General features: G+C 43.6%; 1 long non-coding RNA gene across 1 annotated transcript; it reads right to left on the bottom strand.

Annotated features, from left to right (window-relative positions):
* Positions 1-43,799: 43,799 nt before the first annotated feature.
* LOC149865914 (uncharacterized) lies at positions 43,800-64,288 on the bottom strand. The gene is made up of 4 exons (XR_016442047.1): positions 64,265-64,288; positions 60,298-60,403; positions 54,041-54,177; positions 43,800-43,842 (listed from the first exon to the last, which is right to left on the bottom strand). It is a non-coding gene; the product is annotated as an uncharacterized LOC149865914 (long non-coding RNA).
* Positions 64,289-72,089: the final 7,801 nt, after the last annotated feature.

The raw sequence follows: 72,089 nt of genomic DNA, 5'->3' as shown, positions 1-72,089 counted from the left end.
TCATTTTCATATTGATTTTTGTTTCATATGGATATTGTATAGTTTAGGCCTGTGTTTGTATGTGAACCAAAGTCATGTCAAGTTTCCATTTTATATGTCAAGCCTCCATCTTGTGTCCTCTGCCTGGGCATCCTGTGTTGCAACAATATGATCATTGTAACCCTCCCATGTAAACTGGTTCCCTGATGAATGTGTGTGATTGAAAATGACTGAAATACAATAGTAGCAGGCGTCTACTGAATGGCCTGTAATGACTGGGTCATCACCTCTCATTGATTCATCCAGGAACCATGGACCTCACCCAGGAACAGAGACAAGACCAGCATTTGAAAAACAAAAGACCCTGCAGAACCAGCAACTCTCACCATTACAGACACCCAAAACTGCACATCCCTGCATGGAGCACACATGCTCAGTATGCCAGGGGCTGACCCTTGCCTGCGCATGCCTCCTGTCACTAGGGTCGCACAAGGTCTGCCCCTATAAAAAGGGGCAGCACAACAAACCCAGCGGGATGCCCTCTCCATCTGGACCAGCACCATGCCATACCACCTATCCACCCAGAGGCCCTGTTGGCAACCCCCCTCCGGACAACATCTACTGGACAAGGACCCCTTTCCAGCCTGGATAGGAAGATATCACCTCCACACCTCCATCTACAGTTTGGACTCTCTCTCTCTCTCTCTCCTCCTGGACTTCAGTGGACTTCAGCCCCTGCACCAAGCCTCTCTAACCCCTGCTGCCATTGTGTGTGTCTGGGTATAAGGGAACCAATTTGGCATTGTGTCACCAATGTTCATTAAAACCACTGTCATTTGAAACCCTGAGTTGGGTCATGTTTTACTGAATCCCAGTCCCTTCCCTATCTAAAATTAGAGCTTCATTCTCTCTCTCAGCTCCAGTTCCCACCCTCTCTGCTAGTTTCCCGATCTCCTCCTAATTCCATCTCCCCTTTTCTGCCACCTCTCAGCCTCTCCTTGCTTTCCTGCTGTCCCTACTGCCTTCTGCTTTTCCTGTGATTTTTCTGCTGCCCGTCTCTCTGTTTTCAGGCTCCCCCCCACTTGCAGCTTCCCAGCTCCTATTAGCTATCCTGCAGTTCTCTCCAGCTTCCAGCACCTACTGCCGCTCTCTGCAACTTCTCTAGCTGTCCAGGAGCCATCCTCTGGCTCCCCACACCCAGAGCGTCTCTTTAACACCTGCATTTTCCCTTAGTCCCATTTTTCCCTCTCCCTACCTACCTTTTCAGCTCCCCTGTAGCTGTGCTAGCATTGCTTCCCTGTTCTGCAGGCTTTGGGTATTGTCTTTTAATCAGTTAAGATCAATTAACCTGAAGTTACTCCCAAGCCTCAGTTCTTCAGCCCAGGCCCCTGTAGTCTAATGCTTCTAATTCCGGTCTTGGTAACTTTAACTCCCTACACTTCTACTTTCTTACCTTAACCTTTCCCCAGGTATCCCAAGTACACCAAACACATACCAACATACGTACATACATGCATACATATCACAATACCCAACTTAGGAACTCACTTGTGTGTATGTATAGGTGGGTGTATGTGTGTAAATTAGTGAATACACACACGTGTGCACACACACACACACACGGCATGGTGTGCATGATATTAGTGATCTGTGTCTAACTTTTGTGGGTGTATTGTATATGTGCCTGAGCTGGTAGTGTGAGTGTGTATGTCTAATAGGGGTGTATGCACCTAGTGAGTTTGTGCTTAATTGATTTTTATGTGTGCATGTGCAGCTGCAACACCACTTCTCAGGGAAATTACCTAACTACCAGTCTACCTCCTACCCCGCTTCTCCTTAGACTACTGGGAACCCAAGAATGCAATATTAATGGAGCAGAAGCAAGAGAGAACATAACTCTGGACCAGTTGTTGTAGTTTCTGGGCACGCTTCTCCTAGTGCCACTGAAGTGGGCTAGCCAGTAAGTAAAACCAAATAGCTTTTATTCATTAGTAGTTGTCTGGTCAATTTAGCTACCAGGGCATACAAATCCAAAGCTCTCCTGAAAGCATGCACATTAATGCACACATTATTCCTTGATCTATCCAATAACACAAAAATATATGTAAGCACAGCTAGCTACAATTCCTTTTTCTTGAATATTAGCATTTAAGCTATATTAATTGAAACTAAATCACTTCTCCTTTGCACCCCTTCTCCCTTGCATCACAATCCCTATGGTCAGCCAAGAACAACCTCCTGCAAGTATCATTAGTATGTCAAGTCCATTTGGTGAAAACACATAAGAGGTCATTCTCAAAGGTTTCTCCCCAGCTCTGGAACTCCCTCCCTCAAGGCTTCTTATGGTTTGAGCCTGAACCTTTTTCAGAAGCACAGTAAGGCATTTCTATATGGGAATGCATTTAGTAAACAAAACTGAGATACTGCTCTAAGAGGCTCTGCTTTATGTTGATATTCTAGTTTCCTTTTTAAGTTGTTTTGTTCCCTCACTTTTATCACTCACTTTTATCTTGTTGCTATCCTGTTTTGTAAATTATTATGTTCTCTTATTACAAACTGCCTGGAGCCTTTCCTGGGAAGACCAAAATCTAAATCACATGAATGAAAAGAAATGCAAAATGGGGGTGAAATAAACAAAGTGATGGGATAAGAAAATAATTTTAGCAAACTTGATATTGAGCTTTTTATGCTGTCCTCCTCAGGGATGGATCTCAGTTTCTGAAAAAGGGAGTGTACATAGAGTGATTCATAATCACATACAAAAAACATACATGTTTTTCTTCAGTTAAAAAGAAACTTTATTAATTTTCTAGAAGCCTACAGCTATATTATTCAGTTTAGGATCCAGCAAGCACAAATACACACTTCCCCAAATGTAGTATGACTTAATTTTAAAATGACCCCAATACTTAAATTTAATAAATGGAAAATTTATAATTTTGTTATAATTTCCCATGCATAGAATCTAACTATTGGAGGATCACCTTAAAAATTATTCCCACACCCCACCACCATTGCTACAATGGGGAAACAAGTAGCACAGGACCAGGTAGTGGGGGAAGAAATAGGAGGATAAGTGTGGGGGAGGCAGTGGGAAGCAAGCTGTGAAGGAGGCAGTGAAGGAGAGGTAGGGGGAGGGATGTAAATATCATTTTAAAAAGTATCCATCTAACCTCTCCTAATTATGTCAGTTAAGTGGTTAACCAATAACACATACCAGAGTGCTGGCTGAGGGGTGCACAGTCCAAGGCTGATACCTGCCCTTCCTCACCACAGGACCCCATAAGCAACAGCAGTAGGCAGGGAGCTTTCATAGCCCACTGCAGCTGCTGGTGTTCTAAGAGAAAGGGAGCAGACTAACACGGGAGTGTAAAGCTTTGGTTGACAATTCAATTTGGAGAAGATTCAGCCCAATTTGGAGGCCAAATCACCGAATCTGAATTGAATCGGAAAACCAAAAACCCCTCTGAATTGATTCAGAGCCTCCAAATTGATTCGGAAAAGTTTAGGAAAAAAGATTCAGAGATTCAGAAGGCAGTCTTTCAGAGAAACAGAAACTGAGAAGAGTGTGTGTGTGGGCGGGGGGGACCTGACATCTGTAGCTGGCCAGTGACTGTGATCTTTCCCTGAGTCCTCTTCCAATCACAGTGCTTTGGGGGAAGAATATAGAAACAGCATATAAGCCTCTGTCTGCAGCCCTTTTGTGAGCTGTTTCTGCCTGAGCAGTGGGAAGGCCCCCTGTCACAAGATACCATCCCTGCTGTTTTCATCCTACTGCACCTTAACACACACACAATCACAGGTCACAAGTTTTGCTTGTCAGCACCTTGAGGTGCAGTGTCCTAGAAACGCCTATACCTATCCTCTTGAAACTTGGCAGGCCTCATTCCCTCAGAGGGGGCTATTATCCCAGCTGCTTTCATTCAAATCTGTCTTAACACACACACGGCATGAGTTTTGCTTTCAGCAGTTTGAGGTGCAGTTTCACAGAAATCCCTGCATCTACCTCCTTGAAACTTGGCAGACATTCCCTCAGAAGGAGCTACCATCCCTGCTATTTTCATCCAAATCTGCAAAACAATGACAAAGTTGTAGGTATTTTAGTGATTCCCCATTATAGTCTATGGCCAAATCTCCGAATCTCTCCGAATCAGTGCTGAATCTTCTGAATTTTTGAATCACTGTCCTCCAGATTAGCCAAATCGAAATCAAATATTTCCTATGAGCACAGGCCTACAGACTAGCTATGGGTACTAGTCCCCCTTTGCCTCTCTCCCTCCCTCTCCCCTCCTCCTCAGTCCCCCCTCCCCCTTCACTCCCTGCCCTGCCACCTTCATGTTCCTGAGGCACTTCACTGCTTCCCTTCTCTACTGGAATGCACTGTGCACTAAATGTTAACCAGTAATGCATTACTGGTGTAAATATACTTATCATTTAAACATTTAAATGTTTAACTTTTCACATCCCGAGTGGGAGTCAAGTAGCTTGACCTTTGCCCCTTGTCTCCCCACATCTTGTCCCCTCCCGACTGTCCCCCCGCCCAGCACTTGCTCCCCTATTGCCTGCCCCTCTTATGCCCTCTCAGCCTTAGGGTCTAGCTGGAACTGCTGCCACCACCACTGCTACTGAGCGAGGCTGGGGCCAGAGCAAGCATATGCTCCATGCCCCAGACTGGAGTGGGGATGGAACCTGCCAGTCCTGGAGCAAGGGTAAGGAGTTGGGGTGGGGGTAATAGGGGACAAAGGCAGCAGGGGAAGATCAGGGAAGAAGCAGTAGGGGACCTCAAGGCTGCTGGGAGGAGGCAGGAGGAGAGACAGAGGTGGAGTGGGGGCAGACAGCAGCTGTAACTCCAGTCTTGACCATGGTTTGGGGTTGGAGATAGAGCCCTTTACCCACTTTGTATTGATTTCAAGACAAGGGCTTTCTTCCCCCTGTTAAATGGCGGGAACTTGTTTTGGAATTGAGTAAGGACAGTGACTTCATTGGAATTTGCATAAATGTGCTATATTATAAACTACATATATAAACAAAACTCGGCAAATAATGATCAAAATATGCAGTTTCATTAGTCATGTATTCATTAGAATTAAATCTATGTTTCCTTTTCAGATCCATAAAATAAAACCTAGTCTTCTTGAGCATCTTGACAGGGTATCCAGCTTTTTACTAGTTAATGTTCTCCATGGAAGTTAATGTTCCTCTGAGCTGATATTTCCACACCTGAATGGAAGGCTAAGGCTAAAAACAATCTGCAGGGCTATGAGAAAAAAGTCATTTTCAGGAATAATAGACAGGAAAACTGTACGATAAGGATAGCTTGATTAGTGGAAAAATCAAGAAAAAAGGGGGAGGTGGTGATTAACATCTGTGGAGTGCAGAGAGATTACCAGGGATCAGTTAAGTGATAATGAGCCATGAAGTCAGTTGACTCCCTCAGCACCCTCAGAACAGAAATGCTGCTGCTGCTGTCAGACAATTGATTTTAAATTTTGGTGGGGAGCAGAAATCAAAGGAGGGGTTAACTGTACCACTTTACCCCCATGGATCTTCCTCTGCTCCTCCCTAAAAGAAGATATGAACAAGATAAGACTGTATTTATGAAGGTGAAAGAAAAGAATACTGTAATAATTTAGGTAGGAAATAAGGGATTGAAAAGTTTTAGGTGTGTGAATATTTAATGTCTGCAGCCTGTGCAAAATGACTTGGTAGTTAGGGTTAGTTTCTCAGGCTATATCTGAATATTGCCAACATCTCATCCTGCACTAATCAAACCTTTTATGGTTTACCAGAGTGGTCTGCTACAAACTGGATGTGCACAGGTACTATTATCTAATCCCTGCGGAAAGTTTTTCCAGGATAGGGCTGAGGAAGTTGGACAAGTGCAACGTGTTATGCGTGCTAGTTTGGAACAGTGATTTTCACCTGAAATACCACAGCAACCCAGAGTGAGACAAAAAACTTCCAAGAGTGCTACAGCACCCCACCTCTGTGCCAGGAGGAAAGCTTCCTCTTCCTGGTGCAGGTTGTTACAGTGTGTTGCAGCCCAGTGGCACCCAGAGCTGCTCCCCAACCCTCAGCAGACCCCATCCCAGCCACTCCACCTCTGCACTCCGCTGTGTGTGCACAAAAGGGCAGATGCAGGGCCACATTTTGCAGGTAGGTTCATCTCCCCACTGCCCCCGGGGCTTTCAGGTGGGGCTGCAGGTGCATGTGCTTCTAGTCACCAGCATGTGAGCTGCCAGGGTAGCGGCTGTAGTGCTGTGGGGGCTGTGTTTGCCTCTTCAGTTACCAACCAGGGGCAAGGAGGGAGCAGTCCATGGAGAAAGGAGGGCATGATGGGGTCCACCTCCCTCATCTGGCACCCATTAGATTTTAGCTAAGTGTTACTCAAATTCCCAAAAGTTATAGATGGGTGCCCTAAGGCAAAAAAGGTTGAGAACCACTGACTTAGAAAGTGTATGGAACCTTTCACTATCATTAAGGGAAAAAACGTTAGAAGTCAATTTTTGAAGTGTGTTTTAGGTGGTTATAAAACCTTTCAGATTTCTTAATATCTTAGCATTTGGCCTCTTACCTTTAATATCATCCAAGCGTGCTCTTCAAATGGTCTATTCTGTCATTAGCTTATGAACATAACTTAGTAATTTTCTTGGGACAGACTGAAAGAAAACCTCTTCACGCTTATATATGGCTGCATTCAAAGACACAATATTTTTAATAAGCTAAAGTATATATCAGCTGTCTATTTCAATAATTAAAACACTTGACCTTAATTTTACAATCAAAATGATGTTTTATATGATGTACTTAAAGCAACTTGAATATAATAAATTAGAAATACAATGCAATGTAGATTCTAAAAGCCTCAATCTGCAACCCAGGTTTCATTCATTAGTATTCTTGGCTGAATAGCTGGATGGTATGACATGCAGTTAGATTTTATAATCCTTTATAGCACTTTACAATAAAAGGGATTATTTCATACCATACACGTCTCATTCTCCTTATTGATAGTAATTTAAAAAATCTTTTAAAAAGCTACTGTTTATTGTCACACTATTTGTTTATACATGGATTTGTAAAATCGATCAGTATTTTAAGCCTATATAAATTGAGGTGTCTTAATAAATTCAAATCAATCCAATTATGGCATACGCACATGTTTTTCTTTGTAAACTGTGAATGATCCCAGATACAAGCAGATACTTTTCCCCTTTGTATAAGCATCACATTTCCCACCACAAATTGACTCTGTAGCGGACTCTGGAAGTCATCAACATAACTATGACACACACTCATGACTTTTGTACTCCCACTGACTTCAACTGCATTCAGAAATGTAGGACTGGACCCTGAAGTAATACCAAGCATTTGATGAAGTCAATGGGCAATCCTTTTTTACAATAATAAAATGCTTTGTGATTTTTATAGCAATTCCTCCATTTCAGTTCCAGAATGATCAATTTAATGAATTGTTTAAGCAACTAATTACAATATTTTGCTTGCTGTGCAAAATGTTTTAGATCTTTAGGTATACAAGATTTGGTATGAAAATTCTAAACTGACCTCAAAAAGGGAAATTGAGACTGGATGAAATCACAGATCAGGTATTTGACTCTTTTCTGTGGGAAGAATTTTAATCTGTGGCTTTTGAGTAAGAGAGACAGAGGGGAGTAGGACAGTTGTACTTTTAAAATAAAGGAGTACATTTCTTATTTCTTTTGAAAGTTAAGTTATTGATAATGATGAAACATAATTTTTAAAAATCTGTAATTCTTTTCTTTATCAATGCATTTTCGTACAGAAAGCAATTCTATTTGGAGGAAAAACAAGGAACATGTCTCAACCCGCTTAGTTTTGAATGGTTTCAAAACATGCACGGAACCATTTTTCTTAATTATTTCCAATATGAGCAGCTCTTTTTTGCCTACATTTCCCTCATAGTCATCTTAGTTTTCTATGCTCAGCTGTGTCCCAACATGAGAAAAGTAGACAACATAGCTAGAAAGGAGGTACCTTGGTAGGGCAGTTTAGGGAACCTACATTGGGTAATGCTATTCATTTTTGAAATTTTTGTTATATTAATACAAATAAACAGCAGAAAAAAGTAAAACAAAATAGTGGAAAACCATTGTGAGGGAAAATATGGAAGTAAAGTGAGGCAGATTATGTGTTTAATAGACATACTCTGCAATATCTCCCTTTTTAAGACTTAAATTGCACATTTATTATTTGAATTCCACAATTTTTTCAAACTTTTACTTTAAAGTACATAACAGACTTATAAACATTATATGAATGGAGGCCTTTTTTTTCCTCAGTAACATCTGATATTTGTACTTTAATGTTTCTCATCATCTGACGAAAATGAAATATGATCTGACGTGTACTGTGTGCTAGCTGTGGAGAAGTAAAATGCCTAATTACATTTTTCAACATCTGTATGAGCATCATGTCTGTGGCGAATTGATAATGCATGCAGTTGACCTTTTAGGCTAAGAAATAACTTGTTTTAACCAATCACTGCATCTGAGGTTCTCTTTTGTTCCCAAAATAGGCTTAAATCATAACACTGCACTTTAGAAACCCATGTTATGGATTGGCATGATTATTTTTTTCCCCAGGGCAAGTTAGACTGAATAAAGTTACAATAGATCAGTGTGGAGACCAAGGTGTAGAGGCAAATCTGTGGAAATAAACTTTCATTGTTCCTGCTTATGCTATATATTAGTCAAATTAGTTGTTCAATTAATTACTAATCACTAATGACATAGACTTAAAAAAAAAAGGGACCATGGATTTTTAAATGCTAACATAGTGTATAGTATGTTTCTTATTTGAGGAATCGTATAAAAATGAAAATAAAGTCCAAATCCCTGTCTTAGGAAACAGCATATCATACTTGTTTTTTATAATGGACTACTACAGGTCCATCCATTTTGTACAGAATTGTATGTTTGGAACCAGAGAGGGATATAGCTACTATCTTTTATTCAGAATTAAAAACATATGCCCAGCAAGCACTGACCTCGTATTTCAAAATCTTTTATCGCCAATGGATAATATCATATTGTTCAATTTAGCTAAGTTCATTTTGTTTAGAGGATTATAAAAGTTAAGTTCTTGCAAAACATCTGATAAACAGTCACTGATTTAAAAGAGTGTTGGTATTATATTCTTTAAAACCTTTGTTTATTTAATAATCTCCACTATAACAACTGCCTTTGGCTATGGAACTAAAGTATAAAAATTATTTCATAATGTTTTCACTAGATTATTATTGATATAAAAAAGTACTTCCTGTTAAAATTTTTCTTCTATCCCTTATTTCATCTTGTGACATTCTACTTTATTCCTGTGTGATCTTGTTGTACATTTTTTGCCTTCTTTCATGCTGTAACCATATGGTTTATTAATCTCACTTCCCATATCACATCAAAAAATTGTGGATGCGTTATTCTGGCAGGGAGCATTTAATGTATTTCTTTTGCTTTTACAGTGCCCAGAATATTCCTGGACTCTGTAAATAAAATAGAAGAAGATATTAGGTCCAAAAGAACAGAAAGCCATGATCTGAGATTTTTTTAAACATAATAAATACATGTATACACTGCCAATTGTCACTTCTTCCAATGTAAGCTTCTCCCAGGGTTCTGCCAAAAAGATTTATCCATCTTACAAGACCCATCATTTTATTGGCTTAATTTGGAAAGAAAATTATTTCAGTTGAAATTCTCAGTTCAGAATGATTGCTTTCTGCCTTAATGCAAGAAGGCAGGCAGACTATGGAAAAAAGCAATATGCAGTCTTATACTGCATATGTATAAGCAGGTATTGAATTAAAATTCTTATCTTGACTTTGCCACCTTAATGTTGTTTTAAAGTTCAATTATTAATCCAACTGAAATCATTGTTCTCAATGAAATACTTTTTCCTTTAATTGTACATGGAAACTTCAATTTCAGTAGCAAGCCCCAAACTACAGGAAAGGTCAGTTAAGATTTCTAAGTCACAGAGGTGTGCATTTAAGTTAAAGTATTCTGAAGAAATGCTGTCTAGAAGCAGCACTTCATAATGGCAGTGGCCTTACTTTAAAGACCTTTTCCTGCTGAGCACAGACAGACAATATGGTCAAGCTCTTCTCTTTTTTTTGTTCCTGCTACAACACTTTTCCTTACTGACATCCCTAATACCTACATTGGCCTGTTGACTCAAAATACAGTTGCTATCGTCTTTGGACTAAGTTACACCTCTTCTAAAAGTTTCAACTGATACTTCTTTTATCACTGCGAAAATTCAAGATTTTCATTCTTATCATCAAGGGCCTTTACAGTTCTGGTGCTTTATATCAGACTGCTCCTCTCAAGTCACTCTTCCCCTTCAGCCCTTGCTATGCTTTGCCAGTAATGCCAGCTTTGACCAGTAGGGCTGTGTGAGGCTTGGGGCGGTGATTCAATTCAAAGGAGATTCAGACTGATTTGCTGGCCAAATCCCTGAATCTGAATAGGATCAGGGGACCAATTTAAAGGTCCAAATCGGTTCAAAGCTCTCCAAATCTTTGGCAAAGATTCAGAGAGCTTTGATGATTTGGGCAGTCCCTGGGGGCTGCAGCAGGGAGTTGCAGCCACTCCCAGCTGTAAGTACTAGGGGCAGGGGAGAGGGGGCTGGGGGAAGGGACCATGGGAGGACCCCTGTTAGCCCCCCTGACACCCTCTGCTCCCCCAGCTCCTGACCTCTGCCCATTCCCCCAGCCCCCCCACAGCTATCTCACCTGCCAGGGCTCTGGGGTTTTAAGGAAAAAAAAAGCCAAAAAAATCCCCAGGACTCACCACTCCTGGTGCAGCCTTAGGGCTTTGGGGGCTCATGGAGAGCCCTCTCCTGGTGCAGGACAATGGGGATTGCCCCCGCCGGCAGGAGGGATGAGTCCCGGGGTTTCTTTAGGTTTTTTTTTTTTCATAAAGGGCCGGAGCTGGCTCACGCAGGGCACCCATGAGGGGGCTGGCAGAGTGGGAGGGAGGGCTCAGGGGCTCATGTAGAGCCCCCCATGCAGTGTGGGGCAGTGGGGGGCAGCAGGGATCACACCCTGCCCAGCAGCACCTGCTGAGCTGGGGCTTTTTTTCTCCCAAGTGCTGGGAGCTGGGCAGCTAGGGCAGCCATTGCTGGGCTTGGAGAGGGGCAGGGGATGGGCCTGGCCTGGCTGATTTGGAGATTCAGAGATTCAGTTGCTGCTAAATCTCTGAATCAGATTCGTTTGAATCAAATCAGGACAGTGATTCAGATCACCAAATTGAATCTCTGTCCTTCGAATCAGCCGAATCTGAATACGAAGTGAATACTAGCTACTTTGCACAGGCTTATTGACTACCTGTGTCTTTGCACCTTTTTCTATGTTTCCCCCTTCTGAATTAACACATTATCTTTTCCTCCTTTAAATTCCTCCTCAAGACAGACTAATTATGAAACCCGCATAAATCTGGCCAACTACCACTGCTTAACAGCAGCCAAATAGGTATGTTTACAATATATTCATTTATAGATGCTTTATACATCTTTAATAATTAGTATTTCCCATAGCCTTTCTTGTGTACATGCAAGCATTATACTTAAATTGATATAACTAGGTTTAAGTCCATCTAAGTGCCAGTGTGTACAGGGAGGTTAAATCTGGCAAAAAATGGATGGCCTGCATCTAATTTACATCACCTAAAGAGACTAACTAAGTTAGATTGGGATTGGGTTGGCCCAAAATAATGAATGTCTGTACATGTTCAGAGTGGAGCTCTGGGACTGGGGAACCCCAGCTGCTTACCCTAGTCTGTGCTTTTCCCAACCCAGACCAAGCTATTTTTAGCCTCCTGACCCTCCACCCCAAAGAGAAAACCTCCCCCCACAGAACCATCACCCCACCCCTGTAGACCCACCAGCCCCACCACAGAGCCGGTTCCCCCCTCACCTACCACAGCAGATACAGCAATGTTGCCAGTGTTTCCCACCTTCCCTTTCCCTACATCTCGGCTCTGGTCACATTCCCAGCATAGCTCTTGGCAATGGTGAACATCTGCACAAGTGGGACCCAGTCTACAATCACATGTGATCATAGATTGGGTCCTAGGAATAGCTGTACGTAACCTGTGTAGGTATGTGGGTGTATGTAAACTTCAGCACACCGTGAGTTTTACTTACTGGATTACAAGTAAAAAACTAACTATTTGAAGTATGAGTAAAACAACATATTAACATAGATAGTGTGCTAATACATGGCACTTGAAAGGCTAGATATAGGTGAAGAATAAAGAAGAAAAACAGAATCCAATACCCTAAACAGGATTGAACGGTATCTACCAGTTCCCATTGAAGTCAGTTAGACTATTAATGGAATCAAGTTTTACTCATCTTGATTAAGGGGATCAGAGTCGGGTCCCAAATGAGACTCAATGTGGAAAAAGGCTCAGTACTATTATACATCTGGGAGAGATAATCTAAAGATAAGAAAACCTGCTAAGAGGTAAAAAACTGGGAAGTAGCAATGTTGAGAAATGTCTTTACCAAGAAATTAAGCACGAAAGATTTGGCAGCACAATGTTTAGCACAGTTTTAGGTTTCACACAGAAGGAAGTAGTCAAACTGCAGTGAGACAGTAGTCTTTTTATGGCTCTGGTGAAACCATATCTGGGATACACTATTCAGTTCTTGGCATCCAAGACAGAACACAAATTGGAGGTAGTACAGAGAACAGACATATTTTGGCAGCTGGAGGGACAGATTTATGTGAATTTTTTTTGTTTGTTTGTTTCTGTAAGAGACAGCAAAAGGAAGAAATTATAACCTTCTACAAGAATTTGAAATGTGTTTTAAATAAATCTCAGCTTGTGTAAATGTAATTCCGCTGAAACCCTCATAGACTTGCTGATATATCTGAATAGAGAATCCAGCCCAAAGGAAATAAAGATGCTGTTTAGATAGGTACAAGGGACATTATTAGAAGTAAAAAAGTGAAATGAAAAAAGAAAAATTTTGGCTTAATATTACCTGAGGGAAAAGAGCAATAAAAACAGTTATAGCATAGAAATTTCTCCCAAGAGACCTGGTTAGAGCCCCCTTCCTTGTTGCTGGCTGTAAAAGCTTGGACAGTGTCTCTTGCACAAAAATGCAAGACAATGGCTAGGGCAAGATTGGGTTGTAGTGACAAGACCGCTACAAGAAAAAAAATCAAACTCCACTAATGGCTGCAACCCATTAAGGCATAAAGAGAGTGAAGCTTGAGGCACCTAATACCAGATCCATGCCATAAAATAATAGGCCTTTAAAAGTAAAATTATTGGTAGAGACTGGACACACTCATTACATGTATATCCAAGCTAAAAGAGCAAGAAAAAGAAAGGATGAGCCAGTGGAACTAGAAAAGGAAAGGAAACCACATATATATTTCAATTGGACTAGCAACTAAAGACAAAAGACTGAACATACATTTCAAGCAAAGTCTGTAAAAGGTGCATTGAATACAAGAAAAATGTCCTGTAGATGACATCCTTACATTTCTCAAAACAGACATCCAATGTCTAAGGTGTTACAAGTGTTTTTGGTTGCAGCTGTGTTGGTCTAAGGACATAAGCAGGCAAGGTTCTTTGAGTAAATGTGATATCTTTTGTTAGACCGAGTAGTTGCCACACTTTTAGCTTCTCTCATTTCCTGGAATCTCAGAACAGCTATGCCTGAAGAAGGGTGACTGCATCCAAAAGCTTGCCAAGAACTTTTTTCCAGCTACGCAGTTGGTCTAATAAAAGTTATCATATCTACTCAAAGAACCTTGCCTGCCTACGGTGTTACAAGTGTCTTAATATTTCAGTGTCCATCTGGAGTTTTGTAAAAAGACCGGTGCAAACTATTGCAAATTTTCACCATTGATAAACAAATACCCAAGACAGGTCCAGTAACCAATGCCTCTAAGCATCCTGTTTGGCCACTCAAGGCCCAATGCATTTAATTGCCAAGCTAGTTAGTGGCTATGAGAAACATACGTCTTCACATCTAGACAAATCTGAAAACAGGAGCCAGACAATTTAACAGTTGTTGGTCACCCTTTTCCTCCCTGTTTTATTCGGACTTTAATTGGCTCACGGAACTGGGAGAGCCACCCGGGCCATGGCCCAACCAACTTTTAGCATGTTAATTTAGCGAGCTATGCAGTTAAAAAATAGCTATACAGTTTTAACCAGCATGACAATTGTGCATTTGTGGGTTATATGAATTCACATGCTAAAAGTTGGTCAGGCCATGGCCTGGGTGGCCCACTCCGTTCCACAGCCTATGAATTGGCCAACCATCAAAGAAAAATGTTTTGAAGCTATACAGTTAAACAGTAGAAAGCAAGGCAGAACTGTCAGCAAGGTGTGCAGTCCAGGAAAAAATCAAGAAGCCATACTGCACCCAGCCCATGAGTCAAAGCTGCAAGACTGGACCAGCTTCCCTGCCTGCATTGGTGAGAAAACACTGCTGCAGGTAAAGACGTACTGGGACTTTCTGTAATAGCTCATTTTATATTAGGAAAGTCTTTTTCTGTCATTTAGTCTTATAGCATGTTGCTAGTTATTAAAACTAGCCTTTCTGCTATTAATCAACTGAGTGTTGTGACAATTCTTAGAGCACTAGGTCTAAAAACCTGTTTTTAAGTGCAACACTTGTGACAATGGGAATGTTGAAGGCCAAATAACTGTAAAATATACTATATTGACAAAGACTATTTCACCTAAAAGTTCTTCTATATCAAATTTCTAGTATTCAATGAGGAGATTCAGTTAGAAGAGTATTTTACAGATGTGAAATGAAAATATTGCACAAGTGTTTCTTGCTTTATGCCCATTTTATATTGCAATACATAAATACCACAGGCAATTGTATTCTTTGGCATTTATTATTCTGGCATTTATACAAACAGGAACAGATGGTCATTCTGTCTAAATGAAGTTTTAAAATTTTTCATTATTGTTTTGGAAAGCATTGTGCTGTTTGTAAGAAATACTATGCAGTGGTATGTAACTTTAACCAACATAGCAAGGCCAGTGCTTGTATTCTGACATACAATAAAAGGAGAGTACTTTGAGGCTAGGTGGAACTGCAAACATGTGGCTTTTATTGTTGATGTTGAGGACCCTATGTTCCTTTTCCCATGCTGGAAAATGCAAAGCAAAAATCCAGTGGTTGTGCTGAAATGGGGTCAAACTTCTCGAAGAGGAACAGGGGAGGTACCAAGCATTCTCATCTCACTTGAGTTGTTGGTGTTCTTGTAGACTCTCCATATGAGCACCAGATGGCAGAAGACAATCCAGGGGGCTGCTAAGGTATGGTCATACCCCCTCTTTGGCTATGCCCCACATATGCCCTGAGCTTTCTGAGTTCCTGCCAGGAGCTTTTCATGTGACATGAGCTCTATAAGTTCACCAACTGGTTGGCACAAGCTCTGAATGGAGCCCCTGCTTTTATGCAGCTTCAGAGCCCAGGTGGTGAGCCTTGCTACTGTTCACTCTTCCCTTCACTTCCTCCCCTTGTCCCACAACCCCTGCTCTCCCTTCTGAATTCATTTTAGTAGTGAGGGAAATGTTTGTAGAACTGCAGCTAGATAATCAATAGCACCAGAGGACAGCTTTCAGAGAGATAAATCTATATCTATATATCTATATCAATGTGCATATATACATATCTATATCAATCTATATCAGAGAGTTTTCACAGATGTCCTGAAATCCCCTGGGGTGGGGATTGTCTACAAGTTCTTGAGTTTTGTGGGTGAAATTCACCCATTTATAAAAGGCCAGCACAAAGCTAATACTCCATTTAAAATGTTTAAAACAAAGACATGAGTGGAAGTGTTGCCTGTATCTTATAAGCACCTATAGGAGCAGCTGGGTGGAACATAAGAATTTCCTTCTCTTTATGGAACCACCCCAAGGAATCTGTCAAACTGTGAGGGAGCAGTGGGGGAGGAGGAGGGACTCAGATTAGAAAGGAGGGACTCCCAGACTCATTGGGCCAATAGGCTGTAACTCAGAGCAATGAGGGAAATGAGAGGGAAGGGGTCAATTGACTGGAAGGGAAACTGAGTCTGGACAAAGAACCTAGAAGGATTGAGATTTCAACTTGCTAAACAAACAGGTTGGGACATGAAACCAGTGTTAGGAAGAGGAGGATAGCAGGAGACATATCTGACAAGGAGCTAGGGTGCAAAGTGGGATTTGGAACAAGCTGAACAAGAACACTTGGGCAATGAGATGAGGAAGTGGGAGGTTCATAATAGAAGACACTATGGGGAACATGAAGAACTAGGAAAACTGGATGGCTATACAAAGAGGCTGGGACTGAGATGAGAAGAAGATTAGAACTGGATTGGCAAGAGTACTAGGACCAAAAAAGAAACCGTATAAGACAGGAATAGTTCTGGATTGGGATAGAAGGCCAGTCTTGAGAGGAATGGGACAATGAATAGAAGAAAATGTGATTACTAGAGAACACTCCCCTGCAGGGAATGGAGTGGAACCCAGAGTCCTGTCTACACTGGTTAGGGCTGAGCTCAAGAATGCAACATATCACGCTTGCTCCACACTCCTTGCTTTCCCATACTATTGTGTCATTAGCACCTTAGTACAGCATTGGACACACAACAATAAACTTACTCTGAGTGAGCATGTTGATGTACACCCAGCACCACACCACGGTGGCTATATTCCTTCACTTTTCAGAAAGCAGGCATAGACGGCTTCACTTCGGAGCATCCTGCCATGGCCCTACCATGGTCCCCAAGATTCCCAAATGTCTGTTTTTCTGCTGCCACAAATAGTTTTGAAACACACTAAAGTCTCTTGTCCCTCTTCATGCTGGTCCACATAAATGTTTTCTGAGGTTAAGTTGTTTCATTGCCTCATTTTCAACCTTGATATTTTTAGCAGAGACTGTGTGCATAGCTTTTACACATACAAAATAAATCTGTTTGTTCCGCATAAGTGGATTTTATGATAGCCACTTACCAACATCCGCAAATTTCTTGTCTGTATCATTAAGCACACCTATGAGTATTCTGTTTATTATGTTATATGTAAACCAACAAACTAGATTTTGGTTTGTTGTCAATATTTTTCAGTAAGGCCTTCAGTAGGTTTAAAAATAAGTCACGGCATAAAATGGTTAATATTTGGTTCACCCAAGTAGAATAATAATTCCTTGTCCAAGAGGTTCCCCATACTTTTGCTTTAAGGTGCATACCTCTCTAAACAAAGTGAGGAATAGCATTAAAAAGGTGAAATTATAAACAGTTTTAATTTTACAGGTAGGAGAGTGCCACGTAATTGTAAATACTCTTCTAGTTTTCAAACACTGAAGTCATTTCCAGAGAGAGAAAGCTGAGGATGTATGTTTCTCCTTAATAGGTGTAACTTCCTTCTCTCCTGATTATCATGAGGTATACACACTATATTTATCACTCTTCTATTTCTATTTCCTCCACTTGTAAGGAAGGAACTGAGGTAATTCCTTACACTGATGGCATTAGTGATCTTTCAGAGACTCTTATTCCTTAAAAGAAAATTAAGAGGGAGAATAGCTGCAGTAATCCACCTCGAAATGCTCATGGTACGAGGAAAAAAAAATCACTATCTACTACTGATAGCAAAGATTTAAATCTAAAAATAGTTTGAGGTTTTTAGTGCATTATTTCATTATGTTGAGTTAATGGTGTTTTGTAACTGCCAGTCGAAAAACTGAACCTGAAATCTTGAAATCAAAGCTATATACTGTGATTCACACATTGGGGAATTGAGCCAAAGACCATATTAAGTCAATCAAAACATGTCCATTGACTTTAATAGTTTTTTGGCACACACCCTCAAAAACACCAGTTTTAAAAACAATAAAATCATTGTAGGACTAAAAGGGATCTTATGAGATCATATAGTCCAACACCCTGCTCATGGCAGGAGTGTCTCTGACAAACCCACCCCAGACAAGTTTTTGTCTAACTTGGTCTTAAAAATATTCAGGGTTAAAAATGAAATTCCATGCAGTAAGTCAAGGATACTTGATGATGATTCTTCTTCCTCTACACTCACCTATTATCCTACATTTATTTCTGTCTCTGTTTTAAATATTCCAAAATTCCTACCCAATTTTTCCTTGGTCATGACTCTGATAAGACTTACCCTGAGTAGTAGTTTTATTTGAGTAAGGGACCAAGTCAAAATGTCAGTTTTAGTCTGTTTTCCTTATACATTTAGAATTCACCTAAAAAACTGCTTGGTAATCAAGATAGTCAGAGTTACTTTCATATATTCTAGATTTGGGGTTCCGTTTCAAATCTTTGAATCCTGACTTTGTTATTTAGCTCTTACATAGTTCAATAGCAGTACTGAAAAGACGTTGGGGATGACACTGAATTATCCCCAAAATGCATTCAGCATAGGTTCAGTTTCTTCAAGCAGGTATAGTTCTTTGTGTGGAAGTCCATTTCAAAATGAAGGAGGGAAAACTGAATTCTCACCCTAGAGAGGCAAAAATAAGACCTAGTATTTATTTTTTAGGCAGTGACCACCAGCTGGGAGAACTACAGCCCTTGTAAAACCATTTCTGTTACATAGGTCCTAGGCTGCTTTGCTGATAGCAAGTAACAGTAGCATGCTCTTACCCTGTGTGGCCCAGCTACTAGAAACTGGTATATGAAACACTTAAACGGTTAAATATTAGGGGGAAAATAACTAATACCTAATCAAAAATGAATTACCATATTATTCCAATGATAAGTCAACTGTACATTTTCCACTTCATTTTAGGAAAATTGGGCCCCCTCCTCTTCTCCAAAATAAGGCAATAACTGCTCTTGCCTCTACAAAATGACACAGGAGAATCAGAAAACCAACAGAAGTACCCAAAGACCTAAACAAAGATTGCCACCTCACAAATCTCAAAAAGGCTTTCACTCAATAAGGACACTCCTCCAGAGAGATACGTTGCATTTTTTAAAGAGATACCCAGATACCACATGAGGAATTGCTGCAATACAAAAGAAACCCTCCCACGAATCGCACATCACTGTTTATGACATATCACCCCTCCCTGGAACCTATACAGAAAATCTTCAAACAACTGCAACCCGTACTAGAAAAGACCCTTACTTCTTGATTACAGAAAAATTATAGAGGAATTTTTCTCTTGCAAAGAACTCAGAAAGACAACAGCAGGTCAGAATGCAGCGGGGAGAGTAAGGACACAGGCACACGTGTGTCTTGCACACACATGTGCCCCCTTACCTGACCCAGAGCGGAGGCGAGAGCAGTAGAGGCGAGTGGAGAAGCAGCGAGGGCAGCAGCAGCTGATCCCCCTAAGGTAAGTGGGGCAGAGGGGCTGACGCAGCTGAGCCGGATCCGGAGGGGAAGCCCCCCAGATCCCTCTTAGCTGAGCTGGTAGGGAGCCGCGCTCCTGGGCCGCGCTCCCGAGCGCGCAAACAGACGTGGTCTATAAGAGCGCTCCGGCGTTCGCACCAGAGGGGGAGCAGGAGGGGCCGAGAGACCGACTCTTGTTAGCGCGGGCCAGAGGATCCGAACTCAGCTAGGAACTCCTACGATGGTGTCGACACGGAGTGCTGCCAGGGGGCCGCGGTCTTCCCGGGGCTTGTCTGAGGCCTCCACCTAGACAGAGTCCATGGGGGGGCTGGCGTCCCCCAACCCCCTGGCCTGCGGGAGATGCCCAGCAAGGCCTGGGGGGGCAGGGACTGGGGACCCCCACACCTGTCCTGCAGGCACCCGCCTTAGGGCCCTGGAGGTGCAGGTGAGGGAGCTCCAGGAGGAGGTTAGCAGGCTGAGGCGAATCAGGGAGGCAAAGGAAGAAATTGACAGCTATTTTCTTTCCCTGCAGGGTTGTACGACCAAGGAGGATGCACCTCAAGATGAGCCCTCCACTGCTAAGTGGCAGGGCTGCTCGAGACACGACAGCACCAGTTCCTACAGCCTGGCTGGAGAACAGGTATGAAGCTCTGGCAGCCCTGGAGGAGAAAGACAGAGAGGACGAAACCAGGGAGGAGGCAACTCCATGCACACCTTGTCCCGTGCAAGCTGAAGGAGGCAAGAAAGCCAGGAGGAAGAAGCGTTGCGTGATCATCATTGGTGACTCCATCCTGAGAGGTACGGAGGATCCTATCTGTTGCCGGGACCCCTCGGCAAGCGAGGTATACTGCCTACCTGGAGTGAGGATTCAGGACATGAAAGGGATGCTCCAGACCATAATCCAGCCCACTGATTATTACCCTATGGTCCTAGTCCATGTGGGCACTAACGATGCGGCCAGGAGGAGCCCTGATCACCTGATGGAGGATGACCACGCTCTGGGGTGCATGCTGAAGGAGATGGGGGCACAGGTGGTTTTCTCTTCTATCCTGCCAGTGAGTGGACAAGGCAGACGGCATGAAACATGCATCACGGAGACCAACTGGCGGCTACAGGAATGATGCTTCGAGGAGGGCTTTGGCTTCCTCAGCCATGACCGGCACATCACGACGAGAGATGTGCTGGGATGGGACAGGCTCCACCTTTCCCCTAAAGGTAAGCGTGTGTTCTCTTCTAGGTTGGTGGACCTCCTCCAGTGGGCTTTAAACTAGGCTCACTGGGGGAAGGGGAAGATGAGGGCGGAGGAAACATCAGACTGCCAGACCAAACAGCCCCCACAACTACAGCCCAGCCCAGCCCGACGAGCGAAGCAATCAAACAGGTAAGACAGAGGGGCCAGGGTAACGCTGGGACTAGGGGGTCAGTACATACACCCACAGGAGGCCACAAACGCTCATAGTATGGGCAACAAGCAGGAGGAACTCACCCTCCTGCTGGCTGACACCAGCCCTGACATAGTGCGGATTACAGAAACATGGTGGGACGAAACGCATGATTGGGCGGTCAATGTCAAGGGCTATAGGCTGTACAGGAGGGACAGGATAGGAAAGAGAGGTGGGGGTGTGGTGCTGTATATTAAGGAGGAATACACATCCTCGTTAATTATCAAAGAGTCAGGGGAGGGGCACTCTGAAGTGCTTTGGGTTAGAGTACAAGGCAGTTGAGGGGAAAGGGACTTAACGGTGGGAGTCTACTACAGACCTCCCAACCAGGGAGAAGAGCTTGACCTGGAATTCTTGGGTCAGCTCACAGAGGTAGTGAAGGCTAAGGATGTGGTAGTCATGGGGGACCTAAACTTCCCGGACATCTGCTGGGAAGAGCAGTCAGCCAGGTCTGACTGCTCACGTAGGTTCTTGGCCAGAGTGCAGGACCTCCATCTAACCCAGGAGGTGCACAGCCCCACCAGGGGGAACACTTTGTTGGACCTAGTGCTGGCCATGGGTGATGACCTGGTGAGGGGGCTGTGGGTGCTCAACCACCTGGGCAACAGCGATCATCGCCTGCTGGAATTCATCATCCAGCAGAAGGGGGCAAAGGCATGCAGTAAGGCAGCGGCCCTAGATTTTAGGAGGGCAGACTTCAACGAGCTAAGGAGGATAGTTGGAGAAGCGCTGAGGTCCCGGAGGGGAGGGGAGCCAGGTGTCCAAGGAGAGTGGTCTCTCCTTAAGGAGACGATCCTCCAAGCCCAAAGGAAGGTAATCCCAATGACGATCAAAGGGAGCAGGAGAGCACACAAGCCTCCGTGGCTCACCAAAAGCATCCGGGAATGTCTCCTTGCTAAAAAGGAGGCTTACACCCAATGGAAAGAAGGGGTCATCACCAGGGATGACTATTCTGTAGTTGCTCAGGGATGTAGGGGGGTAGTTAGGAAGGCCAAGGCAGAGATGGAACTGGGACTAGCTTCCCAGATTAACGACAATAAGAAGCCCTTTTTTAAATACGTAGGGGGTAAAAAGAAGGTCCCGGATAATGTGGGGCCCTTGCAGGACGCCATGGGAAACTTTGTCGTCACACCAGACGGCAAAGCTAATATGTTTAACGATTTCTTTGCCTCCGTCTTCCTAAGTAGGGACCAGAACAGCCACCTCCCTGCTGGGCCCCCCTCGGGCCCCGGGGGAAGGAACACCTGGGCCATGGGTTAGCAAGAATTTAGTTAGGGAGCTTCTGGAGGGGTTGGACGTATTCAAGTCAGCCGGCCTGGATGATCTCCACCCTAAAGTTCTAAAGGAACTAGCCGAGGTCATTGCAAGTCCCCTGGCACAACTTTATGAGCACTCGTGGTGCTCTGGCGAGGTACCGGAGGACTGGAAGAGGGCCAACGTGGTCACCATTTTCAAAAAAGGCAGGAAGGAGGACCCAGGAAACTATAGGCCGGTTAGTCTCACCTCGATCCTAGGCAAGCTGTTCAAGAAAATTATGCTGGCACACATCCAGGCGCGGCCAGCAGGGGACTGCATGCTTAGGAGCAACCAACATGGGTTCATCAGTGGCAGGTCCTGTCAGACCAACCTGGTGGCCTTTTATGATCAGATCACCAGATCGTTAGACGCAGGGGTAGCAGTGGATATAATCTTCCTGGACATCCGGATGGCTTTTGATACTATCTCTCACCCTGTTCTCATTAAAATACTGGGGGCTGTGGTGTAGACACCCACACAGTCAAATGGGTCACCAACTGGCTGGTGGGCCGCACCCAGAGGGTGGTAGTGGATGGGTCCTTCTCAACCTGGAAGGACGTGGGCAGTGGGGTTCCGCAGGGTTCAGTCCTCGTGCACTGTTCAACATCATCAGCGATTTGGATGAGGGGGTAAAAAGCACCATGTTCAAATCTGCTGATGACACTAATATGTGGGGGGACGTGGGCACATTGGAAGGATGCAACAGGCTACAATCAGACCTAGACAGGTTACAAGGGTGGGCGGACAAAAATAGGATGGGCTTCAACACAGACAAGTGCAAGGTGATGCACCTCGGGAGGAACAACCGGCACCAAACCTACAGGTTGGGGAACTCCCCTCTTGTCAGCACGGAGGCGGAAAGGGATCTTGGGGTCATCATTGACTCCAAGATGAACATGGGCCGGCAGTGTGGAGAGGCAGTAAGGAAGGCCAACCTTACCTTGGCATGCATCCACAGACGTATCTCGAGCAGGTCCAAGGAGGTGATTCTCCCCCTCTATGCGGCACTGGTCAGGCCGCAGCTGGAGTATTGCGTCCAGTTCTGGGCGCCACACTTCAAGAGGGATGTCGACAGCATGGAGAGGGTCCAGAGGAGGGCCATTCGTATGATCAGGGGACAGCAGGGCAGGTCCTATGAGGAGAGGCTGTGGGACCTGAACCTGTTCAGCCTCCAAAAGAGAAGGCTGAGTGGGGATCTTGTGGCCTGTTATAAACTAGTCAGGGGTGATCAGCAGGCATTGGGGAAGTCACTGTTTCCCCGAGCACCGCCAGGAGTGACCAGGAATAACGGTCACAAGCTGGCAGAGGGTAGATTTAGGTTAGATATCAGGAGGCGCTACTTCACAGTCAGGGCAGCTAGGGTCTGGAACCAGCTTCCAAGAGAAGTGGTGCAGGCTCCTACCCTGGGGGTGTTTAAGAGGAGGTTAGATGAACATCTTGCTGGGGTCATTTGACCCCAGTATTCTCTCCTGCCATGGCAGGGGGTCAGACTAGATGATCTGCTCAGGTCCCTTCCAACCCTAGAAACTATGAAACTATGAAGACCTTCCAGACCTTGGGGGCTCAGACAGCAAAGAAATTCTTCCTTATGTCAAGCCTGAAATGGTCTTGTAGTAGTTTATGACCGTTCGACACTCTGGTGAACAAATGTTCCCCCAGATACTGGTGGTCACCCCTGATAAACTTATAGGTGGCCATCAGATCACCTCTGAGCTTGCGCCTTTCCAGGCTAAAGAGCCCCATGGCTCTCAGCCTGTCGTCGTAAGGTTTGTTTTCCTGACCTCTGATCATGCGCGTGGCTCTCCTCTGGACTCTCTCAAGCTTCTCCACATCCTTTTTGAATTGTGGAGCCCAAAACTTGACACAATACTCCAGCTGCGGCCTCACCAAGGCCGAGTACAAGGGGAGAATGACATCCCGGGATTTGCTCGAGAAGCATCTATGGATGCAAGCCAGCGTTTTGGTCACTTTACTAGCAGCAGCATTGCATTGCAGGCTCATATTCATCTTGTGCTGAATGATGACCCCCAAGTCTCTTTCTTCCATACTGCTAGCCAGGGTAGCACTGCCGAGCCTATAAGGACGCTGTAGGTTTTTCCTCCCAAGGTGGAGAACCTTGCATTTTTCGGTGTTAAACACCATCAGGTTCTCGTCCACCCATTTGCTGAGCCTGTGCAGGTCAGCCAGAATCACCCGCCTGTCTTCTGGTGTGGATGCTTTGCCCCAAAGTTTGGTGTCATCGGCAAACTTGGCCAGTCCACTCCTGACTCCAATGTCCACGTGATTAATGAAGATGTTGAACAATATGGGTCCAAGGACAGAGCCTTGGGGGGGCCTACTGGTCACAGGGGACCATGATGAGTGACTTCTATCAATTAGTACCCTCTGGGTCCAACCACAGAGCCAATTTTCCAGCCAGTGGCTCATGGTGGATCCAAGGCCACAATTGGCCAGTTTCACCAAGAGGTGATCATGGGATACCAGATCAAAGGCTTTTTTGAAGTCAAGATATATGACATCAATCTCTTCTCCCTTGTCGAGGTGATGGGTCACCTGGTTATAGAAGGAAATGAGATTGGTCAAGCAAGGCCTACCCACAACAAACCCGTGCTGGCTATCCCTTAGGATGTTGGCATTGGCCAGTCCATTAGGGATGGCCTCTTTAATAAACTTTTCTAAGATCTTCCCTGGAGAGAAGTCAGGCTGATGGGCCTATAGTTAGCTGGATGCACTTTCCTCCCTTTCTTGAAGATAGGCACCACATTCTTCCAGTCTTCAGGCACTACACCAGGGTGCCAGGAGTTTTCAAAAATCTGTGCCAGAGGCTGGGCTATGATAATCGCCAGCTCCTTGAGTACCCTGGGGTGTAGATTGTCAGGGCCGGCTGACTTGAAGGTATCCAGCTTCCCAACGTGTTCCTTCACAAGGTCAGCATTAATGGAGGGCAGGGGATCTCCCTCACCCAGACCTCCCTGTCCCATAGTAGGCATGGGCATCCCATGGGACTGATGAAAGACTGACACAAAGTACCCATTTAATAGGCTGGCTTTTTCCTGGGTGTCAGTTGTCAGTTGCCCTATCTGGTTCAGCAAGTGTCCAATGCTGCCCTTGCTTTTCCTCCAGCTCCCCACATATCTGAAAAAGGACTTTTTATTGTCCTTCATGCTGGAAGCTAGTTGGAGTTCAGTAGCAGCCTTGGGTTTCCTGGTTTGCTCCCTGCAGGACTGGACCAGTGCAAAATAATCCTCCCTGGAGGTGAATCCCATCCTCCATTGTTTGTAGACCTTTCTTTTTAGCCTCAGGAGGTCTTCTAGGTCCCTGGAGAGCCTGGGGGGCTGCTGTGCCCTCTTGCTGCCTTTCCTCCAAGATGGAATAGCTTGTGCATTGAGGATTGCCCTTGAGGAGCAACCACTGTTCTTGAACTCCCCTCTCTCTGGGGTCCTGGTCCCTTAGGGCCTCACTGACAAGCCTCCTAAGCTTGTCAAAGTTGGTTTTCCTGAAGTCAAAGACTTCCATGTTGCTGACTAACTTGTCAGTTTTACGGCAGATGCCGAAGGTGATTAGCTCATGGTCACTGTCACCCAGCTTCCCATCAATCACTAGGTCATCAGTTTAGGTCATCCCCAGTAGCCAGTACTGGGTCAAGCAGTGCTTTGCCTCTCGGTGGCCCATAGACTTCTTCAGTCATGTAGAGGTCATCCATGCATGAGAGGAAGCTTTGTGACCATTTGGATTTTGCTGAGTGATCCTCCCACGAGATGTCCAGGTAATTGAAGTCACCCATGACAACCATGGTCCTGGAGCACATGGCCTCAGCCTGTTCCCGGGCAAACTCCTGGTCAAGCTCTTGACTTTGGGTGGGAGGTCTGTAATAGACTCCCACCATTGTGTCCCCTGTGCTGTGTTCCCCACGGATTTTAACCCAGAGGGTTAAAATTCAGGGAGAGGGGGGACAGAGGTCCCAGCAGGCTGGAAAAGGGAAAACATAGTACATACTTTAAAAATAGGGGAAAGGAAGCCCTGAGGACCAGTCAGACTAAGTTTAGAATCTATAAAAACATTAGAACAAATTATTAATCAATATAGCCAACAAAGATTTGTCAAAAGGTATTTTGTCAAACAAATCAGATTTCCCTCTTTGACAGGATATCTGGCCTAAGAGATAGGAGAGAAAACATATGTGATATCTGTAGTAAGGCTTTTGACATCACTGTACCTGACAGGCTCATAAATCAACAAAGAGGTTTTATGTATCTGGTGTCTACACAATGTATCAGTGAATTAAGAGGCATGGTAAGCTACACAGGTAGATCAATAATGTTTACCTTACCAGCTAATATAAGTAAAATGTTGGTATGTGACAAATTTACAACTTATCACTACCAGGAGTAAGGAAGGATCTGGAAGAAAACTGATAAACTGTTTAGGTATTTGCTGTTGCTATGGACTGCTTCCTCTATCATATGCACTCATACACAGGAGATGGAGAGTAAAAACCACTTTGGACTTGAACCAGTTTGCTTTTGAGAAACCAGAAACCGGTTTGTTTTTGAAAGAATCTTCGTGCCTGGACAATGTTCCCCTTGAGAATAACTTTCAGTGTGGATGACTGACTGCGATGGGACTTTAGGCCCAACATGTTTATAGCTTGGAATATAGCCATCTAACAGGAACTAGACAATTAGATAATATTTTTTGTATTATGATAAAACTGCAGTGGGGATTTCAATTCATAGATTTACTCAGCACTACTGCATTCTGTGGTACGATCATATACTAGATTTAGGAGACAACCCTGATATCAGAGGTGGTTCAGTTGGTCAGGAGAAAGCTACCATGGCCTTTCTTTGTACACTGTATTCTTAAAGATCACAGCTATATATAGTAGTATAATCTATAATATAGGACTATAAGATATGATTTTTAATTACCATCAGTGAGCTGAGACTCATTTCATTAACTGACATGAAACTATTCATATTTTGTTCATATATATTTTATGTAAATAGAGTATTTGTTAAAATTCTGAATGTCTTCTTTAATTGGTTTGAAAGGAATTAAGAGAGCATTTCGCCATTCAGAGTTAGAATTCTTTAAAATGATTAACCCTGATTACATTTCCTACTTAAGGGATAAACATGCATCATTTTGAATAGTGGCACTACATCTTTGAGAGAAAAACAAGAAATTTCTTTTGATGTTACCAACGTCAGGCAAGTACTTATCTAATTACATCTGTTAATCAGTGTCATTACTTCAGTTATTATAGCAGTGTTTTTTGCACAGTAAAAGAAAAATCAAAGTTAAAATCTAGATCTAGATTTTAGGTGAACAGAGTCAGCAATTTTGGAAGATAAATTAACACCTGGTATATATAATTTAATACCACTGACAGAATTTTTATCATTACAGTTAGAAACTGAAACCAAAATCTGTAACATAGGGATTTTCTTTGTCTTTTTTTTATATAAAGGCTGTTTCAACAAAGGGCTCTAGGGAAATAATACTGAAAGCTATTTGTTTCTGATACAAAAAAGTCTGTGAATCATTATTAATAAACCATAGGAACTTGAATCCTTGAATATTCACCATCGTGTCAATTTAGAGCTAATCATTAGGGCATAATTTTAAAGTGTATACAGATATTCAGAAACACATTCTACACTGAAAGATTACATTGCATGTAATAAATTCAAATCAGAGTACCTTATAGTGATCCAAATCCAAAATGACCCCGAATTTTAGAGAATCCCTCAAAATTAGATTTGATACATGGAAAATGCATATTTTTAAAATCATTTTCCATGTATAGAATCTAATTATTAGTTGATTATGTTAAATTCAGGTGGGCAGGTGATGGGAGTCAGGTAGTAGGGGAGCATGTGGTAGGGCAGGCAGTGTAGAGGCAGTGGGGGGCAGGCCACTTGTCCCCTGCTGCCTGTACACCTCCTCACTTGCGCCCCTTATGCCTGCATCCTCACTGAAGCCTCTGACCTATCCTGCCCCTCTGCAGCCTCCAGACCCTTATCCCCCCACCCCTTCCTGTCATACCAGTGCTGCTTCATGGCCAGGCTGGTGCTGTGCCCTGTTACCCAGGATGAAGTAGGGACAGCGCCTGCTAGCATTGGAGCAACGGTAAGAAGTGGGGGGAGGGACACAGAGGGAGCAGAGGCTGAAGTGGGTGGAGAGATGAGAGGAAGAGAGGCTGGTACCTGAGGCTGCAGGGGGGAAAGGTTGGGAGTACAGAGGCAATGGGGGAAGACAGCAGCTTTGGTTCTGGCCCTGAACCAAGGCTGGGGCTGGGGCTGGGGCTCATGCCAGAGCCACAACAGCTGCTTGCCACTACTCCCCCCACCTTCCCTATCTCAAACTCAATTCCAAGACAAGGGGATTCCCCCCCCATGTTAAATGAGGGGAAAAACCTTATCTTGGAATCAAGTAAATACAGTAAATCTTATGTGCCATGGGAATGTTGTAATACTGTCTTATTTTCTGAATAAATCTATTTTGTTTAAATGACTTTTCTTTAAAAAGGGACCATAACAGGAGACTCTTACCCTGTTGCTGAATGGGAAATAAAGAGGGATGGAGGGACAGAGGTTGGATGGGTTAAAAATAAGAGAATAGGGAAAAGGGAGACCAGCGAGAGAATGGAGGGCTGGTCCTTTTAAGAGATAAAACAGCAGAAGGTAAACAGGATCATAAATCAAGTAAGTAGAAGCTCATTCACAGGTATGACGAGCTGGGACTGAGAGTAACACCTGGCTACTTAAACCCCTAGCCAGGGACTGGAAGGGAAACAGGATGCTTGGTCATTTTATGTCTACATTCTTAAAACTGAAACTTTAGGTTTAGGTTGAGACTATTAAAGGAGTGGAGGAAGTCCCAGCAATGCCTGAACAGGGTGGAGATAGGTCCAAAAAGGCTAGTGCCTGGGAAAAGCTGACAGTGGGGGACTGGACGGGGGAAGGCAAGCTCCAACAAGACTTGCTAAAGCAGGAGTGATAGGCAATCTGCAAAAAAGAAATTTTAGGAACAATACATAACTTGAGAATGACCCCAGCAATGCTACATGCCTCCCAAACTTAAAGTTTAAGACCAAGTCATGGCAGGAAAGAAAAGGAAATGGAGCTGGGTCTGAGGAAGATTGTGACAGGTGCCTCTGGCCCAATGGTTCAGGGAAAACAGGCAGATGATTTAATTTGTGCGGTAGCTATCACAGAAACCTTCAAAAAGTCCATTAAGACTGAGTTCCCTGGAAACATGGTAGACTCAGAATGACCAGATACAGTATTATAATGCACTACTTCAAAGTCCAAAGAAAGACCATAAGACAGCTTTATTACAATGTCATTTCTGTATACTCTAGCTACTTGATTAATAATAATTCCACAACATTAATAAAAATGTACAAACTTTTCCACATGAGCTTTAACCTAGACCTCTGACTTCTTGGTGTGATAGTGTGAACCATCAAAGTCCTCCACTACTTGCATCATCACCCCTTTCATAAAGCTCCAGTGATGGTATGTTTAGTTCTGAGCTCTGTTTAATCCCTCTCTGGAGTTACACACTCTCAGTAAATTCAGGGCAAACAGAAGGCACTTATTGTCTGCTAGAATTAAGACTTATCTGTAAGACTTTCTAATCTGAGGCCCACTCCTCCATCTCTGCAAGGAATGAAAGGATAGAATCCATCAAACAACTGGAACATATAGCATCTGTATCCTAGATTAACGTGTATTTTAAATGTAACCACATATAAAACATCCATTGTATATATACCTACACATTGTAAGAAACAGGATACAAAACCTTAGAAGATAATACAAAAATGAAAAATTGAATTAGAGTAAATTAATAAGAGATGTCAAATTAAACTTTATACAGAACCATGACATGAAGTAACATCTGCAAAACCCCATGACCTGATTATGCTCTTCATCCAAAACTTTGTAGAGTATTACTGGCCAATAAAAAGACAGATAATACAAGTCCTTGGTACTTTCAGAATATCAACTGCAGAAATGAGCCTGAAACCGAAATAAAATTCCCCAACATGTAGGCTCATTTCAAACTGCAAATAAAAGCCATTTTAGAGAGAGACCTCCCTGAAAGGATGCTGAAGGCAAATTTTGGACACACTTAAATTGAGCAGTACCTCACTTCAAGAGTAGTGCCATTTAAGCCAAAGAGAATACTCATAGAATTAGTTGCTACTTAACATAAGTAATATAAAACCTAATTTAATTATTTTAACTTAATGATAGAAAATAAGCACAAGAACATCCAATGGCTGCAAAAATGAAATCTGCCAACTTTGGACTGGAAATAGGATGCAAAATTTTAAGCCTAATGAAAATTAACCAATGAAGCAAATTTTTAAATTTTCCTTTACTCAGGATCTTTAAATTCACTGAGTAAAATTCTATGCCACATATTAAACAGGTCAGACTAAGTGTTCCCTCTTGGCCTTAATATCTATAAGACCAATGAAAATAACATTAGACATTAGAAAGCTAAGACTGAAGCAGAGAGATAATAACTATCCAATATGACAAATGTATCTAAAAGAATTCCTACCAATATACGGGCAACAAGTAGGAAGATTCTTATAGCAACTGGAATTCATAAACTGAACACAGTGGAAAATCAAACAAATAAGAGGAAACAAAAAACAAGGATACAAATAAAAACATTGTTTCTTTTTCTTTCTGGTCTTCCTAAGCTAGGCTATGTAACTGTATTTTATAAAATAGTTACATTATGAGACAAAACTTTTTAATGGTTTGTCCTGACTATATTTTAGATGGTTATTTAATGTTAAAATATATATGGAAAGGAAAAGAGCACAACCATGATTACAGTATCTATCATGGACTGAACTTTACCAAATACTAGAGCTTTGTTAAGCAACAAATCTGATATAAAGTTGTTTTCTTTTAATTTCTTTCTGTCTTTTTTAGTCTGCCAATTGAATCACTGTATTTTCATCACTGAGCTCAGCTGCTAAATGAGATTAAAGACACAAATCTTTGCCCCAGCCTCCTTATGCCCCTGAATAGTGCAAGGATTATCAAGTCTTAGGATAAGCATAGAAAAACAGCTGACAAAAGACAAGTCCCAATTCAACCCAGTATGTCCCAAGATATACTGGCTGGTAGAGCTCAACCCATATGTGCAGAGTACGTGTTGTCCCCTGTAACAAGACGACATGGTAGCTGGACTCTCCCTAACTGTCTGCCCAAGACAAAATACTTCTAGAATTCCATCTAATGTAGTCACAGGCAGAGTGACCGCAGACTACTCATCCTCTTTTTGCAGCTATCTTCAGGTTCTAGAGGTTAGATCTAGAAAAGGATTTAGGTGCCTACAGATAGTTGTTGACAACAGAAGGCAGCATTGTGCAGACACCCCATGATAACTTAAGTGGCATAGCTGCATTCCTATGGGAGCAGAGCTTATTAGCAACTGTACTACTTCTGGTTTCAGAGCTAGAACACAGAAAGCTAGTGAAGGGTATCTCTGCATGTGGTGCCTTGAAATAAATAAGCCTACATGTCTATTTAGTCAACGAAGTCTAACTTTTAAATGTCAGTGGCATTTACAAAGCCCCTGTCTTGAGTGTGTAGGCACCAGGGTTTTTGTGGGTAAAGTTCTATTTTTACCAATGGCATGCTCATTCTCGATGCCACAGAGTTGTTTGGAGCCCTCCATGGTATTTAAGACCTACTGGGATTCTGAAACTTAGTAGTCCGCTGTGTATCTTTCCTGAATGGCCCAAATAGATCATACTTAGCAGGAAGGGCTGGCTATGATAGGTACATAATAAACTTGAGCCTTATACCCCAAAGGAAGGCCTTGACCACTAGGCCAGCAAGCCAGTCCCTTTCTTTCATTTTCTCCTTCTCCCTATTTCTGGTTTGAAGAATACTTAGCTAGTTACATAAAATAGAATTACTTCAATGGAACAGATGGCAACAACCTCATCCTCTAATGTCTAATAACCTGATAGCCTAATACCTGATTTCCTATCCTACCTGGATATTAGATTGCACATCACTGATTCAGATCAACTGGAGTGGGCTGTTGAAAGCAGACCTCCACCTATCATGCGAGTGTCTTAACCCTGGGATATTAACTAAAATGTGGTCTCCACTATTCCCAACTAATAGCGTTACCAGGCAAGTGGAGCATCAGCCCCAAGTGCTGATTTGGTGGGGGTTTCAGAATGCCCTCCCTGCCAGTAGTCTCTGCTACAGCAGGCATAGCCAAGTGTCACTTGACCATAAGACCTGGGCAGTGGGTAGCTCTGCCCATTAGTGTGTCAGAGGAAGGGTGGAGCAGAAAGATCTCTGCCCTCCTCCAGCATTTTTGCTATAAGGAAAGCAACCCCACACATATTTTGGAGGGGATGGGGAGTGGTCAGGGCAACACAGGAAAACTGGTGAGCTGCAGTTCCTGCCAGAGTGTAGAGAGAGATGGGACAGGGAAGACATCATTTCTACTTCCTACCCCTGCCATCCTTCCACCTCTGCTCACAGCTCTATATCAGCTCAATATACCACTGCTGCCAACCTCAATAGAATACAGCCATGAGTTTTTTACATAAGAAAGAGTAGAACACAGTTTTGGCCTGTCTTTTGAGAGTGTGTGTAGAAAACAAATAGTGTGGTCAAGCCTCCCAAATGTAATGAATAATGTGACTTTAGTGTTGTAGGTGGTCTCACCTCAACATCTTCCTTAATTGTGCAGAAGTAAGGACCAAGGATTGAACAAAATTAGTGTGGGAAAAGAACAGATGCTGGAGGAATAGGATTGACCTGAAGGTTGAGGGGCAAAATTATTTTCTGGGAACAGAATAAGCAAATGTTTTTTGTGAGAACATCTGCATTAAATCTGCTTTCTCTGTACCAAGTGCCTTAGGCTGCATACAGACACTCAGGAAATTTAGGGACAGGTTATATTGGGTTAAAAATAGTCACCTGATCTAAGGCAAGTTAGGATGGGGGGTAAGGTGGGGGAGGCTGGTGGATCAGGTAGGAACGCAGATTCCAGGGGGAGGTAGGGGGTCCATGGGGGGATCAGGGGGCAGGCAGAATCTACAGGAGAGTTAGGGGAGCAGGAAGTGTCTGTAGAAGAGTTGCTAAGGTCCAGGAGAGTTTGGTGGGATCAGAGGGCTTGCAGGGTCTGTGGAGGAGCTTGGGAGGGTTCTCTTCTGCACTCCCTGGGACCAGGGGCTATTTTTAGCACCTTCAAGTCCCCCCACCTCCAGACAAATAACTCCTCCAGCAAACCTACCCTCCATCCCTCCTGCCCTTCCCCACCCCAATTTACTTCCTCAGGTTCTGACATCAGCGGACACTGGTGATAAAACTGGCACTGGAAGTGGTTTGCAAGATGGGGGTTTTGGGGGGTTGGGGGTATAGGCTGGCTGGTCCATGGCGGGGGGGTTGTCTGTCTGGGGATGGGGTAAGGGGCTAGGGGGCTAAAAATAGCCCAGTGCTAGGGAGGAAGTAGGAAAAGCATGGTCCAAGGACTGGGGCCAGTGGATGGGCTTTCTTAGTCCTGGGACTGCACTGGGAACTATACAGAAGTTCAGTTAGATTGGTCTCACCAGACCCAAGCTAAAACAGACTACCTTGGAGATGCACTTAACTTAGATCAGGTTGGCCATTTTTAGAATGATCTAACTGTAATTCTGTAAAAATCACACATAGATCTACCCTACATCTAAGTACTGACATTTGTGGAGATTAGGGGGAGGTTAAATTATGTTAAAAAGGGCCATCCAATCTAACTCAGTTTATTCAGGTGAGGACCTGATACTTGGATCCCTAGTTAGGTGGATCTAAGTGAGAACTGTACAGAAGTTCTGCACACATAGACTGGTCTAAATATAATGGAACCAGGTCTAAGATAGACCTGGATTGATGTGCACTCCAATCAGATTGATCTAGGTTAGGCTGGTGAATTGAACTTCTGTACAGCCCCAGGGCTGGAAAAGCCCAGCAGCTGACCCCAGTCCAACGGCTGCACTTTTCCTACCCACCCCACTGGTACCAGTCTATTTTTAGTCACTCCCCATGCTCGATCCTGCAGACCAGCCACCCCACCTACATCCCTCAAGCTGCTCCCAATGCCAGTTTTAAGAGAATTTGCCTATGTTGGGAGTCAAGGAAGTAAGTTCAGGGTTGGGGGGGGGGGAGAGAAGCAGGAGAGATGGATGTGTAGGTTCACTGGGGGGCTTGGGGAGCTAAAAATAGCCCTGTATCCCTTCCCAAGGCCCCCCATGGGTCTCACAAGCAACCTATATCCCATCAAATCCTTTCAGATCTCATCAATCCCCTGTGGACCCCACCTGCCCCTTAACTCCCACATGGATACTGCTATCTCTCTAATCTCCCTGCAGATGCCACCTGTACCCCTGACCACCCATGACCACTCCCACAGATTCTGCCTGCCCCTCAATCCTCATTTGGATCCCACCTAGCCCCCCTCATTCCTCCCACAGATTCCACTTGACTCTACAATCCCCCCATGGATTCTGCCTGTCCTCCTGATCTCCCCCATGGACCCCCGATCACCCCCTTGAGTCTGCTTGCCCCCACCAATACTCCCAACCCCTCCCGCTAGCCCTGCCCATCCTGATTTACCTTTGATCAGGTGACTATTTTTAATTTGATCGAACCTCCCCATAATCTCTCTGAATGTCTGTATGCAAACTTTGTGAGGATTACTCAAAAAGAGTATCACCGTCTTATCTGTAATAAGATGACTAACTTTGCAGACTTCTTACAAACAGTTGGAATAACATTATAATAGAATCATAGAATCAGGGTCAGAAGGGACCTTGTAGATCTTCAAGTCTGACCCCCCACCTGAGCAGGAGAAAAACTGGGCTCAGATGACTCCCGCCAGGTAGGCATCAAGCCTCTTCTTAAAGATCCCCAGGGTAGGAGCCAGAACCACTTCACTTGGAAGTTGGTTCCAGATCCTAGCTGCCCTAACCATAAAGTAGTTCTTACAGATGTCTAATCTAAACCTACTCTCCAACAACTTATGGCCGTTATTCCTTGTTATGCCAGGGGGCGCTAGGGGAAACAGTGTCTCCCCCAAACCCTTCTGGTCCCCCCTAGTGAGTTTATAGACAGTCACCAGGTCCCCCTTCAGCCTTCTCTTGTGAAGGCTGAACAGGTTCAGGTCCCTCAGTCTCTCATTGTAGAGTCTGCCCTGTTGTCCCCGGATCATGCGGGTGGCCCTCCTCTGGACCCTTTCAATATTGTCCACATCCCTCCTGAAGTGGGGCGCACAGAACTGGATGCAGTATTCCAGCTGTGGCCTGAACCAGTGTCACGTAAAGGGGGAGGATCACCTCCTTGGCCCTACTTGAGATGTACCTGTGGATGCATCACAAGGTCCAGTTAGCCCTGCCAACTGTGACCTCACATTGTCGGCCCATGTTCATCTTGGAGTCAATAATGACTCCAAGATCCCTTTCTGCCTCTGTGCTCTCAAGAAGGGAGTTTCCCATCCTATAAGTGTGCTGCTGGTTAATACTGCCCAAGTGCAGCACCCTGCACTTGTCAGTATTGAAACGCATCCTGTTTTTGTTTGCCCAACCCTGTAACTTATCCAGGTCTTCCCTCCCTTAGTCTTACTCTACTTATTTTCTGAAACAAAAATAACTTAGTACCTAAGGCCCTAAAGCAGAATAAAAGGAAACTAGATGAGAGCTGAGAATGTGAGAATGTGTTAATTCTAATGTTGGCCCTAACTATTTTTAAATCAGTTGTTTAAGTTTCAAAGCAGCAAGGGATCAAGAACAAACACAAGCATTTTACTTCATCCTTTTGTGTATATTATTTTAAAGGTCAAGTGCAACATTTTTACTCTGTATTTTTAAAAGTTAAAAAGCCTTAGTGAAAATAAATCAGCAAAACTCCATTATAGTTAGTGCAGGTTGCCAGTTTACACTAGAAGATCTGACCCCTTCTTTGCAAAATTCCACAAAAAGAAAAATGCCTGTGTCTATTTCTCTTTTAAAGTACATCTGGAAGCAGGAACTGCAGGTTTCCTTGTTAGATTCTTTGCCAGAGTTAAATGACTTCATAAACCCCATAAATCAAGAAAATGAAAACAGTTGTTCACAATAGAACAGTTCTTGTGAAGGTCGCTTTACTGTAACAGGGAGAAGAAATGTGGATAAATCTGGGTAAGTTCTGCCTGAGGACAGAGAAAGAGAGAGAGAAGACAATGGTAAAGATATACATTTGAATAAAGTTCCTTGTTCAGTGTTAGAAGACAATGACTCTTACCTCTGTCATGGCACTTCTATCGAATATCTGTTACTGGTCCTTGTATTGTCATTTTGACTGAAGAACCAGGAAACATGAGCTCAGAGTTTTCATGCCCCTAAAGAGGACAGAAAGTGACTTAAAATGAAAAGCTAACTACATTTTTAAGTCTTAAGCATATATATTACACATTTTTAATCTTAGAAAATAATTCTGTGGATTTAAAAACATGTTATATTTCATCTTTAAAAGTAAAATTGTCTTTAAATTCTTGTGATATATGGTAGTGACTGCAGCAAGGGACAAGAGACTCACATTCTTGAACTCTGTTCCCAGATCTGCACTTGACCTGATGTAGGGGCTGAAGCAAATCACTCAGGGTAGGTACAGACATTCCAAAAGCCCAAGGTGGAATCAATTTAAGTTATGTTGTTTTCTGTAAGTGGCATAGTTTAGATCAGTGTGAACAGAACAGATATTTGCCTGGGGGGAGAAGGGCACTTTGCAGGTTGCCTATCTTAAACAAGTCTATGTGCACCAAATTTCTGTTCTGTTATGGGTTTAGACCAGTTTCCAATCACTGATTCCAGTAAAAGTGGCCTTAGTTTCTGAATCAAAGCCTAGCAAAATCAATAGACATATTTAATTTCATGTTGTTGGGTTGTCAGCTTAATCCTGCTCCCTCTAAAGGCAACTGAAATTTTGCTACAGATTTCAGTGGAAACAGGACTGTACCTATAAACTTTAGCCAACATCCTAGTGGCAAAATTTCTATTTATTTTAAAGTGAGCAATCTTCTCCTCCTGAGCTGTGTAACGTACCTTCCACATGAAAAAAAGAATCTTGCAAGACTTAATGATCGTTGCATTGAGTAGCATCTCACTGTGAAAATTCTTCCATTAAAATTGGACTCTTAATTATTTGCCTAATGTTCCATGAGAAATCTTTGCAGGTTTAGAAAAAAATCCTTTCCTATCCTCTAGTCCTGCACAATGATATATCACATCAGTTTAGGGGAAAAAATTAAAACAATTAAAAACACCAAACACATTGTTTTGGGAATTTGGAGGTTTGAGAATTTTGGAAATTTTGAAATGTTGTTGAAAAATCCTTACCATCCCTGGAAAAAAGATAATTCATTGATTTGCTCCTGTTCTATATTAGCCACCTTTCAGTAGGGACCACTGTAACTCAGGCTTCAGTAGTGGGAAAAGTGGGCTCCCTGCAGGCTCCCTGGAGCCACTTTCAGGCATTTTTCAGGACAGGCTCTCCCATGCCTATGACTGACTGAGGGAGCTCACCATGGGCTTGATTACCATTTAACAGCAGCACACAGGATGTTCTAAAGCTGTTTTAAGGAAGTAAATCTCACCGCTTATTAAGCAGCAACTTTTAAGTAAAGGTCACCACTTTGAATTCTAGTGAAACCAGAATGAATAAACTTTACTAAACAACAGCTTCTCTTAAGCATAAACTTTTATGGAATGCTGACCCTCAGGCAAAGTCCATCGCAGTAAAATTTATTTTAACAATTGCAAGTGAGCATGGAGCAGCCGCTGACATTTTTTGGTAACATAGCCTGTCTCTGTGGAGTCCTTGGCACTCTGCATCCCACCTAGGGCAGGGGGTACTTACTTGCTCTGCTTTGGGCAGGGATTTTAAACTCCCCACCAAACTGATGAATTGAATGACCTGATTAGGTGAGCCCCGGCAGGAGCTCAGCCTGTACTAGGCTGCCCCTGGAAACATGTGGGACTTCCACAGTGTTTCTTAGGCTCTGCTGCCTTTCTTCTCTGTGCTTCAGGTAAGTGTTTTAAACTTTTCCCCTTACCCTCCCTCTCTGCCATGGTTTTCAGGCCATTTCTGGCCAAATCACAGTTTTGTGGGAGTTTAGGAGAAATGCTAGATTTGGGGCTTCCCCCCGAAATCCCCTGAAACCTGAATTATAGTGGTCCCTACCCATCAGATTAGACTGACCTTGTCAAATTTCAAGGCCCTTAGTGAAACTGATTCAGTGTACCCATCCCACACACAAAATTCTTCTAATGCAATGTTATCAGCTTTCTAAAAGGACAAAACTACACATTAATTTCATATAACACAGCAAAATTAACTAAAATGTGTTATAAGGATTTATAAGATAAGTCCACTTATCAGATCCTGTCCCTCAGGACCAGCCCAAATATCTGCAAACCATGGCTCAGATCCTGCTCTGCTTCTAAGATGTCTAAATTGACCATCTGGTGTAATGAGACTATCTGGGTTGTTCAATGAAATGCACCATCGCTTCCACATTTTCACTTCCACAAAATGTAGTGGCCACAGATACTTGCAAAACCCTGTCTAAATGTGTATGTACTGTCACTAGGTCACAGAAATAAATATATTTTGGATTAGCTATTAAAGCCTTTAGTTCTGTAATATTTCTGTTCATGGTAGCTCATGGACCTTGTCCTCACCATCTTACTTCATGTATTTAGTAGGTTGGCATGAGCCCTTCTGAAAAGGTTCAGACCTTTATCTATCCAGCTTAAATTGCCTCATTTAATGATAACAAAGCTATTTAAACCTCTGAAAGCATGCAATGTGCTATGACATTTTCTTCTCATCTAGAAACAGCAGAACCAGTTTTTTTTTAAATTTTATTTCATTTTATAGTAGGAAGTAATGCCTCTTAATCTCTCCAAGAAGGATTTCAATAGAAATCATAAAATGAGTTTCTTATTACTTTCAGAAGGGCGTGGGAGAAGCCATGTGAATAATCCTTCTTGATCACGCTCTGAGGACTAGAACATCAATATTTAAATATTATCATTGATGCATCCTCAACAGAAGGGAAAGATAAATGAAATCATATGCTACAGGGACTTAGAAAACATTCTGTACATGAAGAAAATTCCATGATCTCTGGTGACCAGGAAGCCACTGGAAACCCAGGCAGCCACCAAGCCGATTTGGCAGCTCCTGGTCATGCCCCTGCTTGCCAGTCTCTAGCAGCAAGTCAGATCTGTACATGTTAGAGAGCACACTAGCCCTGACTGCTGACAACATGTGCTAACTGTAATATTGCCTAACATTCCTTCAATTTAGCACATTTGAATTGTAATATGTAACAGCACTCTTAGACACACTTGTTCAGCAAGATGTCTCCCCTCTGAACAAAGTGGATCCTGCTGTAACAGAAGCACATAAAGCTGCCTATTAAGAGAGTAGGGATGCCAAGTTCTCCTGTAAGGTAGAGTGAGACTGTTCTCCTGAGGTAAGATATAAAGTTTTTGCTTGTTGCAAACCTTATTAAATGTTGACTCATTCTCAAAATTGTTTCCTATCGCTGCCCATTTGAATATGTATACAACTTCCTCTTCCTCTGCTTTTTCCCCTGTCCAAAGATATAATCACTTTTGTGTGATTATTAATTTGTTTCTACTCTTGGTTTGCACTGAGTGATGCCAACCAGGGGACCCGAGAATATGTTATTATTAAGTATATATTTTACAAGCTATCTTTATTATCTCAGAGCCCACATGAACCAGGAATAACTTGGTATTATGTGAGGAAAATAAAGGAAACGTAGTAGATATAAATCACTTTAAACCACAGGCTTGAGACCTGGAGTAACAATCCTCTCTGGTCACTTCCAATGACCAGAAGTAACTTTATGAGTTACTAAAACAGAAGCTACCACACCTCCAACATTAAAAAGAGATTTGGGGTTACAATGAAAATCACTCAGAAGTTAGGAAATGCAGGATTTAAGTCTGGCCATCCAACTTCAATTTATCTATTTGGGCACCCTTTCTAGGCACTGAATAAAGCTGTTGTTTCTTGGGGGAAAAAGAGAATGTGAACATGTGATCAAATATTGTATGGAATGCACCCACCCAAGCAGGCAAAACTGTGGTTATGCAGGAAATTGTTAATTTGACATTTAGAATTTAACTTTTAAGTACTTGACTATCCCTGGTTAATAATGTTCTGTAACTCAGTTTTTATAGGCAATTTCTTAGTATTTTATAAAAAAAAGATTAAAACAAACTCTTTTATGTATAATATGAGCCAATTAGGTATTGATAGCAGTGATAGAAATGTAGTAGTGACCCACAGGATTTACTAGCTTAGCTGACAGCAGAAGAAAGATTCTAATTCAATGTGGAAAATGAGTCACTGCCACCATACATAGCCTGAAGGGAGTCCACTCTTTTTCCAAGAGGTGAGGATATGGGATTGGGACAACTACAGCCTAACTCTGAAGGAAGTTTCACACAAGTAGAGAAAGGTATTTTTCTAACCTGTGGTGCCTTAGCTGAATTTCAATTGCCATATAATGGAAGTATTAGAGCTTCTAAAAATAAATAAATTTGTAAAAACACAATGGGAAGTGTTAGGGAACACAAATATAAGGCAGCTACCAGCTCCCTCTCTAAATATAAACCTATTTCCACTCACCCTCCTATCCCATATTCATTGTATTTGGAGACAGAGTGGAGCTTTCTAGTATTCAACCTCCTCTAGTATATCCATTTTGTCCTGCCAGGTAGGAACTCCATAATCCTAAAGTAGTTAATATATACATATATGGACTCCTGAGTGAATGTTACTACTGGTCTCTTTCTAATTTTTCTAATATTCTCCTGTGTGCCTTGAATGAAGGAAAAATTAATATAACTGTTTTGTTTAAAAATCAAACCATGGCATAGATACTAGCAGTTTTGTAAAGGCTACATTTGTACTACCTTATCTTGCTAAGAAATTTTTGCCATGCTCCAGAACCATCTGTTAATGTCAGCAAACTCTTGCCATACATCTATTGTCACACATACAAAAAACTTACATCTATTGTATTGTTATGGTAGACATTGCTGGAGAAAAAGCTAAACAGCAGGTCAGATTTTCATCATGTTACCTATATGTAAAATCAAGAATGTCTTTGCTGACTAAAATGAAACTACTTAGTATTTTCCCTTTGATAATCAAGTTCAGAAACTATCCTGTGGCTGATTGCAGCATGCACAGCTGGAGTAACTAGTTTTAAAATTCCTATTGCTGCAATAGTAGGATTTTTTAGATAACAAGTAAGAAAGAATAAAGAATACACAGAAATGAGCCCATATTTTATTGTACAGAAACCTGGAACCTAAACTACCTGATTACTCTGTTAACTCTTAATTTCTAATATGGCTTTGTCTTCTTTATAGTTAATGAAAAACCAAATCACAGAATACCATTTACATCTCAAAATCAGATAGCACTACATTCTTTGGTGAAGGAATGTTAAAAGCCTTTAAGCATTCATTTACTCTCATAGTCATTAGATGTTATTGTCTTCTAGTTTCGTATTAAATCTAATATAGCACCAAAAATAAGAGCTGCAATTTGGTAAACAAAGTTTAGTGATAAGGAAAATATATTTTGTTTCAGAAATGTGGTTTTTAAACATTGGGAATGTCTACACCATTACAGTAGTACCATGTCCAGGAGGGACATATCCCATGTATCTGGCATGTCCAGTACCACACGTGAGAATACTCTGGGACTCTCACCAGCAGTCGCTCTCATAAGCACTGAGGTCTTGAGACAGCGGCAGAGTAGGATTATAAGGTATAGACAACTCTACACCTGAAGAAGTTTCAAAATGCTCACAAGCGTGCAGCAGCTGTTACGTTCTGTCACATGAATGTGAGCCTGTAGGGATACAAATGAGCCAAGATGCCCCAACTTTAATCCTGTATGAAACAGTACATAACAATTAGACAGTAATATCAGCTCCCCCTCTCCTTCTGATATTGACATCATCTTGTTTATTTTGTGGTAAAACTGAAGTGTCTTCACTGTGTGTTTACCTCATTATAGTTATGTATGTTCGTTACCTCCAGGATAACTAACTTACCCCTGTTCACAACAGGAAACAGTAAAAATGCCGGCTGGCAGATTGTCCACCTACTAACACTATAGCGATTCTAAAAGCTGTAAACAATGTGACGTGGCAAGAAGCTTAAGTGTATTGCCTGCTACAGCATGAGCTCAGATTATCGTCTCTTTAGTTGACTACACACAAGTTAGCATCACTTGAGGGAGAGTGGTCACTCAAAAAACAAGGCTTGAGCTGCAGTGTTTGTATTACCTATTCTGTACTGCTGAATCCCCACTAGCTTGGCCATCTGCAACACAACTAATTTAAGTGACGGTTTTTTCTGTATGCAGAGAAGTTGGACAGGACCACATAAATTGTGTACAGTATAGTACTAAAGACAAGAGGACACTATTTTAACATATAATTTTATGCTGATTTGTTTAATAACTGTGCCTAGTAGTGCCAGTTAATACCTAATATCATTTTTGTATTTTATGAGCTTTGCAGAAAACAGATTTCACCAGTGAGATCTTGATCAGAAGCCCAATTCAGTGGAAAACTTCCATTGTCTTCTATTCGCTTTGGATCAAGTTCTAATTGTTTATTTCTGCAAAAATACTTGGAGGGCCAAATACTTAAAGAGGGCCTCATTTTGTGCATGTACACCAATGATCAGATTCAGAACTAATTTGTGACTGCAGGCATGATAGAAAGCAGAACATGGGCTGAGATCTGGCCTATAATCACAATATCTCCATTTCATGGATGAGATGTTCCAAGAGTTTACTTGAATGCATCTGTTTCCAATATTCTTCCACCCACTCCATGGCTTGAATTAGGGGCAGAACTTTTACAGGATTGTTAAATCTTTTTTTTAAGTCATCTAAATCTGTTACTTGTCATTGCTTACTGAAACAAGAGAAGTGCAGAAGACCTGGATTTTAATCTGCTAAGGATCTGACTCATTTCACAACACTGATGAAGGGCATCATATGTGTATAATTTCTTTGTATGGGTATCCTTGAAGACATACCTACACACTCTGCACTAATGACCAATTATAATATGCAATTTCCCCTTTGTGACTTCTTTAAGTCTTAGCTACAACATTTCTATATGCACCAGGTCATAAGGTCATAGGAAAGTAGGGACCTCACAAAGTCATCTAATTCAGCCCCTGATCAAGCCAGTATTGTCCTTGACTAAATCATCCCAGCCAAGTATCTGTCTAAATTGCTCTTGAAAATTTCCAGGGATAAAGATTCCACAGTTTCTCTAGATAGCTTGCTCCAATGTTTAACTACCTTAATAGTCATAAAATTCCTCCTAATCTAAACTCTTGGTTTGAAAGAAACTTTCCTGTTAATATAACTCAGTATGCAGTTGGCTTTTTTGGTTTTTTTGCAACAAGAGCACACTGTTACCTCATATTTAGTTTATGGTCCACTGTAACCCCAGGTCCTTCTTGGCAGTACTGCAAGCCCAGTTAATTACATTACTGAAGGTCAAGGGCTCTTTGATGGGCTCAAAGTCACCCTTTTACTTGTCATCTTCTCTTTCTTTCCCATTGCATCACTGGTGTATCACTGATGTCAAAATCCTATCAACAATGATTTCTGAAATTGGAGAAGCAACAGGGAATGGTAAAGAAGAGCTGTCAAGGTGGAGACAAGAGTGAACAAATTCTCACATTGAAGATATAAATCAGAGGCATGGGTATCTCTTTGTGTAGGTGTATAATTTTTTTTCATTTCCTAGAAAATCTAGAGAATTAAGCAGTTCTTGGAACACACATAGGAAAATAAGACAATAACCTCTCAGGTTCTGAAGTCCCTTGTTGCCTGTTAGTTTAAGTAGCTCTTCTCCCTCAAGATGATTTACCCTTCTGACACATTCATAAAAGAACATGCATACTGCTTTCTCAATCTTCATTTTGCAAGATTAAATAAACCAAATTCTTCATTTCTCTTCTTGTAATATAGCCTATACATTTCTTTGAACACCCCAGTAGTCTCTCTCTTAACATGGTCCAGTTTGAATTCATATTGAATAAGGGTGACCAGAATTTTACACCTTATTTCAGATTAGGTGATATGAGTACCTTGTGCAATGGCATTAATCTTATCTTTACAGGATATACCTCCTTGAATGCATTTGGAGATCACAGTTGCACTATCACTCATAATAATGTATCTGTGAAAAAAGGCAACCATAAAATGTGGATGACCTTTCTTTACATTATATTTATAATATTGCACCTTTTTGAAAACAACTACTGGAAACAACCAATGCTTTCTAAATAAGTGATGTTTTCCTTTTCAAAACCAATTTATTACTTTATACTCACCAAAAAAATTAACATTCTTAAAAAACTGGTTTACAAAAAGTGAATTAGACTCATTGTTCAGCACAGCCAAAAGGTTTTCTATCCTTTCAACATCATATAGACCCTGCAGGAATGCCTTCTTACAGTGTCTCCCTGGAAAGATTAGCCATAATATAAGGGTTCACAGACACATGACGAAAATTGTTAAAGTTATAGGGAGTCTTTTGTGTGAGAAGATACTGAAGAGATTAGGACTCTACGTTAGAGGCAAGATAAGACGAGACATAATAGCTGTATGCAAAACAATGAATGATACAGGTAAATCAAACACTCCTATTTAACTTCTTTAATAATTAGGAACAATGGAGCATTCAATGCAAGTGAAGGACAGTTAATTTAAATTGATCAAAGATAAGATACTTTAAAAATACACAATTAACTTGTTTTAGGGTTGTTGGTTGTAGTCATATTGGTCTAAGGACTTAGATAGACAAGCCTTCAAGCAGAAAGCTTTGCAAGCTTTCGGACACTAGAGCTAGGGGCAGACATTACACATAAACTAGTTAAAGTAATCAGAAACTGGTTTAAACCTGTAACAGAACAGATGTTCAGTGCACATAAACCAGTTAAAAAAATGGCTGAAACCAGTTTGAGATAAACCTGGTTGAATGTAGTATCAGACTTAGCTGAGTTAACTCAAACTGGTTTATGCAACATCTGTCCCAGACCCTTTGCTGGTTTAAGCTAAACCAGACACCCCCAGCATCCCAGCATGCTTCTGGGCTGGGTGGGGATGGCTGGGCTGGACTGGCCCCTCCCCTCCAGCTAGCCATGGATTTCATGAAAGTGACCATGAAACCTTTTTGTTAGTAGTCAGTATATGTACTCTGAGCATGACTACTAAAACAGGCCCTAATAGGAATTCAGATACAACTCTGTCTAGTTTCACATTAAGGATGAGGTGGGAGCTAGAGGCAGAATCTTATTTAACTTTTAACACACAATGCATTTTCTGTTAATTGGACAAAATGAATGGAGAGCAGCAGGGCCATTTCTACTGCATTGGGAACAAGGGTCCATGCTAGACCCTAATGGACCCTAAGCCACATATCCTCTAGCTTGTTTTCCTTTTGGCTCTTCGTATCTCCTGGTGTTGGCTGTCCAGGCACCACCTTGAAAAGGAGTGCTGGAGATGGGGCTGGATATTGCCTAACTTGTAGCTTGACAGTCAAAGCACCATGCTAGGAAGTTGGAGTGATACAAAATCAAACCACCTCTAAGTGAGGTGGGCCTGGGTCCTGAATCTCTTGCTTCCTTCCCTAACTGCTTGGGCTAAAACAGGGGTGTCCAACTTGGCAGTCTGTGGGCTGAATAGGATCTGTGAGGAGTAAATGTGCAGCACCCGGGGCTAACATCCTGCCTCTTTTCCCCTGTCACCCTGGCTGCTGCTGCAGTTGAATTCTCTAGGTTCTCCCTCTCAAACCCTGACTTTTGCTAATTGCTCCTGCCCCAGGGGGCAGGGAGGCACAGCCCATAGTGCTGAAGGAACTGACAACACAGTGCAGCAGAGGACTCCACAGCTGGGGAGATGAAGTGGGGATACTACACACAAGCATAGTGCAGTGGAGGGGAGGGACTCTGCCTGCCTGCATGCGAATGAGGCAGGGAAAGGGTTCTACTCAAATATGCAGTACAGAATGCAATACATAATGGTGGTGGAGCCAGGGACCTGTGGCTTGTACACAGTGAGGCCCCCAGAGTGTGCGTGGACCATGCTGGTGTTGCTTCCCACCACTTTGAAGTTGGACAGCCCTGGGCTAAAATATGGCCCCACTTTTCCATGTTTGCCAGGCCACAATTTAATTTATATAAGTACAATTTTATTTATACACATACAATTTGCTTAGGAGTTTAGTCAATGATGCACTGTAGGATAGGAGTATTGGCAAGATGGGAGTCCAGGAAGAGTGGTTGTTTCTAAGTGAAACAATCCTTCGGGCACAGGGGGAGATGATCTCAGTGCAAGGGAAAGGAGGGAAAGGGGCCAAAAAACTTCCTTGGCTAAACAGAGAAATCCAGGGGAGACTAAGGGCCAAAAAGAGGCATACAGGTGGTTGAAGCAGAGGGAAGCTACCAAGGAGGAGTACACCTGTTTGGCCCACACTTGCAGGGAAGCAGTTAGAAAAGCCAAAGCAACTATGGAGCTGAGGTTGGCAACACAAATTAAAGACAACAAAAAGTGTTTTTTTAGGTATGTAGGGAGCAAAAGGAAGGCTCAGGGCAGCATAGGATCCCTACTGAACAAGCAGGAGCAATTAATGACAGAGAGGGGGGACAAGGCTGAGCTCCTCAATGAGTTTTTTGCCTCCTTGTTCTTGAATGAGTTCTTAGATGGGCAGAGGGAAACCAGCCCACCAACTGTTGACACTGACTTGGTGCAGAGTCACATGGGCTGGATGTGTTCAAGTTAGCAGGCCCAGATGAACTGCATCCGAGAGTACTGAAGGAATTGGCCGGTGTCATAGAAGAACCACTGACATAGCTGTTTGAGTGCCTATGGCACTTGGATCAGGTCCCAGAGGACTAGAAAAGGGACAGCGTGTTCTCTATTTTCAAGAAAGGGAGGAAGGATGATCCAAGTAATTATAGGCCAGTCAATCTCACATCCATCCTTGGAAAAGTCTTTGAAAAGATTATTAAGATATTTGTGTGAGTCCAGTGGGAAAAATAATGCAGCAGGGCAACCAGCATGGATTCGTTGGAGGTAGATCAATCCGGTTTTGTTTTATGACCAGGTCACAAAACACTTAGACGCAGGAGTAGAGGTGGATGTTGTTTTCTTGGATTTTATGCAGGCCTTCAATACGTTATCTAATCCCATTCTCATAAATAAATTGAGAGGCTGTGATTTAGATGTTTACACAGTCCAGTGGATGGCAAATTGGCTTGGGGGTCACACCCAGAGAGTGGTAGTGGATGGGTTGGTATCAGCCTGGAAGGACGTGGGTAGTGGGGTCCCACAGGGCTCAGTCCTTGGACCTATATTCTTCAATGTCTTTATCAGTGACTTGGATGTGGGTGTGAAGTGTACTCTGTCCAAGTCTGTGGAAGATACTAAATTGTGGGGTGAAGTGAACACTCCGGAGGGTAGGAAATGATTGCAGGTAGACCCGGACAGGTTAGAAAAGTGGGCAGAACACAATAAGATGCAGTACAATGAGGACAAGTGCAGAGTGCTGCACCTAGGACATAAAAATATCCAGCATACCTACTGGCTGGGAAATGATCCTCTCAGCAGCACAGAAGTGGAAAGGATCTTGGAGTCATAGTGTACTCCAAGATGAACATGAGACATCAGTGTGATGAAATCATCAGCAAAGCTAAGTATCAAGGAGGTGATACTTCCCCTCTGTGCAGGACTGGTCAGACCACAGCTGGAGTATTGCATCCAGTTTGGGGTGCCATACTTCAAGAAGGTTGTTGATAGGCTTGAGAGGGTCCAGAGGAAGGCCAGTCATATGGTTAGGGGCTTACAGGACAAGCCCTATGAGGGGACCTGGACCTCTTCAGCCTCCACAAGAGAAGACTGAGAGGTGATCTTCATTAGGGGGGTGCAGCAAGGAATCGGAGATGCTGTGTTCACCAGGGAGCCTCTTGGGGTAAAAAAGAACAATGGTCACAAACTGACAGACAGCAGATTTAGGCTAGACAATGGGAAGGACTTCTTCACAGTAAGGATGGCCAAAATTTGGAATAGGCTTCGAAGGGATGTGGTGCTGTCCCCTACCTTGGAGGGGGTTTTAAGAGAAGGCTGGATAGGCATCTGGCTGGGGTCATCGGACCCCAGCACTTTCCTGCCCAGGCACGGGGTTGGACTTGATGGTCTGTTGAGGTCCCTTCTGACCCTAGCATCCAAGAATCTATGAATTTATAAAAATACAGAGCTGCATATTTGATTGATCAGATCTCAGTCTATTATGAGTCCTCAGTCACTGCATGTACATTTACACAACCACATTTCATAGAATCATAGAAGTAGGGTCGGAAGGGTCCTTGTAGATCTTCAAGTCCGACCCCCCGCCTGGGCAGGAGAAAAGACTGGACTCAAATGAGTCCAGCCAGGTAGTCATCAAGCCTCTTCTTAAAGATCCCCAGGGTAGGAGCCAGAACCACTTCCTTAGGAAGTTGGTTCCAGCTCCTAGCCGCCCTAACTGTGAAGTAGTTCTTGCTGATGTCTAATCTAAACCTACTCTCTAATAATCTGTGTCCATTGTTCCTTGTCATGCCAGGGGGCGCTAGGGGAAATAGTGTCTCCCCTAAACCCTTCTGATCCCCCCTAGTGAGTTTATAGACAGTCACCAGGTCCCCCTTCAGCCTTCTCTTGTGAAGGCTGAACAGGTTCAGGTCCCGCAGTCTTTCAATGTAGGGTCTGCCCTGTTGTCCCCGGATCATGCGGGTGGCCCTCCTCTGGACCCTTTCAATGTTGTCCACATCCCTCCTGAAATGGGGTGCACAGAAGCAGTACTCCAGCTGTGGCCTGACCAGCATCTCACAGAGGGGGAGGATCACCTCCCTGGCTCTACCTGAGATGCACCTGTGGATGCACGACAAGGTCCGGTTAGCCCTGTCAACTGTGACCTCGCATTGTCAGCCCATGGTCATCTTGGAGTCAGTAATGACTCCAAGATCCCTTTCTGCCTCCATGCTCTCAAGAAGGGAGTTTCCCATTCTGTAAGTGTGCTGCTGGTTTCTACTGCCTAAGTGCAGCATCCTGCACTTGTCAGTATTGAAACGCATCCTGTTTATGTCAGCCCACTCCTGTAACCTATCCAGATCTTGCTGCAATCTCTCTCTCCCTACTAGCGTGCTCACCTCACCCCAAATTTTGATATCATCAGCAAATATAAACAGGTTGCATTTCACCCCATCGTCCAAATTGCTGATAAAGAAATTGAACAGCACAGGCCCAAGGACCAAGCCCTAGGGGACTCCACTGCCCACTTCCCCCCAGGTTGAATATGACCCATCCACCACCACCCTCTGAGTATGACCCTTGAGCCAATCTGCAATCCATCTGACTGTGTAGGCACCAATGCCACAGTCGCCTAGTTTTTTAATGAGGATGGGGAGGGAGACGGTGTCAAAGGCCTTGCTGAAGTCTAGAAAGACTACATCCACAGCCACACCTGCATCCATTGCCTTTGTGACCTGATCATAAATGGCAATCAGGTTGGTCTGACATGACCTGTCCCTAATGAAACCATGTTGGTTGCCCTTGAGCATCATTCCTGAAGCCAGCCCATCACAGATGTGCTCCTTGAGGATCTTCTCAAAGAGTTTCCCAGGGATAGAGGTAAGACTGACGGGCCTATAGTTGCCCAGGTCCTCTCTCTTCCTTTTTTGAAGATGGGGACCATGTTAGCTATCTTCCAGTCATCTGGCACCTGGCCCGAGCACCACGAGTGCCAAGGGCCCTGCAATAACCCCAGCTAGCTCCCTCAACCCCCTGGGGTGGAGAGCATCTGGATCCACTGACTTGAACACGTCCAGCCCCTCCAGAAGCTCTCTAACCTGGTCCTCCCCAACCTGAGGTCTGGAGGCGTTCCCCTCAAGTCCATCTGGCATCACAACGGGGAAGTCCCAGTCCCGCTTTCTCCTCTGGCGCAACCACCAGATTGCCCAGCGTACTTTGCAGAGGCCCCACATTACCCTGTGCCTTCTTCATCCTCCCTATATATTTGAAAAAGGACTTTTATTATCCTTGATCTTGGACGCAAATCCTAGCTCTATGTCCGCCTTAGCTTTCCTGACAGCCCCTCTACAGGCCCGAGCAGAGGAGGTATACTCCTCTTTGGAGATAGCACCCCCCCTTCCACTGGGTGTACGCTGCCTTTTTGGTAAGCAGGCATTCCCAGATGCCCCTGGTAAGCCAGGGGGGCTTTTGGGCACTCTTGCCCTGTGTGAGTTCGTACCGAATTGTATAAAGACTGAATTAAGCACAGGCTCAGACCTGGATGTTCAATTAAAAACTTTTATTGTTTCACAAAGTCATGAACTAAGGAGGTCTGTTGGTTCACAAGGTTCCCAAATCAAGCCCTTGCTTTCTAACCCGGAGGCTAGGTGCAGCTGCCTGATTCAGTAGTCTCAGAACTGGTCAACAGCTCATTTAAAAGGAGTCCCTTATCTTTTTTTAGACAAAAGATACAAAACTGTCCCTGCTCTGACAGTGAGGCATCTAACATAACTTTACTATTACTTATATATGATAACACATATACATATGTATTTCTAATTCTTACTTCTATTGGTTATTAGTTAACTTATCTATATTATAATATCAGGTGATACACTCTGTATTATAATTTTTACACTGCTTATGTCAATTCTTAATGACCTTTATGTTTCTTATGTTAATTCTTAATAATCTAAATATATTATTCATCTATATGTTTTGCTGTCTTTAGCAGGGTTAAAAGGTCAAGGCTTACATAATATGCAGTTATTTTTCATCATTGCTGTTTAGCCATGTGGTTTCCTGTTTTAACAATATAAGCTGCTTGCTTGCAATTTTTATCATTGTCAGCATTTTCATCTAAGGGTCAGAAGGTGATTACCAGAATGTCAATCGCTGACTCCTCAACCTCCTTGAAGCATTGTGGGAGTTTTAGTGCATTGTTCTTAATGCTAGGCCATGCTTAGTATAAGCACTCTCTCACATGCCCCCCTTGCTTCTTGTTGGGATGGACTCCCCTTGGGCCCTGAGTATTGTTTCCTTAAGGAACAAACACTCAACCTGGACACTGAGTTCCCCTGCCCTCAAGGACCCCAGCGCCTCACCCACTAGTCTCCTCAACTTCTTGAAGTTGTTCCTCCTAACATCTAGGGCTACCGTCTTGCTGCAGGCCCTTGACACCCTGTGCTGGATGGTGAATTCCAGCAAGCAATGATCGCTATTGCCCAGGTGGTCAAGAACCTGGAGGCCCCTAACCAGGTCCAACAGGGCTGTGGCCACGACCAGGTCCAACAGGGTGTTTCCTCTGGTGGGACCATGCACCTCCTGGATTAGGTGGAGGTCCTGTATCTCAGCCAGGAACCTCTTGGAACGATCTGTCCTGGCTGACTGTTCCTCCCAGCAGATGTCCGGGTAATTAAAATCACCCATGACAACTATATCCCTTGCCTTAAGTGCCACTGCAAGCTGGCCTGAAAATTCCTGGTCCAGCTCCTCCCCTTCATTGGGGGTTCTGTAGTAGACTCCCACTGTCAAATCACTCTCCCCACGGTCTCCCTGAATCTTAACCCAGAGCACTTCAGCCTGCCTTTCCTCTGGCAGAGGATGTGTAGTGCTCCTTGACATAGAGTGCCACACCCCCACATTTCCTTCCTTCTCTATCCTGCCTGTAAAGCCTATAGCCCCTAATGCTAACTGCCTAGCCATGGGACGAATCCCACCATGTTTCTGTTAGCCCTATGACATCTGGGTTTGAACTAGCTATTCTGAGGGAGCAATATCACAAGCTGTGTCTAAATGCCAAAAATAACAGTTACTCAGCAGGATAAATATAATTTAGGCACATTGCATGAAATAGGATACTGTCCCAGGTGTTTAACTGTTCGGAATGGAGCAGTTCCAGGCATGCCCAGAAAACAGAGTCGCAAGTGCTTAAGAAACTCTCAGCTCAAAAAAGGGATGCACCTACAAGTTAAGGCAGCTGCTAAGTGGATTGTTCAGATTACAATTTTTAAAACCTAGGCATCTAATATCTGCATTAGTCCTCTTTTAGGTACCTAAGTGTTTATATGAATCTGGCCCTTAGACCCTAAAGATTTGCTAAAGTGAAAGAGGAAAATATGAAAAGGAAGGAAAAAAAAAAATTCCACAGTAGTTCACTACTGGGTTTTTGTACCTTCCTCTAAAACATCTGGGCTAGGGACAGACATTCAAAAATCTTGAGCCTGAATTGATGCAATCTTTGCAGGTTAGTCTAACCTGGCTAAGCTAAATCAGTTTGTAACTGTACAGACACCCCCTCTGGACTGAAGAAATGCCAGTGCATGCCTGCAGTGGCTCAGGCTAGAAGCTGGGGGGCACTAGAGCAGCCCTCCCTTCCCTTCTACAGTACTGAGCTGAGGGAGGATGTGGCCAGGCCCCAGCAGGATGCTCTGATTAGGGAGGGGTTCCACTCTCCTCCTTCCCCCCTGTCCCAGCAACCCAGCAGAGAGTTGATAACATAGTGTTTATCATCCCTAGCTCAGTCTTTATCAGCCCATTAAGAAAACAACAGCCTCTCTGCATTAGTTCAAGCTCTTCTTAAACAGCTTTATCAAGGAAGGAATGGAGGGACATTACCAGTTACCTGTTGATTCACTTCATGATGACATAAGCTGACCCAGTCCTATTTGCCTTTTTCCCATCTTTCACAGAACAGACCGTAGCCAGCATGTGGTTTGCTAGCTAATGCTGGGAGGTATCTGTGTAAGGCAGAGAGGGGTAAGGGATGCAGTGAACAGGAGGAAGCCAGGCAGACCCCACTGTACATGCAGTCTCTGCTGGAGCTGCAGCCAGGAAGCAGAGGGGAGGGGTCATCCCAGCTCTCTGGAGCAGAGATCCCCACCCAGCCCAGAGAGCATGCCAGGATGCTGGGGGACTCTTATTTAACTTAAACCAGGAAGGGGTCTGCATAAACCAGTTTGATCCAAATAAGTTAAGTCTGATACTACATTCAGCCAGGTTTATTTCAAACTGGGTTCACCATTCTTTTGCTGCCTGCAGGACATTGCTGCCCACTTCTCACCAGGATGACACAGATCCATTCACTATGACTCTATGCATCCTATCCTGCAGCCAGTTTCTCACCCACCTGACTGTCTCAGAGTTACACCCACAGTCCTCCAATTTTCTTGTGAGGACATTATGGGATACTAGATCAAAGGCCTTTTGGAAGCCTAGGTACACAATGTCAACCTGCTCTCTCATGTCCAGGTGGTCAGTTGCCTGGTCATAGAAGGAGATGAAGTTGGTAAGGCAAGACCTGCCTGTGATGAAGTCATGCTGGCTGTCACTCAGAATCTTACCTTCTGCAAGCTTATAGATAGACTCCTTGATGAACTTTTCTGGGATTTTCCCTAGGATGGAAGTTAAGCTGATTGGCCTATAGTTACCCAGGTCAACTGCATTACAAAAGCTGCATTACTGCATTTATACTGCATTACAAAAGCTGAAAGCCCTGGGGACGTACTTATCAAGTGAATTTACCCTTTTTAAATCCATTGTCTAATTCTTACTTCATAAAGGGAAGGAGGCTAGTCTGTTTCCTCCTTTTAACTGTTATTTTAACATGGCAGATGACTTAATAGACTTAATATATTGAATGAAAAGTACTGCTGTTTCTCTAGTCTCTCTCTCTCTCTCTCACACACACACACACACACACACACACACACACACACACACAAAGAAAAACAGGAAAATTGTGTCATTTTCTTACCATGCAAGTGGCAGTTTTTCCATGTCCAGTATGCTAGTTGAGCAAGCTAGTTGCCAATCATATGTGGAACTGGATTGAGGCATAATTCACACTTGCAGTTGTAAGATGCTGTATTCAGTTTTGGATTATTTCCAATACTGTGTGGAAAGAAATATCAGACTTCCTGAAATATCTTTGTACTTCCCAAATATCTATTCAGAAGGAGATCAAAGCCCTCTGAATATAGTTGCATGACATTATTAATTAAAACAGAGAATAGGCAAAATTATATCTTTTTAAATGTTATTATGCAAGATAAATGTCAAATATTACTTTGAGATTCACTGTTTCACAAAGCTTAACTGCTTGCTGGTCTCTTTTAGTCTATCTTGGCTGGAAACTCTGATTTTTAAAGGATCACGCTTCAAACAAACCAAGAGATCCTCCCCCACTTAATTACTCTTTCTGGGAAGGAAAGTGTCAGTTGGCTTTCTACTTCCAGTTCACTTCCAGTTTTCTTTGAGTATGATCAATCCTTGGTAAAGTAAACACACTACTTCCATCATTCTGCTCTAGCCTACTTGCCTGTTTGACTTTCCCCTTTTCTTTTCTGTAAAAACATAAGCTAAAAGCATCCACTGAGAGTTACCCCAGTACACACTTGACTGCTTCTCAGCCTTTCTGGCTCAGATCTGAGCCAACTCACATAACCACTAGAGAATAGCTCCTTGCAAAACTGAGGAAGGTTCACCATTCTTTTGCTGCCATTAAATATCTATAAAACTCAGTGGCTAAGCATGTCCCTCATCTCCCTCAAGTGCCTAGATGCTGATCACATGAAGAATTGCTGCAATACAAAAAGAAAATCCCCATGAATTGCACACTATTAGTTATGACCAGGGATCCTGGTTTTTCCTGATACAAAAATTGCAAATTCTCTGATGAAACCATCCAAATCTGTGATTAAAATGAAAGCCCCACAATGCCCCACAGTCCCCCTGGTCCTGCTGGTGCCCCTCACTCCCCACCCACAGCTTCCTGGCCCTGCCAGTGCCCCTCACTCCCAAGCCACAGCCCTCCCAGCCCTGCTGGTGCTCCTCACTCTTCACCCACAGTTCCCCCAGGCCCTGCCAACCGCCCCCCCACCCCGAGGAGACCTGTGGCAGGGCACTTTATGCCTGCCACTTTAAGGGCCTGGAGCTGGCAGCTGCCAGGTGGCTGATGAGGGCTGCCCATAGAAACAGGGCAGTTCGCTACTGGAGGTCAGGCAATAGTATCACTTGGCTGAAGGTATCATCTGGAGGTAAGGGAGGGGCTGTAGGGACTGGTTGGAGGCTCCTGGTCCTGGGCATGAGCTAAAACTGCACCCTGCTGAGAGTGGGTGGCCTAGTGGGGCTCCCAGTGGTGTGGGAGCCCCCAGGAAATGCTAAGCCAGTTACTACCCTGGTGAAAGGGTCTGGAAGGTAGACCCCCAGAGACAGAGAGTGGGGGCCACAGACTTGCACCTGTCTGGACATCCCCTGACTGGTCAATTCTGGGGCAGGACCAGAAGGGTCAAAAGGCCAGGGGCCCACCATGAGGAATGCCCAAGAGCTGAGGGCCTGGGATTCTGACTAGCCTGGAGGTAGGCCAGGGCTAGTAGCCAAAGGTCCCAGGGGGACCACACCTGAAGGGGAAGCAGTTCAGGGAGCTATGCTGCCTAATATGAAGGTGGATGAGACCACCAGAGGAGAAGAATCCAGGTGGGGTTCAATTAGAAGGATTATGGGGCCCAGCATGGGGCTGGCCCTACCATCAGGGACCAAAGCTGTTCTGGCATGGCCCCATTAAAGTTAAGGGGGCAGGGAGAGGGTTAATTCCCCCCCACTCACTGGGGGACTGCAGCTTGGGTGGAGTAGCCCCATTCCTCCCTATCCACACTGCCACAGGGTGGGAAGAGCCACTTTGTGTGGGGTTGCCCAGCCCCAGAGGGGGATTCTTCCCCATGTTCCTCCCTACCCACAGGGCAGGGAGTGCAGTTCTGTTCAGTGCTGGAGGAGGACTCTTCCCCCTTCTCTTCCTCCTTCCCCTCTCACTGCTGCAGGGTGTAGAGGGGGGCTCTGTGAAGTGCTGCACAGCCCAGCCCAGCCTGTGCATGGGGAGGAGCTGTCACTGCGCCACAGCCACTGGGGATGGCACCAATCCTGTGGCGTGGGCTGGCCCCTCTCAGCCCCAGCTGAGGCAGGTGCACAGAGAGGCCAGGTCAGGCTGCAGGGGTGCAGGTGGAACTCAGTGATGGCAAGGCTGATCTCTGTCAGTGAGTACAGTCTGGCCCATTGCTCATGGGCAGAGGCTGGCCAGGAAGAAGCTTGGAGGCACTTGGAGGCTCAGAGCCCAGCAGCCACCTGCTGCAGTGGCTCACTGCAGACCCATGAGCTCCCATGGTGCCTCCAAACTGGCCCAGGTAGCCTGCTGCCCAGCCAACTGCTGACTGTGCAAGCTGGGCCAGGCTGGACTCACTGATGAGTCAGTCTCACCATCACTGAATCACAGCCACTAGGGATGGCCCTGCCCCCATGGCCTTACCCAGCCCTGCTGTGTGGCTGCCTCAGCTAGGACTGAAAGTGGCTGGCCTGGACCATGGGGGCAGGGCCATCCCAGTGGCTGCAGCTCAGTGATGGCTATGTCCCATGCCCAGGCTAGGCTATGCTGGCCAGTGCTGCACAGAGCCCCCTACCCCTCCGCCCTGTGGCAGCTCAGAGTAGGAGGGAGAGGAAGAGGGGAAGAGTCTCACTCCAGCACCAAATGAAGCCCCCTTCCCACCCTGTGGCGAGGAGGAGGGGAAAGAGTCTCCCTCCAAGAGCAGGCAACCCTGCTTGTGGTAGGGGGCAGTCGGGGAAAGGGGGAGGAGGAAGGGGTGGGGGAAGTCCCCCTCCAGCACCAAACAGAGTCTCCCTCCCCGCCCCTCAGGGGTGGAGGAGGAGGGGAAGCATTCCTTGCTGAGACTGGGCAGCCCTGCACAGAACCCCCTCCCCACCCTGAAGTGGTGGGGGGGCCACAGAGGAGGGGGGGGGAAGAGCCCCCCTGAAGAATTGCCCAGAGCCTGCCTCCCTGCCCTGCAGCGATGAGGACTAGGGAAGACAGGGAAGAGTCTCCCTCTGGGGCTGGGCAGTGCTGTGTGCCCAGATTTCTTCCAGCTGTTGGGGAGCTGCTGGGGCAGGCAGAGCACTCCCCTCTGCCCCTCCTCCCCTGCAACAGTGGTCTGACCATGCTCCTTCTTTCCCCCACCCTCTGAACCCTGCAGGCCAAGGTGTGGGTTTAAACCCCTTCTCAGTCTTATTTGGGCCTGCTGGGACCTGACCATTACCCAGCCCCCTAGCTCAGGTTCCCTGTGGAAGGGAAGGGAGGGCTGCTCTGACACCCCTGGGCTTCTGGCCTGAGCCAGTGCAGGCATGTGCATACATTTCTGGAATGAAAAGGGAATCTCTATCCATTTGCATACTGGTTCAGTCTCTGCAGGTTAGACTAATCTGCAAAGATTGAATCAATTCAGGTTTGAAGTTTTTGAATGTCTGTCCCTAGCCCATTTAACCTGTCTGCATTTTACCAGCTACATCCTATTACCAGTTCAACATTTCTACTTTCTCCTCCCTCCAGCTACCTGTCTCACACCTATTGTCTTCCATTTCTCCTGAATCTCACTGCTACACTTCTTATTTTCTTCACCGACCTGTATTTTGCATTTTGGCTTCTATTCTACCCAAGAGAGCACACAAGCACCAAGGCTAGGGAAAAATGTTCAAAAAGCCTGAGCCTGAATTGATTCAATCTTTCCAGACTAGTCTAACGTGGCTGGGGTGAACTGATTTGTGACCACACAGACATACCCTCTGGACTGAAGAATGCCAGCACATGCCTGCAGTGGCTTAGACTAGAAGCCAGGGTACGCTAGAGCAGCCCTCCCTTCCCTTCCATAGTGCTGTGCTAAGTGGGGGCATGGCCAGGCCCTGGCAGGTTGCTCTGATTGCAGGGGGGGGGGGTTGCCCACCCTCCCTTCACTGCTCCTGACCAGCAAGGGAGCCATCAAGGAGTAGATAACAGAGCACTGAGTTAAACAGCAGAGTTGCATAGTGAGTGGCTCATTAGTTCTAGCTCTTCTTAAACCACTTTCCCCAAGGAAGTAATGAGGGACATTACCTGTTACATTTTGATTGGCTCCACCCATGGTTGCAAAGCATCTGGGATACTGGAGGACTGTGGCTTAACTTAAACCAGGAAGGGGTCTGGGACAGATGTTGCATAAACTGGTATGAAACAAATCTATTAAACCTGCTTGAATGTAGGTTCAGACTTATCTCAAACCAATTTCAGCCATTTTCAAACTGGTTTATGTGGATTAAATATCTGTTCTGTTACTGGTTTAAACCAGTTTCTGGTCACTTACACTGGTTAATGTATGTCTGTGCCTAGCCCAACAGACTCTCCCTATGCCTGAAGAAGGGTGATTGTGCCCCATAGCTTGCAAAGAACAATTTTTTCCAACTATTTAGTTGGTCTAATATAAGGTATCACATTTACCCAAAAAACCTTGTCTGCCTATGTCCTTAGACCAACACTACTACAACCAACAACCCTAGATGCTGACAATCTGCTTTACTAATAATTGTTCTGTTAGCTTAAGGAGTAGGGCTGAGCTATGTATGATTGACCTTTACTGCAAGACAACTATAATGCTGATATATCCTAATCTTGAGTGCTTTTCTTTTCAAAAAGTATACCCTTTAACACAGGTTTTCAACCATAATATGTAAATATTATTTTGTAGAAAAATTATATATTGTGAGAGGAAACTAAAAGAGCTTGGCTCATTTGGCTTGGCAAAATCAAGGTTGGATATATATGGCCCTGGACTGCTTCAAAGAAATGCAGCTGTCTCTATGCAGCACTGACTGGATAAATTAATCAACACTGCCAAGTGATGGGGTTAATTAGTTCCCCCCCCCAACCTTGCCCCCTAGTTAAATTACCTACCCATGACATTGCATAAACACAGTTATACTGCTTTAAGTTTAGGAGGCAGCCTATTTAGTGCACCTCAGCATGCTTGAGAACACTGTTGCCAGGCAGAGTAAGTTTGACATGTATGCATATTTTAAGTACACCAGGAGGTAAGCACTAGGGAAGGAAAAGAGCTATTTAAGCTAAAGTACAATGTTGGCCAAAAACAAATGGTTATAAACTGGCCAGGAATGAATCTAGGCTGCAAATTAGAAAAAAGGCTTTGAGGTATCAAAAGAATGAACTAGAGTGAGGGCAATAAACTTACTTGGCTTCAGGATAGACAGATACATTTATGAAAAGGATTATATGATGTCCCTGCCTGTGATAATAACAAGGGGCTAAGCTTGACGACTAGGCCATCCTTCCTCAGTTCCATTTCCTATAATCCTACTGCACATTGAGTTTATTAGATGAAATGGCAAATGCTGATACTAGGGTTTGATAGGTATTGTAACTAATGTAATCCTGCCTCTTCTCTAAAATTTTCCTTTTGATTAAATGAAATGTATAAAATAAATTGTATTGTGCTCTACAATTTTTCATTGTTTGGAATGTAGATGTTTATCTTTACATTCCCACTCCCTGTCTCCTACAAAGGGAGAATATTTGTATCTGATCCAGATTGCAAGTCTCTCTTCCTTCTTTTTTTTCCCCCTATTGATTCTATTTCAGCATGAAACTCTAGGGCATAGGGCTGTAATTACTGTGAATACAATGACACGGTTTAAAGTAAATAGGGAAATCTAAGCACTGCATTTGGGAACAGATATATTTTCCTATACATTTATCAACCTTTACATTAATAGGATCAAAATATGAATATAGCAAGGAATTTCTAATGCACAATACAGGTGCTAAACTATATAGTTTAGTTGTGCTGGAAACAGAATTATTGAAGTAAAATAACAGATTGGGGGGAAGCTTTTTTTTAAAGCTGTAATTAATGGATTAAGTTATACATGTCTGATCTTATGACAAGCAAACAACCAGATTTTTAGACATAATAAGCACTGGTTGTCTTTTATAGTATACATGGCACTGTATTGTATTTCTTTAAGATGATATACCAACTGGTGTCTGCCTGCCTCGGATACCTATTAACTTGGCAGTTGATTTTGGGAGGTATTGAGTATTTATATATAGCATTTTTTTTCTCCCACAATGAAGGGAGTACATGAGAATAAGAAAAAAAGTGAAAATTCAAAATTGAAAAAAACAGAGAAAGATGAGTTACTTACATCAGTTAGGTATGCTGCATATGCTTCAAACATGCGAGTCTGGACTCTTCTGAACACCATTGTCCACTGAAAAGATGAATTGCACCTTGTTTCTGCTCCAGCTTCCCTACGAGGACAGAAAGAGTAGGTGGGCCAAGACCTTATCTCGATTCACTAACGTTTCAAGTATGTTAACTGAAAACTCTAAAAGCAAGTATGGATTCACACCATCTCCTGAAAATGTCAGCAGACCTACCCTATCCAAGTCCGGTGCATAATACTTTACAAATGTGAACAAATTATTCCATATAGAAACTTTTCATATTAGAACCCTTTGGAAACAGGCCCTAGGTGCTGCTTGAGTTTTGCTAGCATAAACTTCTACAGACATTGCAGGACACGTATCCACCAAATGGAAGAACACCAAGTTGCAACAAATTACCTATTTATACAGCAGCCACCTAGCATCTTAAACAGCTATTTCATAGACATTAGGGCTGGAACGGACCTTGAGAGATCATTGAGTCCATCCTCCTGCTCAAAGTCAGCAGGGGTCTGCAAGTTGAAAGTCTGCAAGATTTTGTGTCACACAAATAGGATATGTTTAGATTGTGCAGCTTCTCTCTCCCATCCCCATGTGGAGTACGGAAGAACACAGATAAATTGATTCATTGGTATAAATAGAATTCAGGAGATGATTATCACATGAGGTCCCAGTACCTTTTGTCTCTGGGGGAAGAGGTAAATGGGGATTCACTAGACCACAAGCTGAATGTGACCTAACAGTGTGCTCTTGTTGCAAAAAAACAAAAAGGCCAACAGCATAGTAAATTATATTAACAAGACTGTCACTTGCAAATCAAGGGATGTGATTCTTCCACTCTATTCAGAGCTGGTGAGACCTCACCTGGAGTTCTGTTTCCATACTTTGAAAAAGATGTCTTGTGGACAGTGACAAAATGATTAAGGGCTTGAGAAGCAAGAGTTATGAGGAAAGGCTGAAAAAGTAGGGTTATTTAGTGCTAACTAGGGTTAGCACCTCGTGGGAAAGAAGACTGAGGGGGGATTGGATAACAGTCTTCAAATACCTGAAGGTGATTATAGAGAGGCTGGAGATGGGCTTTTCTCAGTGGTGGTAGGGACAAGATTTGGAACAATGGCTTTAAATGGCAACAGAGGAAATTTATGCTGGAGATTAGGAAGAATCTTCTTACTATGAAGATGGTCAGGCATTGGAGCAGCGAATCTAGAGAAGTTGTGGACTCTCTATCCTTGGATGTTTTCGGGAGAAAATTAGACCAATATTTTGCTGGTAAGGTTTTGATATGTATGATCCTGGCTTGAGCAAGAGGCTGGATTAGTTGACCTGGTGACCCTTCCTCCCCGCCCCCAATTCTTTCCTCTCATCCTGCGATAGGGTAATAGCCACCAGAAAGACAATTTTAAGAACATCCTATGCCCTGTAACCTCAAACAACATCTATCAAGGTATTAGACTACCTAATACCTGTTCTCACCAAGGGCAGTGCTTTACAACAGACTCAGATGCAAGTTGTATCTCCTCATTGAGACAGACCATATCATCACTGGGGCACAAGGCAGATTATAACATCTTAGTTACATTCACCTACACCTCTAACGAGTGGTACAGGCCCTCCATTACCAGCTTATAGTGCCCCTCTACTGTTTATATTGGACAGGTGAGGCAACCCCTACCTTAAAGAACAAGGGGATGCTGATCTGATATCAAGTCCAAAAGCACACTCAAGCCTGTGGTAGAATACTTTAACTTTACTTTAGCCATGACACTGCTTATTTCAGAGTAACATTTTTAAACAACAGAATTGAAAAAACTCACACAAACGTGAAATTGTGGAAGAAGAAATCATCCACAGGCTAAGTTGTGTTGAGCATGCTCTAGCAGGGTGTATGGATTCTTCTCCCATTACCTTCATTAGCTCTTTTGACCCTTTTGTTCCTATGACTTTATTACTTGTTTGCCTTTCTTAACATTGCCCCCTCTTATCTCTCCCTTGTTCGGTATTCAAATCATTCTCTCTATTTGATAGACTGCTTCATGTCTGTCCTTTCACAGGATCTGATGAAATGAGCTCAGGTTTATGAAAGCTTGTACACCTCTGATTTAGTTAGTCCCTAAGGTGCATTTCTACCCTGCCTTATGCCTGCCTGACTTCGGACGAACATATGTAAGTAATTCTTTTTGCTCAGCAAGTTCTATAAGTTTGAAGAGGACAGGGTTGAATGCTCATATTAAAGGAGGTTCTGTAACCAGTGGCCAAACGCTGGGATTTTAATACTACAGAATAAAAAAAAAAAAGACTGAAAATGATGGTATTGGATAGCCATATTTGTTATATGCTGACATTACAAGCCTCTCTCAAACTGCAGGAGAATCTGGAACCTTTCAATGGCAGAAGATAGTCAAGAATCTTTTTATGTGGAAGGTCTTTTCCACTCATGAAAATAAGTGTACTGTGTAAACATAATAAGCTCCTAAAATTGTGATGTATAGTCACTTGCCCTGCTATGCATCTAAGCATCATTCAAGCTTCCATAACTATAATCATATAATATGAGTACATGACTCTGGTTCTGTCATAGTTGGCCTGAACATCACGGGAGCCTGATTGGGTAACAGCAGGTGGAGGCTTCTTTAATTCCTCTTTGTGGACATGTGAGGCAAGTCCCTTGACCATAACTATTCTGGCCTATAGGCATCTCTGAGGATAAGGTCTCCTTTGGCAATCATTCTGGGGATTTATGGGGTTTATTGGGAAGCACAAAACAGTCTGACTCCGCTGTAGAAAGAACCCAAAAGGGACTCTCCGTTCATGACCCCTTAGAACCAGAAATGAGGGACCTTGCATTTTTCAAGTGGCAAAGAGATCTATTATGAGATTCCACCTTTGGTAGAATATAGACTTTTACAATAATCAATCGTGATTAGTAAACTATTGTCAGATCAGGAAATCCACTACACTTTTGCTAATTCCTGTCAGTAGCAGAGGCAGTGGCTCTCAAGGTGATATTGTACAGGCACCTGTAAGAAGTTGCAAGGGATGCACTTTGTACTTGCAGTGGTTTCACTTGCTACAAATCAAAGCCTGAGTTAAGTGGGGTGTCAACATGGAGGATGTGCTGGCTGTGAAAGCTTGGAAAAAACAACAGTGCCTCTTTGCACAAAATGCAAGACAGTGGCTGGGGCAAGACTGGGTTGTGGTAACAAGTTCTGTTACAGAGAAAATCAAACTTTACTAATGGTTTGTAACCCATTAGGCATAAGAAAGAATGGATCTTGCAGTACCCAATACCAGACCCATGCCATAAGATAATAAGTCATGATAAAAGTCCTCGATCTTCTGTCATACCTGAGCCAAAAAAATAAGTGATGGTTATAATTATTGGCAGAGACCTCACACACTCATTACATGTATATAACGAGACTCAGAGTGCAAGCCAAAAAGCCAAATAGCCTGGGGAGAAGCCTACAAATGCATATGCATCTCAACTTAGCTAAATGTCACTAAAGGAAACAAAAGAACAAAAATATCCATGTCAAAGCAAAGCCTGGAGGAGAGGAGACAAGCCAAGGTGCACTGAAAACATGACTAAATATACCCTGATGAACACATTCCCCCTTTGATTAAGATGTATTTCCCAAAGCAACCATTCAATATCTGTCTAAAGATTTACCAATCTCTAAATGTTTATTATGTTAAATCAGTCTTCCCGATTGCATCTTACCTACCTCACACCTAGTGGCCTCTGATCCTTACTGCCTGGCATTTGCATTCATTAATTAAGGCATATTTCTCAAAATAGGCAGTCAATCACTAAATGTTTATTATGCTAAACCAGTGTATTTTCCTGAAACTCACTCCTAATGTATCTAATAGCATCTGATCCTTATTACCTCTATTTACATTTTAGCAGACCTGCTTTGGTCTAATCAAAGGTATCCCACTTACCCAAAAGAACTTGTAACATCTTCCTTTAATCAAGGCATCTCTCTCAAAACAATCATGCAGTGTCTATCAAATATGTCCATAAGCCATTTGATGCAGCTCCATTGTTATCAACTTCCTAATGGTACTTCATTCAATCAATACCCATTCTATTTGATTCCAAACTGATCACAAGCTTGCAATCTTCACAAACACACAAACAAGATACAATTGTAATATGTTAATCCTGTCCTTGCCTGCTTTGTTTGGACTTTGATTAACCAAATACCAAGAAGGAATGCTTTGAAGCTATACAATTAAAACCTTATAAAAAGCAAGCCAAAACTGCCAGCAAGATATGCAGCCCAGACGATCAAGAAGCAGTCCTGCAGCCAGCACACAAGTGAAAGCTGTACAAAAAAACTGTTTTCTGCCTGCTTGGGAAAAGTCTCGTGAAGCTAAGATAATACAAGGACTGTAATAGCTCATTTATTGAATATTAAGAAAGAGTTTTTTTCTGTCATTTAGTTTTATAGCTTGTTCATAGTTATTAAAGCAAGCTTTTCTACTATTAACCAACCAGGTATTGTGTTAATTCTTAAAGCACTGAGTTTAGAAATTTGGTTTGTAAGTGCAACACATGAATTGTGAGCTGCAGCCACAAATTAATCTTTGAGCCTGAAGATATGGACATCCAGACTCAGAAGAGAGAAGAAAGTGTTCCAAGAAAGTGACCACTTCAGTACTGGAACTAGAAGGCCTGTCTCTGTAATGCTTCTTGTCAGCACTGAAGACATCAGTGCTGACTTGTATTGTACTGGTCTTGGGAAAAAGACAACCTAAATTTTCACACTGGATGATGAGCAGCACTTTTCCCATTAGTAAACCTCCAAGAAAAGTAAAGAAATGTGAGAAGCAGCAGCCCCAGAGCCTGAGCACAAACCTGACTTTCAACTGCTAAAGCTTAATCAAAGGTTTCTAAAAAGTTAGATCATACTTTTTTCAAGCTTTCCTAAGTGCCCTCTTTCTGACATGTTACTCATTCTTTAGCTGCCAGATCAAACTGGTCAGTGTGTCAAACTTCTTTCCCTAAAGGCAGTCTGTTCTTCAGTCTAAACCATATAAGCTATTTGGACGCAAACAATGCTTTAGAGAACCAAGTATTCCATGAGCTGCAGAGCTTCTTAGATGTGGGCACATGCCAAAGCTCAGTCCTGGAAAGTGATTTTTTAGGCTGCATTATATAAATAGTTCTAGTTATTTTTAGCAAAAATATTTTATCTTTAGACTTCCTTATAATATCTGAATCAGTGTGCCTCCAGGAGACCCACATCTCCAGGACAAGTCTGTGCTGGCAAGGTCCCTATTCTGCCAACTGCATGAAAAATATATTTTTCACATGGATCACCTTGATAACAGGATCGCCTTGATCATATTTTTCAAAGAACTTTCCGATTGATGAGAGCCCAGGGATATATACAACATTTTATTCCTGATCCAGAACAGGTGATCTTAGAGAGAACTTTTATCAGATTATGACTGGTCAGATAAGTCTATGGATCTCTCTTCACATTACAGCAACTCCTGATTTTATTGTGCGCAGAGCCACTAGGACCTTCGAGGGATGGCTAAGCTGCAGGTAACACCATGCTTTTGAAACAGCATGTATTGTTATTGAAGAGTTTAGAATGAGAGAAACTGGGCCTCTAACATCATCTGAAAGACCCAAATTATTCTTTCTGTCACAGGGTACCATCTCCAGGGATGGCTGTAAAGTTCCAGATGCCAAAAAAAGTACTTTTATCCTGCTCTATGAGCAGTCCACCCTTCTTTCCTGCCATGTCTTGGTGTTATTATCATTAAAATGTGGGAGGCTCCCCGGTCTTAAATGAATGACCACCAGCTGCCTGTGGTCCAAGTCTTATGGATTAATTGTATGGCTCCTTTCTGCCCCTACACCATGCCCCAAGCCTCGCAGATGCCATCCTCATTGCTGTTCTCTTTATACCCTTCTCCCTTCTCTGGGTCTTCAAACCCATCAGTCTCTCACTCCTCCCCTCTTTGTGTCCTCAGACTTCTCAATATCTGACTCAGCCCTTCCCTGGGCTGCCAGACCACTTGGTCTCCCATGTGATCCCTTCACCTCAGTCTCTCATTCAGCCCCTGTCTTGGGCTATCAGACCCCTCTGGTATTACACCAGTCTCTCCCTCAGCCCCTCATACTCCTTGGTCTACCACTCAGCCCCTCTCTCAGTTGCCAGACCCCTTGGTCTCTCAATCGATCCCTTCTCTGGGCTTTCATATCCCTGGTCTCACTTCCTTCTGGCTGCTCTCTGGCCTCTGGACCCCTCTGATCCCATTCTCCCAGCTACTCTCAGGACCTCCAAACCCTCCTGGGCTCCCCGCTGATACCACATGCCCTTCCTGGGCTTTGGGACGCCTACCTCATTTCTTGACCATCTTTGGCTACAGACCTCTGGGTGCCCCGGCCCCATCTCAATCTCACCTCCAGGCCCCCTTGACCCTGGCACTCTCTCTCAGACCTCTTTTCCTCAAATCCATCTCCTCAGATATCATTGCTCTAGCCATCTTCATCCTGAGCCACCTGCCCCTTGCCCCCCTTTCTCTCTGGCTGTGGCCACACATGGACTTTCACACTATCCATTCCAAGGCCCTGGCTCCACCTCAGGCTAGTTGAGCTCTCCAGGCTGCCCCAGTTCTGGTCATCTCTGTAGTGGTCCCTCCTGGACATTTTGATCCCTCTTAGGCCCTGGCCCCACATGGGCCATTTAAGAGCCCTCTCTTGTCTATGAGTCCACCCTCTTGGGGCCCTCCATAGGTCTTTCATACTTAACCCTCTCTTCGGTGGTCTGGATCCCTCATGAAGTCCCCATGCACTCATCCTCACTCTCTCTGGTCTCACCTGTACCCCTCAATAGACTCCCATGCACTCAGCTTCTCTCTCTGGGCTCACCTGGACCCTTCAATAGGCCCTCATACACTCAGTACCATATGCTCAGGGCTCCAGACCCCACAAAGAGTCCACAAGAACCTCCTCCAGCCCCATAGTTTCTTCCTAAATCTCCAGACTGGTTCAGATGTTGCCGTTCTTGCTGACCTTCAGAAGCTGCAGCCATCCTGCTGAATCAATATTCTCTTGGCAGCCTCCAGGATCCTATTGGCAGCTCTGTTCAGAGCCTGTCCAAGCCCAGCCCCCTCCTGGGTCAGATGACTTCACCCTCTGGCCTAGCTTCACCTGCAGGCTTGCTGAATCAGATGACTCCATAATTAGCCCTGGCCCCACCTACAGACTGCTTTGCAGACTGCCTAATTTCTTATGTAGTAGTCACCTTAAGCATCCTGCCACACTTTTACCCATCTGTTTTTCTCACATTAAAATGTATTGTTGATTTTCAGTAATGGGTCCTACAATATATGGCATCAATGTGTTAGATAGGATGGCTACCAGGTAAAAGAACATTTAAATCAATGTTGTATGGAACATTTTACAATCAAAACAGTAGCAAAGCTGGGGGTGGCACACTTACACCAGCAAAAAAAAAAATTTAAAATGGACCAGCTCTGATTCCATCAGCAGCTAACATCTGTTGGGAGAACTCTCTGGACACAGAGCATTGTGGGTTGTATATTCATTTTGATAATATTTGTTTTGCTCCAGGGAAGTTAGTCTTCCATTATCAATCTTAGACTACTTTGGCTATGATGTGTTCTAGATTAATTATGACCAAATTTTCCTTGTCAGTGTAGATAATTGTCTCTATTTCATATATTTGGGTCAACACCTAAAATTTCAGTTACCATTGATTCCCTTATGAACATATTCCAATTAATATTATATACGGAGAGGTGACTAAATGTATTAATTAGATTTAATAAGATAAAAACATAATCTTTGGATTAAATACAAGAATATGATTGCATTAGCCTAAAGCATGGTTTTGTAGGCTCTTCAGACTATCCTGATTTTATGTAGGAATGATTTGTATGAAAAATGAAAGCTAAAATTGCAAAACTATACCATTGTGGGAAAAGTGTAGAACAAACAGAAGAGCTAAAAGGAAGGAACCTTTTCTGTATTTCTGTGAATGGGAGTGCTTCTGAAATAGCGTCACTGGTAACCATGGCAGAAGAGGATTCATGTTAAGAAACTTAACCCAGGAGATAAACCGATTACCAAATTCAAATTTATCAAGCGCCTAAAAGTTGTTATTTTTGTACATTGAAGTCCATGGCCTTCTCCCCATAAGAAGATAGCAGGCTCCTTTACCTCCTTTGAATCTGCAGTTATTTCAGTCTTTTGGTTGAAAATTGTTAAATCTATGGGCTCATGTACACGTCACAGTTTTTGCCCTTTCATGCGCTGCAACTGTGTGGCTGTTTGCACGAGCAGGATTTCCTGATGCTTTAAGAGTGTTTCTTGTGCATTAAACTAACAGTCCTCAGACATGGTTTGGTTTGGCTTGCCAGGAATTAAAGCGTTGCATCCAGGGATTCATTGCATGCAAACAAAAGGCACTCAAAGACATGTAATGAGCCTCTTTGTCCACCAGATGGCACTGCGACTTTTTTGTAGTTCACCCCTTCAAATTGCTTTTGCTTTCGCATTGCTTCTTCTTTTTTGTATGGTCTGCAACTCCCTGCTTCAACAACTGTATGCCAGGGCACAGACACGGGTTGAGTCAGGGACCCCAGTCGGGGGGGGCAGCACTGGACTGTCCTGCTCTTCTGTGGCACCAGCCAAGGACCCAGCTTAATTCATTCAAAAACCTAGTGTGTGTTAACACAGATGCAATACTCCAAGGCTTAAATCATTTGAAAACCTAGTACCTGTAAACATCCAAAATAAACATGTTTAAATTTTATAAACCTATTTAATTTAATGAGGATTAAAACTCATTGTGACGTCTGTATTATAGGGCTTGGTAGCACTGCCCTGTGCTCATCTGCCTACAGGTGGTGACAGGGTAGACCTTGGCTCTGGATCACCAGTTCTGCCAGGAAGTGGATCTTATGTTTTTCTCACCTGCCATGGCTTTGATGACCTTTATATTCCCGGGAGGTAGTGCCCACAGTGATCCTGCCTGGTCTTGATTCCTGTGTGTTTTGTGGGGCTCCAAGCTTCCCCTTTACCCCTTTACTCTCCAGATAGTGTTTTATGATGTTCTTCCATGGCCAGGTTGCAGTGCTGCCTGCTGTAACCTTCTCTACACCCCAGGGTGTCCTAGGGCCTCTTTTGAATACACCCTTCCAGGGGCCGGCCTTGGCCTGTGCTCCAACAACAACAACAACATAGACAGCAAAAGAAATCACAGAAAAGAAAAAAAACCTGAAAGCATCTCAGCCTTCTTGTCAGGCTCTGGCAATATCCCCAAAATAAATCTCTTCATCCATTCTCTGCTGTGCGAGCCTGCCCTGCACCCTTATGAATGTTCACAGCCTTTTGTGGTCTCCCCCCATGCAGGAAGACTCTACCTGTGACTGTATATTTTTTCCCTTCAGACCCTCCTCCAGATCCTCTGCTGGAAAAATTCCAGTCCGGAGATTCACTCTGGCCTTGTGAACTCCCTTGCTCCAGATCCTCAGCTGCGGCTCTGGAGATTCCCACTAGCCACTTGTTTGTAGGCCTCCGCCTGCCTCAGGGTCACTCTTGCAGTGTTCTTCAGGCATGCTCTGCAGTTTCTGCCTGCTGAGATGCTCAGCCGCTCCTCTCTCCCTGCAGCCTGCAGGGAACTGACCCCCCTCTACCCCTCTCTGGGGTCGGAAATACTTTTGAGCAGCCTCCCTCCACCAATCCTGAGCAAGATGCTGCTCCAGAAATTAGGTGGGTATTTTCCTTCCTTTCCTCTATGCTGTATGTTCTGTCTCACTCCTTCACACCCGTGGTGTGTACAAGTGCCCTATGTCTGATGCAATGGACAAAATCTACCAGATTTACATGTATAATTTGGGATAGAGTCTAAGTGAATCTTTTAACAAGGTGCTCAGTTAATATTTTGGTTTTACATTTATTGAGGTAAATTGAACTATCACTACCATACAAACTGCTATCTTTATTGGATCTACAGATAACTGAAGTGACAACTTCCCTTCAGGAGTGAAGGTGTGTTCTTAACTCCTGGATTCATTATACATAGTCAATAATTTGGGAGTTAGAATCTTGGGGGGAGGGTCAGTAAAATTCACTGCCAAAACACACCTGCCACTGGTTCTTTACCATTGCTCACATCTGACTGCCAGATTCAATTCAACTAATTTCAGGGGTACAAAGAGATCTCCTTCAGAGGATTAAGGAACTGCTATAACCATTTTTGAAGAAAGCATCTACTCAACTGAATAATGTTAAAATGAAGGTATCGATGTTAATATTGTCAATGTTTATTAATGGACACTTCATAGTGTATTTTACTATTCCTATTCAAATGGCAGTAATGTTAATTGGATTAGTTTTTTTGTTTAATTCTATTCATCAAAACCTTGCCAGTTCTTTTGGTGAACAAAATCTGCCTTCTGGTTGGGAAGCTTTTATCTTATGTTTGCTACAGTTTATCATTTCACCATGAAGAAGGCCAGAGCATCATCAACGGGAGCTTTAATCCATGAAGTCTATTTAGCATAGTGCCATTTCTTTTATATGATGAATGTACAAAAATCTGTCCATGCCTTGATGATTTCCCACAGACGGAGGAGACAGGAGCATTAATCTCACAAAAGCTTTCAATTTTATATGGTAGATATGCTATAAATGCGAGATCAGAAAGTAACAAGATCCTAATTTGCAAAATATGAAGGAAGTATACGCTCAACAAGGGCAAAGACAACAATATAGGTGTAATATCTGACACAAGAGTTCCAATGTAGCAATATACTTCGTTTTCAGTTAAATTATGTGATTTAAAAATTTTTTAAAAAATAAGACTAAATTAAATATACTGCAGAAAATAAAGTACAATTCCCCAATTGTATAATGAAAAGAGCCTTCATATATCATACAGATTCATATTTACTACATAAGAATTACTTGAGAGAGGGGCCACTCCCACATCTGAAGTGAGACTGAGTACTTCACTGAAGTCTCTAGCAATAATAAAGGAATGATATCCTGTCTCAATGTGTCACGGAGTGGGGCCCGCGAGTGGCTGTGACCTCGCTAGCGCCCCCTGCCATGTCAATTACGGTGATCCAGCACCCTCTTCTCTCCCACCACATTTTGTTCTTATTAAGTTCAGTAAGGGAGGCTGCCTACTTTCACCTTGACACTGCGTTGGTATTACCTCCATTCCAAGTGGGGTGCTCCAACACCCTCAGCCTTATGGGCAATGCATGCCTCCTACCTCCCCTTTAGCATACCCCAAGCCTCGCAGCTATTCCTGGACATTGCTCTGTCCTTGCCCTCTGGCGCCCTCTCTGGCGCCCCTTGGGCTCGTCCTGCCCTGGTGCCCCTCTCTGGCACCCCTGGGCCTATCACTCACCGGGCACCCCCTGGGGCTTGTCACGCCCCAGCGCCCCTATCCGATCCTCGTGGGCCTATCACACCACTGGCACCCCTTTACCGGCGCCCCTGGGCTGGTCATGCACCTGTCGCCCCTTTACCATCGCCTCTGGGCTGGTTAAACAACCCACACCCCATTACCGGCGCCTCTGGGCCGGTGCTGCAACCTGCACCCCGCCACCGGCGCCTCTGGGCTTGCCCAGTGGGACGAGGCCTGGGCACGGCATGTCTTGCGGTTTTCCCCCACTACTCGCCCTCTCTGGAGCCTCTTGCCCACCTCTAGGGCCTTTGCCACACCTCCCGCACTTCTTGCCCCCCTCTAGGGCCTGAGCGCCCTTT

The sequence above is a fragment of the Crocodylus siamensis genome, chromosome 4, assembly GCF_052110815.1.
Source record: "Crocodylus siamensis isolate JL-2025a chromosome 4, ASM5211081v1, whole genome shotgun sequence".
Classification (NCBI taxonomy): Eukaryota; Metazoa; Chordata; order Crocodylia; family Crocodylidae; genus Crocodylus; species Crocodylus siamensis.
This window is presented reverse-complemented; position numbering and strand designations above follow the sequence as displayed.